The 72,089-nt window shown below is 32.0% G+C and overlaps 2 protein-coding genes across 3 annotated transcripts; both read left to right on the plus strand.

Moving 5' to 3' along the window:
- Positions 1 to 10,178: 10,178 nt before the first annotated feature.
- On the plus strand, positions 10,179 to 19,979 carry LOC143073576 (uncharacterized). The gene is made up of 6 exons (XM_076249214.1): positions 10,179 to 10,305; positions 13,094 to 13,203; positions 13,877 to 14,165; positions 14,523 to 14,708; positions 16,205 to 16,650; positions 19,420 to 19,979. The coding sequence occupies exons 2-6, from the start codon at positions 13,115 to 13,117 to the stop codon at positions 19,739 to 19,741; spliced, it is 1,332 nt and encodes a 443-aa protein (XP_076105329.1). The 5' UTR covers positions 10,179 to 10,305; positions 13,094 to 13,114; the 3' UTR covers positions 19,742 to 19,979.
- Positions 19,980 to 27,350: 7,371 nt separating this feature from the next.
- Positions 27,351 to 58,378, plus strand: LOC143073577 (disintegrin and metalloproteinase domain-containing protein 12-like). Of its 2 annotated transcripts, XM_076249215.1 has the most exons (21): positions 27,351 to 27,616; positions 27,755 to 27,813; positions 28,200 to 28,276; positions 35,799 to 35,862; positions 37,239 to 37,318; positions 37,772 to 37,838; positions 38,244 to 38,345; positions 38,681 to 38,758; positions 41,466 to 41,543; positions 43,669 to 43,844; positions 46,486 to 46,710; positions 46,992 to 47,160; positions 48,727 to 48,816; positions 49,126 to 49,206; positions 49,991 to 50,111; positions 52,338 to 52,443; positions 53,246 to 53,371; positions 55,273 to 55,462; positions 56,261 to 56,357; positions 56,749 to 56,856; positions 57,824 to 58,377. In XM_076249215.1, exons 1-21 carry the CDS (start codon positions 27,562 to 27,564, stop codon positions 57,991 to 57,993), a joined length of 2,319 nt encoding a protein of 772 aa, XP_076105330.1. In that variant the 5' UTR covers positions 27,351 to 27,561; the 3' UTR covers positions 57,994 to 58,377. The 2 variants fall into 2 exon arrangements, with proteins under 2 accessions (XP_076105330.1, XP_076105331.1); XM_076249216.1 differs by lacking the exon at positions 38,244 to 38,345 and having other exon boundaries at positions 57,824 to 58,378.
- Positions 58,379 to 72,089: the final 13,711 nt, after the last annotated feature.

The following is a 72,089-nucleotide window of genomic DNA, read 5'->3' on the forward strand; positions in this document are numbered from 1 at the left end:
ATGTTTGGTGAAATAAAATCATTCAAAGGGAAATCGATCCCAAAGAAATGCCTGTTGTTGATACTCAATATATTCTTTCTAATGGCATTATGTAATACTGTTCTACTTTTACTTATGTTTATCATAAATTATACATACGAAATTCATAGAGGTATGTGCTTTATATTAAGAAGATAAATATGCTGAATAACAAAATTGCAATGTATCTTGTCCATAACAAATTAGAGTGTTGATGTCAGGTTTATAGTGGCCATGATCTGTTTTCTGCTCTTTGGTCGGGTTGTTGTCAATTTGATACATTCACAAGTTTTCAAGCTTGCCAAGACTGACGCCAATTTTGGGCTTGACATTTATGACGTAGACATTTGTTTATTGTTGAAACCGTATCTTAACCTTTAGATATTTTTATTTATTCGGTTATAATAATGTATCATTACGTACATACCCACATCTCTTTTTATTACGTATATACCCACATCTCTTTTTATGATGTTTATAAATGAAATTCCACAATTATTGATTTTGAAAAGCAATTTGATAGATATAAGAATAAGAGGTATGAGTACCAATGAGACAATATTCTCCATCCAAGTCACAATTTAGAAAAGTTAATCATTATAGGTCAAAGCATGGTGTTCAACGCGTAGCCTTGGCTCGCACCGAACAGCAAGCTATACAGAACCCCCCAAAAATACTAGTGTAAAACCATTCAAACAGAAAAACCAACGAATTTATTGTTAAGTTAGTAATTTTTCTTGTATGTAATATGTATGGAATATTTGCCACTGTACGTTACAGAAACAGCTAACAATTAATCACCCTGTGTATGCATACATTCCAGAAAGGCCAACACTTAAAATAATAAACTGAGAATAAATAATATTTTAGTTTATTTGTTCCTCGTGATTAAAAGATTTAAAAAAAAAAAGAGGAAGATAAAAGATTGATTTGGTCCCAGTTGTCCGAGGACTGCAATTATCATAAGGCGGTTTTTTTTTTTTCTAAATTAATTTAAAACGATATGATTTAGTTATTATGTGTATAAAAGAAATATGAAGTTTCCCAGAAGGATTCGGTCACTCAAGGATGCAATCTGTAAAACTAACTATAATAACAGTTTATCTATGGCTATAAAAATAGAGGTTTAACCATTTTTATTTGCATAATAAAAAACGCTAACAGTGCTAGGCGTGGTAAAAAGACTTGCATTTGTATTTTTTACCTAAATTTTAATTATAATCTTAAGTACAATTGTTGTACTTATAAAATACACAAGTCCTACCGTCCTATCATAAAGTTCGGTAATCAAAGTGTAAATATTCAAGTCACCGAAGCATATTTAAAGGGGTGCTTAGAATCTACAAAGCAGTTACGTCTAGAGGTTTTTCGTTAATTGGAGAAGTGCGCGTGTGTCTGTGTAAAAACTTGTTTCTTGTTTCTGGCAAACTTTTCGTAATTTTGTAGACTGGACAATTAAGAGTCTAAAATATCGTATTATTTCAACCTCAATACTGACTTCATATAAAAGGAGGCTTATTTATCAATTAAAGATTTTAATGTAAGAAGAGCTATATGCGAAATGAGAATAAGTGCTCATGATCTTCGAATTGAGAGAACTCAGCGTCAATGTCATCACTGCTTATCACATGGATCAAATTCTATTGAAGATGAGACTGATTTTTCAGTAAATTGTCCTTTATATAATGAACAGAGGAAATTGTTATTTGATAAAGTAAACACTTTTTATTCTAATTTTAAAGAACTACGTAATGATAAGAAATATTTCTTGCTGTTCATAAATGAGCATTTACCAACTTTCATGTGCCTAGGAAATTACATTATTAAAGGTTTAGAAATAAGATCCAGATGTAAACAAAATATATGAGATAATAATTGATTATTTATGAGATTTGATGTAAAGGTTATGTAAGACACATGTTGTGTTAGGCTTTGATTCTGTTCATAACATTATAGTATGGTGTTAAATTTCTGTTTTGCTTTTTTCCAATCATACTGTGCATGATATTGTTGTAAAATGATGCCCTTTATGGGTTCTTGATTAAATTTGATTATAGACACTTCTAGGTCAGGGTAAGACGAACACTGCCAGACAGAAATGTATGCCTTACAATCTTTTCTAAAACCAATTATAGTTGACCTGTTCTGTTGCTAAAAGTATCTGAGAAACAAAACAAAACGCTGCTTATTTCTTAATCGATTGTTGGTTCATTTACGTCCAGTGGCAAATATTTCAGCATGTTCAGGACCAGAACAAATCAACAATGAATACAATAGATAAGTCTAGTATTAAATGTCGTTCAGAATATGAATTTGAAGCATTATACAAATGTATTATGATTTACGATCCCGGATTTATGATGCTGTGATCAGCTACTCACATATTGTGACTGTAGTTACAGGCGTAACAAAAATCACTGACACAATACTTTGGGAGGGATAGCATATCATCCCCAAAAGTTTTAAGGCAATATTCATGGATTTATGTTAAACTGTTTATGAACATCATGAACCTAATTATAACTGCAATGGAACAGTGCAATTCCTATCATTGTCATGTAAAACAGACTTTGTTCCTTGTCAATGCAATCATTTTGGAAGGAGTATACAGAGGTATAATTAGCTGTTTATTTTGGAAGGAGTATACAGATTGTATCTTGGTATAATTAGCTGTTTATTTCATATCATAGCCATCTAACTTTCCATTCTTTCCAACCATTTAGTGTTGCACTTAGAAAGTCAAGCACAATAAATCAGGAACCTCTATCCTTTGTTCGTCTAGTAGATTTTTAAAATTTTGGTTACTTTGTATGTTTCGAAGTTTAGTGTGGGGTACATTTTGCTGAACAAGTATAAAATTGAGAATTGAAATGGGGAATGTGTCAAAGAGACAACAACCCAACCATAGAGCAGACAACAGCCGAGGCCACCAATAGGTTTTCAATGCAGCGAGAAACTCCCGCACCCGAAGGCGTCCTTCAGCTAGCCCTGGTTGATTATGGGTTCTTCTCCCTGCATTAAAGACCTATTGGTGGCCTTAGACTGTTTTTTTTTTGGTTGGAGGGTTGTTAATTTGACACTTTCCATGTTTCATTCTCTATTCTATGTATATCTAAACATACCGTACATTGACCTATAAAGTCTACTTTTATAAATTGTAACTTGGATAAAGAGTTGTCTCATTGGCACTCATACCACATCTTCTTATATCTAAATACTTGTACATCATGTTACTTTTTTTTGTACATGTAGTATTTTCAAGATACATGTATTTTACATTGAAAACTGTTCTTTTTTCTGTTGTCTGAAATTTCAAAAACTGACCCAATTTAACAGAGACTATTAACAGATAAGTTTCCGTACACAGAAGGATGAATAAAGCACAGGTAAATGCTTGTTGGAAGTTTTTAAAGTAGTAAATTACAAGCATTACAAGATAAAACCAAATAAACAAGATACAAGGCTTGTACGCTCAACTAGTAAAATAATATTAAAGTCTGAAATACAAATAATTGTACCTATTTCTACAACTGCTTGAAAAATGTTGTAAATGTTGAAATAAACCATAAAATCTTTTTAAAATGTTAACATCAAAATTTTGTTATTAAGCTGTGATAATTTAAACATGGAGTTTTTCAATTTGCAAGTTTTTTGTTAAAAAAAAATGGAAAGATTTTAACGCCAAATATTCCTGGAACCAACTAAATGTGAAGAAATTATTGTGACGTTTTTGAGCTGGCTAAGCGAGCAAACTTCAAAAGACTGAATTCCAAGTTTGTGGAAAGTTAAAGTTTATACCAAGGGAAATAACTTTTGTATGCATGGGGAAATAATTTAAAACAGAAAAAAGGTCATCTGAAAACTGTTATCTTTTCTTACTACTTTTTAAAAGTTATCTGGTCTAAATCAATGCATAATTTGTTTACTGGCCAGTATATGTGCAAATTAAAGTTTGAACAATTAATCATTTCTGATACTTAAGGAATATATACATTTGTGAAGGATTTAGGGCAATTTAAGGCAAGTCTATATCTTTCTAATTTGCTGGAACATATACACATAAAACTACCAGTACTATTTCAGCTTGTTTTTTAAAATTAGTGGGACTATATTTTCTCTAGTATTAACCTTGAAATTATACATGGTAACAATATATTTACATGTTTCACCTTGTCTTAGCTGCTAATTACATCCTTTCTTTTGTTGCAAGAATTTCTTATAAACTACTGATGGAAATGTTTAACGACCTTGGCTGTCTTTACAGCCCTCAAATGGTCAGTTGTAAAATATCAGATCATTTTTATATTTATGCACATTTCTTCTGTTGAAAGATTCGAGGACTATGAATCAATGCAATGATAAACACTTTTAAAAAGGTAAAATTTTATTAACAAACAATAAACTCTTAAAAGCCCCTATAAAATGTAAATGTTGATTTCTGTTTAACAGTCAATCCCATTTTGAAGTCCGTACACGACTTTCTAAAGTACCATCAGGGTTTACAGCCACGTAACTTTTCTTCCTATTACTGTCCGTCACATTCATGTAAACAATATATGATATACATCCAATCAACATCACTGATCCCATAGACATGGTAAATTTATTCTGAAAAAGAATAAAAAAAGTTGTTAGTTTTTGTTGAGCCGGCCTGCAACTTTTGTTGCAGAAAGCTCGACATATGGATAGTGATCCGGCGGCTTTATATTAAAGCTTTATATTTTAGAAGGTGGAAGACCTGGATGCTTCGTACTTTGTATATAGATGCCTCATGTTACGAAGTTTCCGTCAGTCACATGTCCAATATCCTTGACCTCATTTTCATGGTTCATTGACCACTTGAAAAAAAAGTTCAGATTTTTTGTAATTTTGAATTCTCTCTTATTATAAGTAATAGGATAACTATATTTGATATGTGCGTACCTTGCAAGGTCCTCATGTTTGTCAGACAGTTTTCATTTGACCTCGACCTCATTTCATGGATCAGTGAACAAGGTTAAGTTTTGGTGGTCAAGTCCATATCTCAGATACTATAAGCAATAGGGCTAGTACATTCGGTGTATGGAAGGACTGTAAGGTGTACATGTCCAACTGGCAGGTGTCATCTGACCTTGACCTCATTTTCATGGTTCAGTGGTTATAGTTAATTTTTTTTGTTTTGGTCTGTTTTTCTCATACTATATGCAATAGGTCTATATATATAGCTACTATATTTGTTGTATGGAATGATTGTAAGGTGTACATGTCTAGCGGGAAGATGTCATGTGACCTTGACCTCATTTTCATGGTTCAGTGGTCAAAGTTAAGTTTTTGAGTTTTGGTCTTTTTATCTAATACTATATGCTATAGGTCAACTATATTTGGTGTATGGAAATATTTTATGATCTTTATGTCAGTTGCACAGGTTTTATTTGACCGTGACCTCATTTTCACGGTTCATTGCACAGTGTAAAGTTTTTGTGTTTTGGTCTATTTTTCTTAAATTATAAGTAATAGGTCAACTATATATATGGTGTATAGAAGCATTGTTAGCTGTACATGTCTGCCTTGACCTCATTTTCAAGGTTCATTGGTCTTTGTTTAGTTATCTTGGTTAATGTTAAGTTTATGTGACAGTTGTAATAAAGCTTAGCTTTATACTTAGGACTATCAACATAATATCAATGATTAGTATAGAAGGCGAGACATTTCAGCGTGTGCACTCTTGTTCACTTAATATTTAAAATTAACAAATATTTTTTCCCTAAAAATTTCTGTTGAAAAGAATACCATGCTTTATCATGCAAATTTTGCTTCCATATTATTATTTCTTTCAATATATATATGTCAAATGTTTATTTCTTTCACTCACATGCACATTAATAGCAATCATGCTGCATAGAGGTGAAAATCTGCAAGGTATTTACATTTGTAAAGGTGAACCTATATCTGAATAATTGCATTTGAATAATTCAGATTTTCCTTAAGCCTTTTATTGTACATAACTAGAGCCAGTCAATAGATATAAAAAGACTACATGTATTATAGATTCAACAGGTAGACATTTTATATTAGTAATTAAATCCAATATTTGAAAGTAAAATGCTGTGGCGAACTAAAATTAAAAATCATACAAAGACTAACAACATTGAAAAGTTGGTAGTTCAAATTTTTGCCATGGTTTAGTGAATTATTGTTAGTTTACCAACTGAAGAGGAACACTGTGGGGGATATACAATATGTTAAGTGTTAAAGGAAAATATTCAATCTGAGACTACTGTGTTATAGTAGTCTCAGATTCAATGAATCAATTCATAAATGATACAAGGTTTTGATACTGTTATTTAATATCAATGTGTTTGTTGTTTAAAATTTTAATTATGTTTTGGCTCTGATTTTGACTGAGGCTTATTTTGATATGATATATTTTTTACATGTATTGTAAAGTCTTATTGTTGACTTAATAACTGCAGTCATTGTGCTTGATTTATATATATAAGAGGGTTGTCCATAAAGTTCGTGGACAAGCTGAAGTCTGCCCAAAAATAGCTTTTCAGGTAAATTCTTTTTGTTGATTTGTAATCCTGAACTATATCATAGTTAGGTTATGTCAATATTTGTTCAATTTTAAATGCAAAATAATAACACTTTCTTCATATAAATATAAGCAATAGGAAATCAGAGCATGGAGAAAATATCACATGACATGCAGGCCGCCGTTTGCATATTTTTGATATTTTAAATATCAAAATCAGCCATAAAAAACATGAAACTTACATTGTAACGTCGACCAACAACAGTCACATGTTGTTAAACCTGCTAAATTTGAACGGTCAAAATTTGGAAATGGAGGAGAAATCTTGATTTGAAGCATTGAATCCAGAATCAGCATCACTGAAAAAAAGGGAAATTTGCGGAAAAGGTGGAGCAGTGGGCGGTTATAAAGTTTTGTGTAGACATTGGAAAAACGCCATCAGAAACACACAAATTCTCAAAACAGTCTGAGAAACATGGCAAAGTAAGTCGTTTATTGGTATTCAAGTGGCACAAAAGGTATGGGTACGGAAGAGACAATTTGAAAGCAATGAGCGGAAAGGTAGGCCATCTTTCATGGAATCAGATGCGATAAAAGATGAAGTGTTCTGAACGTTATCAACAGTGAATGGTGACTAACAGTTCTCAAAGTTGCAGACAAATGTGACATTTCTAAGACTTCAGCACACCACATTAAAGCAAATGATTTAAAAATATGAATCATGTAATAATGTTTAAATTGCTAGATGGGTATAGCGACTTTTTACAGCAGAACATTTAACAAAAAGAATGGAATTGTCAAATCAATTTATTAAAAAAGTTTCTCGTGGTGGCATATGATTTCTAGACAGAATAATTACAACCGACAAAAGCTCGTTTCATTACTACGATCCAGAAACTAAACAACAGTTGCCAAGACAAATCCGGCCCACACTTCTTTAAAAACTCATCTAGAAATTGATTTACGTGGATTCGAATGTCTGAAATATTTGTATGACTTAAAAGCAGCAATGGATTTTGCGATATTCCCACATATCAAATCTTTTCTCCGTGGATAAAGGTTCAGTTATTTACCTGAACTTGTACAGGAAGTAATGAAAATAATTTTTAAAATTAAAGCAGAACAGTTTGAAAATTATTTGATGACTGGTAAAAAATGTGTTGCTTTGAAAGGAGACTACGTTGAGAAAAGTTAAGATGTTGACGTCGTCGAACGTCAGAGCGTTGGAAATATTTGTTTGGGTGTTCCGGGTGAGAGTTTCTTATGATTTTTAATTGATGAAAATACGATTATTTAAGCAGGTACTGAAATAAATTTTGTACACTTAATTATAAGTAAATTATGAAATTAGTTATGTACTTGATTTATTTATTTCGGACCGGTTAGTAATATTTTATTGAGATTGTCCTCAAACTTTACAGACAACCCTTGTAGGCCCTGTAATTGGTTTTATTCTTATATAGATTTTTTTGGCATTTACTTAAAGGGTACAAAAAGCTCTGAAGCTGAGATGGTTGTGACCTAAAAATCTTATCAGGTAGGGATTTTTTGCTTTAACTTTAAGGATACAAAAAGCGTCCAAAGCGGAGATGGTCGTGACCTAAAAAACGTCAAATTGGTTAAAATTTCACTGTGTTTTGTCAAACTCTCCTTATCTTGATTCGTCATAGATTTTAAAAAATTATTGTTACCGTTTTGGAAAAAAATTAACGGTATTCGTCAAAATCAGTCGATGATTTTATCCTCTTAAAGAAAGTGAACATTTTATCGTCATACACCAAAAATTATTGTTAACGTCATTTGGCAAGAATTTTTACCATTATTCGTCATGAAGTGTAGGATTTAATAATGTCCCCAATGAAAAAATGTCCACTGGACACATTTTCATAATACTGTCCATGGACAATTTTTACTTATTTAAATATGTCCTGGACATAATTTCCTATAAAAATATGTCCTCATGTATGAAAAAGTGTCCATGAACATGGACATTATTCACTACCATAATATCATGAATATTGTTCAGGGACATTTTTTCACAGGACATTGTGTCCGCCAAGTGATTTCAGTGGCGGATCCAGAAATTTTCATAAGTGGGGGCCCACTGACTGACCTAAGAGGGGGCCCGCTCCAGTCACGCTTCAGTGATTTCCTATATAAGCAACCAAATTTTTTCCCAAAAAGGGGGGGCCCGGGCCCCCTGGGCCCCCCCCCCTAAATCCGCCTCTGGATTTTTTGATATAATTAAAGTATTAAATGATATCCATTGCCCTTATTATTACTGGACGCATTTTAACTTTAATTGCGGACTTTAATTAATTATTACTTTGACATAGAGATTTCTCATTGTCACTCATACCATCCTTATCTTCATATTTATATCTTTTGATATAATTATATACATGTATAATTCAAACTCAAAAAAGTAACAGATGCTGTTCAGTATTATTTTCCTTAGAGGAAACAATTTAATAACATTTACAGTACTACGAAAATGTCTTCTCACTGTTCTGTAGATGGACCATATTTAACAGTTGCTGTAAAATTCTGTCCACTGAGGAGACAATATTTCATGACGATGGACATAATTTATTTTCTTTTGTCTTCTTTCCTGCCAAATAAATATAGTAAAGTTCTTCAGATTTGATTGTACACTTTCTTCTTATTGTTATTCTTTCATTGTCATTGCCATTTGTTGGGAATTTCTCTATATTCACTTCCATTCATTATTTGTTTGTTTACATTTGTATTTTGATAAATTTCTCATCAATCCTTCATAATTTAATTAAAATCCAAGTATAATAAAACTTTTTGATGACATTTGTATTACTTCCCTTGGAGGACACAATTTAATAGCAACTACTATGAAAATTTGTCCTGTGGGTGGACACTATCTCATGAGAATGGACATTATTAAATACCTAAATTCTATGAAAAACTGTCCACATGGACACTTTTTCATAGGACACTATTATGTCTTACAGAACTCAGAAGCAGGGACTTTCTATAACATATTAGTAAAGAAAGTCCCTGCATGAAGTACCCCATTATAACCCTCAGTTAGTGTCGCATGCGCCAGTTGTATTATTATATATGGTAAAACTCTAGTGTTTGTCCCTTCCTATCTTATTGAGACACATATAAAGTGACAAACATGATAAATTATATCAATCACCTGCTTGGCAAACAGTTCAAAATTAACCACTCTGAAGAAAGAGGTTGTTCGAAGAGATCCTAGGCCTTGTGGCTCTTTGGAATTTTTGGCATCTTTGCTTACTTCAGTCCCCATTTTCTTACTTAAATATGCATATATTTAAAGTGTAAGCTTTGACTTTGAGATAATGTTTACTCTCATGGGCGCAGCCATTTTTAAATTACCCGTATGTCCATCAAAATATTTTTTACGTTTACATTACAATAGTTTCATGAAATTTTTATTCACTTTCAAAATAGAAAATCTTGCATCATAATTTTCTAAAAAAATACATATATTCATATATGAAATGTCTATGTTAAAATAGAAAATAAAAACAAAGTATATTACAACTAACCATTTCATAAAAGATAAATGGTATTGTGCACGAATCTGATTTATTTGCTATCTCATAAAATGTCAATTTTTTTTCTGATGTTGTCCTAAACTGTCTGTGGGAGTGTTTGGAGGTTTGGAGAACTAGATATGTTCAAAATATATATATAATTATATAGAAAGCAAACTGCTCAAATAGATAACAAAGTTGTCAAAACAATACACTTATATACTGTCTTTGAAGGTAATGACAAATTATATAGGATACTATACCCTAGTTAATGTTTTATCATTCATGACCAGTAAACAATAGGAAAAACAAAATATAATAAATACGTACTGTTTTTTACATCATATAAAAAAGAAGATGTGGTATAATTGCCAATGAGACAACTCTCCACAAGAGACCAAATGACACAGAAATTTACAACTATAGGTCACCTCCCGGCCTTCAAAAATGAACAAAGCCCATACTGCATCTCTGGGGGGTAGCTGCGGAACCGTAGCTCTTAGGTCCTTATGTTATTCAAATGGTCTAAAAATAACATAATTAAGGAACTAAGAGCTACGGTTCCACAGCTACTCTGGGGAGGGGGGGGGCTTCTTCAATACGTTAAAGTAGAAATCGAACATCTTGAGACTGTTAAATCTTATTGTTACCTTGGAATAACTATTAATTGTTCAGGAAGTTTAAGTCATTCAAAAAAAAGTATTACAGTCTCTTTAGATAATTCCTGTGGTATGCTTGCAAAATTATTTGATACTTTAGTTGTTCCAATAACTCTTTATGGAAGTGAAGTTTGGGGTGTAAGCCAAGTGTTCAAAGATTCAGATCCATTTGAACATTTACATATTAAATTTATTAAAGAAATTTTAGGAGTACAGTGCAAAACAACAAATGTAGCCTGTTTAGCTTAGACAAACAGAACACCTTTGTACTTTAAAATTCAGCTTTCAGCTATAAAATGTCTAAACCACATTGTGAACTCGCCTAACACTTTAATCCATACCAAAATTGAAAGAAACGCATTTGCTTATCCTGTAACAGACAAGAAATTGAGGATGAATACCATTTCTTGGCAATCTGTCCATGCTATAAATCATTGAGGGATACCTATATAATATATACAAAATATTAATAAAAATCTTAATTTCAATTTTATTAAATTGCAGTCCGCTATAACACTGAAGCATTTGACCGCACTTTTAAATAGCAGTCTACCAGTCATAAAAATCACCATAAAGTATATTAATGATTGTTTTTTATTGAGAACATCTGTATAACTTGTATTTCTTTTAATATGCAACCTAATTTTTGTTTGTGTTCTTTTTTTAATTGTTCATGAACATTAATAATGTGTTAACTGTTGATATTTAGTCTTTTTCTTCTTCGCTGTGAATACCACTTTCACTCTTAATATAATTATAATCAATTTAACTATTGTCAATTTATTGTCTTAATTTTGTATGCCATAACCATTTAATGTAAATGTGTTTGTGCTAATAAATATTGTCTATTGTCTATTGTCTTAATTTATAGGATGTGTCTCTGTTACCCCACCCTTTTCATATAATTAAGATTTTTTAAATGTATACCTTTTTATGTATTGCGTAGGTAAAAATGTAACCTTTTCCCATATTGTTTGGGTTTTATGTGGTGTAATGGTCTGTAATGTAAGAGTGGAATACCGAAGTGCCAAAAGAGAAAAAATTGTTGATACAAAACTGCCAGGAACACCACGAAAGATGATTTTGTTGACCTTATCATATATTTCTGATAGTTTTCCCGACCTATTCACATATTTTCAAGCTTGTGAAGTCCACCCCCCCAAAAAAAACCAACAAAAACAAAATACAAACAGGTGGCATTGTGAAAGACAGTCCTTTATTTGGAACAACTTTTCTAAAAGAGGGCTCCAATTATATATCCAAAAGATATAAGTTCAGGAATATTACAAAAATTCATGGACATGTTTTGACACTTTAAAATTTAAAACCAGATAGATATATAATATAGTAAAGTTCTTTGGCAAAAGTTTCTTCAAATAATATACATATTTGCTCATTTGTACTAAAAAGTGGATTTTACAAAAAAAAGTGTTTAACACTTGAAATGTATACATGTAAGTACCCCTCATAAAGGAATAGTCATTATATTGAGGGGTTGTTCCCAACCTGATAATGTTTTCTGTATACATTTGTACATGATGGTAGCATGTCCATTTGCCCAAATTCTTAATCACTATTATGTTGTGTTTTATTATTGTGGTGATCATGTCACAATATTATAACATATAATATATAAGGTTAAATTTCATAAGAACCATGAGAACATTTAAAGAATTTATATATATATTGTATTTATTTGGAAAGGAAAAAAAATATTCACATATGTTACAAAGTTTTTACTTTGATGATTTAAACCACCAAAGCTACAGCAGGTGTTTTATATAAAGTTACAAATTATGTACTACTTGGTCAGATAAATAGCCAATTGTCATGCCCCTTCTTTCCAACATGCACGTAGACGACTAAGGGGCTATATATCTAACCTGTAGTCACATGAATCTAACCAGCAATAGACAAACGACCAATAGATTTTAAAAATATATAAATGTATGTTATTTTTATGCCCCACCTACGATAGTAGAGGGATATTATGTTTTCTGGTCTTTGCGTCTGTTCGTCCGTCCGTTCGTTTGTCAGTCGTTCGTTTGTCAGTCGTTCGTTTGTCTGTCTGACTTTTGACCCCAATTTCACAGTCCACTGAACATAGAAAATGGATGTGCCAGTTTCAGGTTAAAGTTTTTGGTCAAGGTAGTTTTTGATGAAGTTGAAGTCCAATCAACTTGAAACTTAGTACACATGTTCCCTATGGTATGGTCTTTCTAATTTTAATGCTAAATTATATGCTTTACCCAATTTCACGGTCCATTGAACATGGAAAATGATAGTGCAAGTGGGGCATATGTGTACTTTCTTGTTTGTCCATAATTTTTTTTTTTATTTCTATAGAACTTTTCTCTTTGCAGATTTAAGAAGTATGACCTAAAATGGCACTCACACAACATTTAACAGTAAAAACTTCCTGGACTTCACAAGGGGATATTGATAGTTTGTTGGGGCATTATGAAAATGAGGAGTAAGTATTTTTTTTTTTGCATTTGCCATTATCAAACTTTTTGAATTGGAAGCTCTGAAGTCAAATGAGGCAAGCCTTATACATTTTGTAGTTCAAATTTTCTCAGTTCTCAGTGTACCTGATTATAAGTCTGTGAATTGTTCCATTTCTATAGTCCACTTTAGAGCTACATTTTGTACATGTATGCCTTTAACTGAAAAAAATGACATTTAATAAAATTGGGAATGGAAATGGGGAATGTGTCAAAGCGACAACAACCCGACCATAGAGAAGACAATGCATGCCTTTATGACGTCATTTACCAGAGAGAAGGGATCACCTGAATCCCTGCAATATTAATGTTCATCAAGCGTCTTAGCGATCATCATTGTGCAGAATAAACTAGAAATAATTTTGTTCTGTAGGTACTTACATGTAATCACAATTCCCTAATGACAGCAGTGCTGAAAGACAATTATAAAAATAGAATTTTATGAATAATTTGTGCAATATAGCATCATATTTTCCCAACCACTTGCTTAACATGGGAAAGGAGGTGATGATGCATGTATACATGTACATGTATTAAAGTATAGATATGGTAAAAAAACAATAAAAAACAGGGACAAATGCGTCTTGAATAATTTATCAAAACAAAAATGAAAAATTTCTCAAGAATTTTGATATATTTCAGAAATGAAGAAAGTACATCAATGAGTGAAGATGAATTATCTCCCATTGTTTTCTCCAGACCAGAGAAGGACAGTGATAGTTGTGTTCTGTATCTGAAAAGTTGTCCAGGAAAAACAGTGTCAGTTAAATACGTAGAAATACTAAGTGATAGGAAAACAGTAGAGATTTACCATAGAAGTGAGGGTTATATGTTTTGTATGAGAGGACAATCTGTAGCTAGTGATGAAGGGGAGATAATCTATAGCTGTTCATCAAAACTGGATTTTACCTGTGATAATATCTCTTTAAAGGTTTGTATCAGGAATAGTCTAATTCTTGAACAGTCATTTTGTGTTTTTTGTCAATTTTAATTTGTTTTTGGCACTGCAATGCCTGTAATATGCTACTTTACATGCTGAACTTGACTCTTAATAGCCTTTCAACACAAGGGTAATGGACTTTATTGTCATGCTCACTAAAATGAATAAAAAAAATCAATTCATAAGAGAAAAAAAAAACAATCACTCTGTTACCTGTTTAAATTGTTACAATTTTTGAATCCAAGGTGTACAAAGTCACCTATCTATAATTAAGATTTTCAATTTTCATTTTCTCTTAATAGACAAAGTTAAATACATGTACATATATGTGTTACTTTTTTTCTTCAGTTTCCAGCAAAGATTGATGTTGATGCTATCAAATTATACAAGATAAAACTAAACATAAGCATTGTTGATAAGGAAGACAGCCCTAGCTTTGGGAGAACCATTGATTTGGAGAAAGTAAAGGATTACTTAGGTGATATTCCTGAAAGTGCCAAAGGTCTTTATAATAGTATGGAGGCATATCAAAAGGTTTGATATTTAAAGTATTACTTTTTGTATATGGCATATGTCATAAGTGTCATCCGATCTTGATTGTTTTGGTGAAGGAAAGGAATAAAAGTATTTTGCTTTCCCATTTTATCCACCATAGGTCAAATGGTGTGATATATAACCATTACTGGTGGTCACAGTCAAACAAGAGAAAAACACATACAGTGTGGCCTGCTATTAAAGGCCCAGAGATGAAAAATGTGAATTGATTTAATCGGGGAATATTAACAGCTTAATATATAACAATACAGTTTCAAAAAAACAGAGCCCTCTTTGTGTTATTAGCTTTTTCTCAAGAATTAATAAAGGTTGGACTATATAATTCATCATTGAATGACTTTAGAAATCATTCTTTGGGACAATGCACATGATGCATGAATAATGAAACTGAACGTAATCAAAACATGGAAACATAAACAAACAATGATAAAATCTCACTAGTGGTTTAACTGCTTGGCATAAATGGCCAACCCTTGGTAAAATCAGTATAAATTCAAGCCCCCCCATGAATCATTCATTATTAGGTCTTTCCACTTTTCTGTGGAAAGACCTATTGTTTTTCTTCTGATTATTTTTTTTTTCTTCCGCCAAATTTTGTTCTTGCGATAAACATTTGTTTCTCAATATGTCGCTTAGATATTTGGTATATGATATCGAACAGTTTATGCGCTTTTGAAATTTACCCTGCGTAACCAAATACTTTTCTTTGTAGGAGTTATCTCCCCAAACACTGTTTTCCTTGTGTCCACGACTCCTTCGCAACTGTAAAAGATTACGACAAATTTATTTTACAAAATTGATTGTTATATCCTTCTCATGATTTGTCCTATTTTGACCGAAGCAATATGAACGCTCCATATGAGAGTTATTTCCCCTTATGCATTTGATATAAGTGATATGCATTTCTATCTTGTAAACCATAAGTGATAGAGGCCTAGGATCTTTTGATTTGAGGTCCTTGGTCCAAAAAAATTAAAATTAGGTCAAGGTCAAAGGTCAAGGTCATATTCTAATTTTTGAATTTGGCTAATTTTCACTCATTTTTATTAACCTTATAAGATATCGACAAATTATTTTGACTAAATTGTAAATTGCGACATGTCGTAATTTAATAATTTTAGTTGAAAGGGTGCGTAGACAATGAATTTGAGTTTTCGCCCCTATCATATCTAAAATCATGTGTAAAGTGATATAACTTACTAACCATACATATTAGAGACCTAGGGTCTTTAGACTTGAGATCCTCAGTTTGTGACCTTAAAATTGAGGTCAAGGTCATAGGTTAATTTGACGTTCTAGATTTTAACCTTTGCTTTAGATTCATATCTATATATCATAAAGCCATATGAACTGACATTTTAGACTGATTTTTAATATTTTAATATCAAAATAGATATTAACTGGTGGAAAGACCTTCAATTGTTCTCTGAACAATTGGTTTTTAATTAAATTAATTTTGTTTTAATATTTTACAGAACCAACAATCCATGACAGCAGCTATGTCAGCAGGAAGTGGTATGAATATGGGAGGTTTAGGAATGATGGGATTGATGTCTGCATTGATGGGAAATTTGAATATGTCTCCATCAGTTAGACTGTCAAATTCTCCCAAACTTGAACATACAAACATTCAAGAAAAAGTTATAAATGATTCTGATGGTCAAAGTTCAACAGAAATAGAATCAGTGACTGCAGATAATATATCAGATGATGTTGGAACTCCATGCAGGAAAGAGGAAAATGGGGAAAAGACAAAATGTGACCCTCCTCAAACATTACCTCAGAAAAGCAGGTTGAGTAATTTATTGAATGGTGTTGAGAGTGGACAAAGTGATTCTGGAATGTTCAGTATGTTAAAGGAAATCTGTAGTACTGTGTCAAAGCAGAGAGATACTCCACAGGAGGATACAGTATTAATTAGGTTTGTAATAAACAAGTTTGTCTGTCAGAACTCAACAAATTAAATAAATGCAACAGTAGTACTGCTGTTCAAAAATCATAAATCTATTGAGAGAAAACAAATCTGGGTTACAAACTTAAACCAAGGGAAACACATCACCAATTTGTGGATGGACCGTTTCTCACATATTTGAAAAAAATTACATCATATGAAAGCATACTCACCAATGCACTGGAGATATTGATTTCTTATGGTGAATTACAATGTAAATGTTTTTAAAATATAATTAACATTGATCTCTGTGGAACCATATTCAGCCAGTCATTTAGGAATCATTTTATATCTTTACAAACAGATTTAAACCTGACATCAAGAAACACTTCTTATCCCTGTCATCATAAGCAATTTAGTCAAGGAACAAATATTGTATTCTAACATTGACACATAATTTGAAGCTTGAAATGAATAATGGTTCATTGAAGGTAAACACCTGTGAAACCTAATTCCCAAACGAAACAAATAATCAAAATATATCTAAAGTAGCAACATACAGTCAACAAAAGACAGGTGCTTGTACAATATGTCAAGCTCTTGTTTATTTAATTGTTCTGTAATTAATTTGACTATTTAGACATGTGGTTTTTTTTTTTTTTTTTGGCCCGATTTATACATTTCTCTTAATTAGGGTCCCGCCATAGGCGGTCCCCTATAGTGATCAGTCTGTCCGTCCATCCGTCCGTCCGTCCATCTGTCCGTCCGTCCATCCGTCCGTCCGTCCGTCCGTAACACTTTGTGTCCGCTCCATATCTAGAGAACCATTATGATTTCATATTTTTTACTTTACATGTTTATTAACCACCACCAGAGGGCGTGTCATGATGTATGTACAACTTCCTAGGTCAAAGGTCAAGGTCAAAAAACTTTGGTTTCAGTTGACAACCCTGTGTCCTGTGGTGAAGATCGTGTCCGCTCTATATCTTGAGAACCGTTATGATTTCAAAGTTTATACTTGACATGTATATGAACCAACACCAGAGGGTGTGTCATAATTTATGAACGACTGCCTTGGGCAAAGTTCAAGGTCAAAAACTTTGGTTTCAGTTGACAACCCCATGTCCTATGGTAAAGATTGTGTCCGCTCTATATCTTGAGAACCGTTATCATTTCAAAGTTTATACTTGACATGTATATAAACCAACACCAAAGGGTGTGTCATAATTTATGTGCAACTTCCTAGGTCAAAGGTCAAGGTCAAAAACTTTGGTTTCAGTTGACAACCCCATGTCCTATGGTAAAGATCGTGTCCGCTCTATATCTTGAGAACCTTTATCATTTCAAAGTTTATACTTGACATGTTTATAAACCAACACCAAAGGGTGTGTCATAATTTATTTACAACTTCATAGGTCAAAGGTCAAGGTCAAAAACTTTGATTTCAGTTGACAAACCCATGTCCTATGGTAAAGATACAATTTTTTAATGCACATTATTCACAGCGGGGCCCACAGAGATGGCTCCCATCCAGGGTTGGCAAAGTATTACCCACCCGGGAAAACCCAGGCGGGAATTCCCGGGTTTTCCCGGGCTGGGCAATACTCCCAGAAATGGGTAATACTGGGTAATACTGGGCAATAAGACTTTTTAAGATTATTTTAACACAAAATAGTAAAGTCTTGTTGTAGTTTCATAGTATTATGGCTAAATATATACATTTTATACAGATAACCATTGAGAGTCATGATCATGTTTCTAGAAGATTGAAAATTCAATTTCATTCTTTTCTCCACTACTTCTATGTAGGCAGAATACAAAATTTGAATATTTTATGATTGTTAATACCTTGTTAATTTCCATGTATTGTTTCAACTATCCAAACTTTAAAAAAAATACATTTTATAGCAGTGTTTATGTGAATTATAAATTTAAATGTCTGCAATCATATTGCTAAATAAACACCCTACAGGGTCAAGTCATTAACCCTTATAGAAATGAAAAGGCTGAATAATGTTATATAAACATATCAATGTCCTAATCTGAATAATTACTTACTAATTAGTGATGTACATATAAATTATACAAAAGTAATTTTTTTCACATTTTCTTGTTAATTCTTAATGCAAGATATATACATTTGAAAAACAAATTCTTTGAATTTATGTTAACAGTTTGACCAATCTAGACGAGAGGGTGATTTAATAGACTTTCAGAAGAGAATTATTGATAAAGGCCTTTTCCATTAATATTTGTGTAATGTGTGCCTACATGTTTACTTGTCTCATAGTTGCAAGAATAGTACTTTTTCAAATGTATATACACTTGTATTATCACTCTCAAACAAGTAAACTAATTTATAAATCAAAATGTGTTTATAAATATCTTAAATGTATTGCAATTGAGTTTGATCACTGAATCCTCTTTAAAATTAAGGCCAGTATTTTATATTACCCAGTATTGCCCAGTATTACCCATTAAAACCCATTAAAACCCGGGTTTTCCCAGTATTTCCCACTGGGCTGGGCAATACTCATAAAACCCGGGTTTTTGCCAACCCTGCTCCCATCTCAATGATATCTAGTTACAACAGGTGTACATGGGACTTATGTTTAATGACAACTGTGAACAAGAGATTTTTAAGGTGGTTTTACAAATTTTTTTTATTTTATTTTTTATTTAAACATTATATATATCACCAATGATAAGTTTAAGTTTTGGTAAAGACAATGGATGGTTTGGGAAAAAAGGAATATAAGATTTTAATCCTTTATCTTAATTGCATGTTTTATCTTATAGTGAAAAGAAAAAAGAAAAAGAAGAAAAAACAACTCTAGAAGATGAATCTGTTGGGTCAGTTATAGAAGAACAGTTACAGAAAACAGAAGAAAGACTTAAACTTTATGTTGATAAACAGTTAACAGAATTAGAAGAGAGATTGAATGAAAGATTAGACAAAATTTTAACTTGTACATGTAAAAAGGATGATGTACAGAAAATTGAAGAAACACTCAAATCAGATTTAACTAAACAATTATCTGAATTAGAATATAGAATGAATGAAAAGTTTGATAAGATATTAAATTTTGTTAGTAAAACTGAGGATATAAAACCTCCCTGAAAACTAATTTGTTGAAAGCATCTGGATTAAGATGACCTGTATTATAATGGATGTGCAAGGAAGGATAAAACTGTAAAATCAACAGTTGGTTCAGTGCAGACTCAAGAATCTGGACAAGGTCAGGCAAATATAAACAAACAAAAAGTAACAGGAATTCAGTAAATATACAAGGAGTTCAATTTGTAACCATATATTTTACCAAAATCAATGCAAATAAAGTGATATGAACATTTTAAAAGGTGTTTAACTTTCAGACACTCTATATGGGATCTTTAATTAGTTTTCGAAAATTGTAATTGAAATTAAAAAGAGAAGCACACTTCAAAACCTTTATAAAAACACAACATGCACCTGAAATTTAAGTCGTGTTTAGAAATCAAAATATTTTGTGAATAAAATGGATTATCATTATATAATTAACACAAATTAAATCTTCAAGGGTAAAATTTTTTTATGGTGTTGCTGTATAATATATTTTCCTGCCAAAGAAAAGCTCTTCAATGTGCCAGGTACAAAGTGGACTTTGAGCAATTATAGATAAAAGAAACAGTATATTTAGTTTATACATCATGTTTCTGTTGATTTTATAGAAACTTCCTTCTTGTGACATTTTGTTAATTAGTGTTACTTATTCATAGGACTTTGGTTAATTTTCATGATTAAACTGCCTTCACATAAAGGTGGTAGGTATATTGATGGTCAAGGTGGTAGGTATATTGATGGTCAGAATAGTCATGATAGTGGAGAATTATGGAAATAAAGAGCAAAAAAATATAGTAGAGAATGATAAACAAAATCCATGAAGAATTAAGAAAAATGGCATAAAACAATAAGGAAAAAAGAAATGAATGACACACCACCAAACCATCTATACTAAGGTCAGATTGACATGAAGATGTGCGATCTGTGACAGAAACAAAATTTCATGAGAGTTGAGAAACTGAGATTTGTAATCAACATAATAATGATGGCCACCAAAGAACTTGAGAAGTGAAAGTTTCAGTTGTTCTTCCTCATAAATTCAGTCAAGTAAATTTTTTTTTTTCACTAAGAGAGCCTCCTGTAAGAGCGATTACCAATGTAATAACAAGTACCTGAGATCACTTATACTGATGTCTGAAAGACTTGTGTCTAAAGAATATCTGAATAATTTAATTTATAGAATAATTCACTAATTACTCTTATCCACCATGATTCACAAACATCTTATGCAGATGGTCAAATGGTAAGTTATTTGGTTTAAGTTGACAAAAAGAAGGTTTCAATAGTCAATTGTATTTAGTTTAAACATATTTATTTATAGTGGATTGGGAAACAAGTTACTCATATTAATCCCTTTCCACTTTGCGGGTGCGAGTGCTGCTTTGTAGCGGCATTACATGTAGCCTGCAATTGTATTTGGTAGGAAGCTAAGCTTTAAATTGTACATCTTGCTTGGATTTCTGAGAGAAGGTTGACTATGCATGTTCTTTGTGGTCGCTGGTAATTTTCTGTTGGTAGTTTGGCTAGATTATGTATGTTTCGTGTTCGACTATCTTTCAATGGTACAAGCCTGATTTGATTTAGGATTGAAGTCGTGCTACCTTGTTTGTTACTGTAGTTGGATGTTATGAATCTCTCTGCTTTTTCTGGACGTTTTTGTGTTTGTCTTGTAAGTATATTTGATTTGGGTTCCATACTGTGCTCGCATTTCCATTGACGGGACTGATTAGTCACTTGCATGCCTTACCTCAGCATGATGATACTAGTTCTATAAGATTTGTTGCATACATCCTCGATGCGTTTTCCCTAATGTAATTTGGTCGCTTCTGGGTATTTTATTCATTTCGAAAATACCAGTTCTATACCTTTCAATGTGTTTTTGAATTATAAGTTCTTTTTTTGTCACTTAGCGTACCGGTAATCATATTTTATTTTTTGTTGGAAATATTTATCAAAGATATCAGGATTATAATTTAATACACCAGACACGCGTTTCGTCTACACAAGACCTATTAGTGACACTGAAATCAAAATAGTTATTTAGCCAAACATGTACAAAGTTGAAGAGCATTGAGGACCAAAAATTCTAAAAGTTGTGCCAATTACGGCCTATGTAATCTATGCCTGGGATAAGAAAATTCTTAGTATTTTGAAAAATTCATACTTTTGTAAAATGACCACATTCTTGATATTTATGTCATCACCGAAGTGCTGACTACGGGGCTGGTGATACAACCACCATAAAAGGATTGGCATCAAAAAAAGAAGTGATAAAAAAGTATTCCCCAAATTTCAGCCCATCTACCTTATAATGTCTGTGTCTTTCTGAAACTTCAAGTATTCTTGACTCTTGTTTAATTCTCTATAGTACACACAGTCGTCTGCCAATTGTCTGCTCTCCAATGTCACATATTCCGCTATGGCCACTAAATTGAACAGAGTTGCAATAAGAACTGTCCCTAGGAACGCCATATTTGTGAATTATGATTTTAAGAGTTTAAAGAGTTAATGCGATACTGTGTCGAATGCCTTTTAAAATCTAAAATAAAAATATCTACATGATGCCGGTTGCCGATGGCACTTGCCAAATCGTGATTGACCTTTACTAGTTGCTATTGTAACGTGTGCACAGGTGTCTATTTCTATTTCAGAATGAGTGGGTTGCCAGTTTGATACTGGATCCAAAATGTTCTTTTTACAAAATATATAACAAATAATCTTTATTCATTTATTAACGTCAATGAACCAAAATATATACACTTGCTATTTGCGTTATCTAATAAACTATTCTACTTACAAATATATACAACTGGTACAAACTTTTCCTCCTGGTACAATAATGTACCGTACAAGTTTACGCACTTGTCCTTGTTCTTTTGGACCTATTTTGCAACTTACAAGTTGGTCACACAGACTCACACTTGTCCAATACGGTACAATACTGTTCAGCTTGTAAATGTATAAGTCCATATTCTAACAGGCACCAACCTGTTCTTTATTACACTAAAGTAATTATATCTAATATATAAGAGAATATAAATGTACCGTGGTCTTGTCTCTCCGTAGACTTATGACAAACGACCCGAGTATATGTGGTGGTGTTTAACGACCTTGACTGGCCTTTCAGCCCTCGCACGGTCGGCTCGGTGCCCGAAGGCGTTTGGTGAGCTTTAAATATTCTGGAGCCATGGGTCAGGAACAAGTAGTGGAGGTCGCAATATGGAGGCCGCCATCTTGGTTTTGGTGAGTAGATTTTGGTTTTTTACTATTTTGTTGTTTTTTTCTTCACTAACGGCTGCTTTCAGGGCCAGTTTGGTCAGCTTGGCAGCCCGCTAGCCTCGATGATGGAGTACTGGTAGATGATCTCGGACGTAGTTCGAAAGATGACAGGAAGCATTATCAGGACCAAAGCCGTGAGGCAGTGAAATGAAGGTCGTATCACCCAACAGCCTAGGATACAGCCCTCGGACGTTAATCGGCATAACACTCCCCATAATACAATGGTTTTGGAGTGCATGTTAACGCGGGTACGCCAACCGCTACGTCTATCTGTACGGCATGGATCGGTTTCTGTCATCTTAAGTAGTAAGTCGTTGATATCTAACTGTAAACCCTCATCGAAGATAGCGGGTAAAGGAGAGCTGGCCCAGCACGTCCGTTCAGCTGTAATGACTGAGACGTGGTTGAATCTAAAACCCGAGTTAGGAATCTCTCCTACTTATAAACACCGATGGAAGCTGTACCATTCTTGAAAGAGGGGTGTTCTGCCGAAGTGCATTGCTACCAGTATCAGAGTTCCCTTTGGGACACCCCTTCACATTGACCTGACCCAAGATTTTCCCGCGAAACATCTTAATCTTTTCTTTGTTTGTTAAAGTATTATACAAATGTATAAAATGAGGCTTCTACCGAACTGTAACTAATGTAAACAATCTAACCTTAGATACGAAATCATCACACTATAATGTGCTGCTTCCTGAAAGCATGTTGCCTGTTGATGAGAATGTTGTTCTTTTCGAAATGCTGCATCAAATTTGAGCAAATAATACTCTTCATAAGTTTGCATAAAATGAATGTGAGAGAGACCAGTCTGTAATTTCTTTGAATTAATCTATCGATTTTTTTCTTATTTTTCTTTCTTAAATAGTTGGTAGATGTTGGCGCTCAGTTTTCGCTCAACGGTTGATGTTATTTTGTCTTTTCATTATGATTTCGACTTCCTACTGGACGGGGGTGATTTTTCTCATTTTGTCTACACCGCTTAGTAAGTCTGGTATTATATAGATTTGTACTCCGATCTTGCGATTTTGTTAAAAAAATTTCTAAATCTAGACTGCAGAAAATTATTCAATAATGGTTATATCTTGCGATTGACATGGTGCTTGGGTCAATTTTGGTTTTTGTTGAGCGACTTTATTATTCGATACATAAGCCTGCAGCTCGAATCTTTTCCATCTTATACCATTGATTTTTATAGAACCCATGTTTATGTTATTGAAGTTTCTATACTTAAACTATTTTCTACTTGTGTAGGTTGTTTTGTCTTCATCACGAATTTGGTAAGGGTTGCCGTTTTCAATTCTAGATAAGGTGTTTGAAAATAATGTCGATAGGTTGGCTTAAACAATTGTGTCACAGGTATGACAAATCTAAGTACAGTTGGGTGCTAGTATAACTTTATATTCCTCGTTTGCTACTGTTGCACATAAAGTATATGTATCCAAATACTTCATTTGTCGCATTCGATGAAAAGATAAAATATAAAAAAGAAGATGTGGTATGATTGCCAATGAGACAACTATCCACAAAAGACCAAAATGACACAGACATTAACAACTATAGGTCACCGTACGGCCTTCAACAATGAGCAAAGCCCATACCGCATAGTCAGCTATCAAAGGCCCCGATAAGACAATGTAAAACAATTTAAACGAGAAAACTAACGGCCTTATTTATGTAAAAAAGTGAACGAAAAACAAATATGTAACACATAAACAAACGACAACCACTGAATTACAGGCTCCTGACTTGGGACATGCACATACATAAATGATGTGGCGGGGTTAAACATGTAAGCGGGATCCCAACCCTCCCCTTGCCTGGGACAGTGGTATAACAGTACAACATAAGAACGAGTTGGTTGACCGTTATGGATTATCCGTTTCACAGATGATAGCGGATTAGTTCCTTATGTCATAACTACAATTCTGTTCCCTTTCACGAATGTGATCTACCGAATTAGACTCATTACTGAGTTTTTACTTACATGAGTAACACGACTGGTGCCACACATGGAGCAGTATCTGCTGCTGATTTTGAGTTGCAGGAGTTGAAAAGCAATCGACCATTTTAGAAAACGTTTTTTTTTTTTACTTTCTACAGGTGGGTCGGAATCAAACAAGGGCTTACATCTGCAAGGGGTCATAGTCATAGTCACCGGAACTTCACCACAACAAGACAGGAAATCATCTATAGAATTCAAAGGAACTGTGATATGCTTAGAAAAGTTATAAAAAAATATATAGCATAAATCTATTTGTTAATCTGCTTAAAAAAGAATCTTCTCAAATTATCAATTATCGAGCATGTTGAGTGTTTGCCGAAGACCAGCAATTTAAATTTTAGGGATATTTTACTGTTTTCTTTAAAAAGGGGGGGGGGGTATGGGATCCTGAGGTAAATAAATTTAAATCCCGACATCCCGAATTTCGAAAAAAATAATTCCCGGATCCCGAAAGGGTCCAACCCGAAATCCCGATCTTAAAAACACCCGATCTCGGAGTCCCGATAAAAGTCATATCCCCTTCTCTAGGGTTTACACTAACGGATGAAATATTCTGTTAGTCGTATCATAAAAAGTCAAAACAGTCGTTTCACAAAAAAATCTTACGAGTAAAATTTTACTGAATTATGTAACACTTATTTAAAACTTTAGTAGAAAGATTGTTTTTGTGCAGCACTCGCACCCGAAAAGTGGAAAGGGCCATATAAGTTGCTAAACTTGTTTCCCAATCAACTATAAACAAATATGTTTAAACTAACTAAAAACGGACATGGACGGACGTCTAACGGACATGAACGGAATGATAAATGTAAAACAAACGGCAAAAATAATGATGAAAAACAAATACGATATGTACAGCAACAAACGATAACCACTGCCCTGAATTAGGAACACTTAAAAAAAAAAACATTTGTTAAATCTTTCATTGATTTTTCTATAATTCACCAAGTGACCAAATGTCATTTCATATCTAAGAAGAATATTTTTTTAATTTCTATTTCAGAAAAAAATGAAGTCTATTTTTCCCATTTCAAAAGGTTACACATTTAAGGTTGATACGAAAACAAACTATAACTATTTGACAAGTTAACATTATATTATGAGTGCAACGGTATATATATATCAATGTTACCAAGTGCTCCAAGTCCAAACTTTACTTTGAAGTACAGATTTCTTCATGACAAGTAGAAATATTATTTACATTAAATGGTTAAGAGGCATATTAACATTATATACAACAAAAGACAAAATACATGGAAAAGATTATGTGTTTAAAAGCGAAACTTTTATTCACAAATATATAAACATAGACTACAGTAGCACCGTCAGTCATGAGTACAAATTATTAAACCAAGCGCGAGGCAGGTCAGTTCGAATCCCGCGCGAGGCAAATGCGTTCGACTTCATTCTAAAATTGAATAGGATAACCCGTTTTCCTCCACCAATTGAAACTTATCTTCACGATATCGCAAATAGTGCTGAAAGTGGCGATTAAAACCAACAATCGATCAATCAATCAACACAGATACTCAATACAAACACTATCTATCTGAAAGTGGCGATTAAAACCAACAATCGATCAATCAATCAACACAGATACTCAATACAAACACTGTCTATCTGTTGAAATACACGAGTGAGAAGAGAAGAACAAAATAAAACAACAAACAACAACAAAAAATACAACAAAACTGCGAAAATATCGTATACAAATATTCTGCAAACAATAACATTTCACAACAAATCTAGATCTAAGAAAATGTGAAGTGACTATATTTTTTTTACTGGTCTCTTTATTAGAAAAAAAATCAAATCTATTTTCCCTGATTCCAAACTTTGTACATGTAATGCTGATACATAAGAAAACAAACTATATCTATAGGACAAGTTAACATTATGACTGCAACGGTATAGATCAATAATGTGTAGTGTTCCAAGTACAAACTATCTTTGAAGTACAGATTTCTTCATGACAAGTAAAACTATTATTTACTTCAAATGTTTAAGAGGCAGATAGACATTATATACATCAAAAGACAAAACACACAGAAAGGATTATTGTTTCAAAGAGAATCTATTATTCAAATAATAGCATAAACTATATCGACATTGTCCGTCATAATCTCTGACATTTTGAAAAAGCCGAACGTTTAGATTTTAAATATTTAATAGAACATAGATAATTACTACTTTACATATAAACAAGAAATGTATTAGTGGATGGGATTTACGTACGACATCCATAAACCAAAAAAATCAATAGATTTTATTGGTTCTATGTATATCGAAGTACCAAAAACATTTCTTATGGTATCAGAAAATTAAAATCTTCAAGCATGTTTTGTTTGATATCTGACAAGATTTCTGATGAACGTGATATTTAGATTAGATATTGAAGCATAAATTTTAATTTTGTTTACAAAAGGAGACAGTGAACTAACGTACTGGAGCCTCATAATTTTGTGACGTTGGAGTGCATTTTTCTCTCTCGAACAAGTCATCGGGATATAAATAAAAAATGCTTCACTTTACTTGACAATGTTAAAACATAACAATGTGGAATCTATCTTGGAGGATTGGAATTATATTTATTTTACAAAAATTATGTGGTATGAATCTGTTATGTCGTATAAAATATGTCTGTATTTGCGCACAAATTATCTTAATTAAAAGAAAGCGTTTATTTCGGTTTGAATTCTTTTTTTTTCTTTCTCAGTTATGATTTTTAATATTATTTTTTTTAACAGAAAACAGTTTGTCTTGCAGTCCACTTATGCTACAGAATAACAATTTAAACGACGAAAAGGTAAAAACTATGAAAGTTTAAAATTTTTCTTTTTTTTTAAATTCCAGTTAAGTCATTTCATTGAAGATGTGTTAAACTAATTCTAAAGAACAATATTTTTTTTATGATATTCCGTATTAAAATAATATTAAGATGTGCTATCATGTATTTGAAACACCATTTACGAAGAAAACAGATAAAAAAACCCGGAAAATTGCATATGTGTCTGTAGTTTTTCTGAACAATAAACTAATAGTAACACATAATATGTAAATACGAAATTACTTTATGATCAATTATAAGTAGTATTTCAAATAATTTCTCTATATAAATAGTTTCTATTTAGCCAAATTTAGCATATTCATTTAAAAACATTTCTGTCATTTATATCTTTTTTGTATCCAAAGTCTAAAACACAAGAACACAATGTTGAAATTGTCGACGAAGAAGGCCATGTATTACACCTGCGTGTTACACATAAGAAGTAAGTGTCAAGCTAGTAAATAGTTATATAAGTTATTTAGATCTTTGAAAAGTACAATAAGAGACATATATATATATATATATATATATATATATATATATATATATATATACATTGTACATGACTTGTGTCTCTGATAAAAAAAAATCAAATTAATGCTGATTTAGAAAAAAGACAAAGTCATATGACACTTCAAATTAAAATAAAACTCATTTGCATTGAATAGGTTTTATATACTTGATTGGCTAAGTTTTAATATATGAAAAGGTGCTTGAATTTTCTGTTGAAAGAAAATCTTTTATCTTATCATAATTTCAAAAATGAGCTGCTATTGCATCATTGTCTTCCGATACTCGTATTCATCAATAGTTTTTCCATATGGAGTGACCTTAACCGCGAGTCCTCTTTAGAGTTACGGCAACCGAACTGCACAAGTGCGAGGAAAAAATCATGTTTAAATCAGGATCGATAAACTGTAAACAGCAAAAATGTTCAGTAAAGTAAGATCTACAAAAACGTTTTATATGACAAAACAATTGTCAATTGACCCCTTAAAGAGTTATTGCCCTTTTAGGACAATTTTACACAAGTTGTTTATGTTTTTCAACTTTAAAAATCTTCTCAAATGAATCTAGTGTATTTTTTTTTATTTCCTTGTACGTCAAGAAACATAGACACTAGGGCTAAAATGAAAATATTTATTTGCTTTTGAAGAACATATGACAGATATAATGAACATTTAAATGGCATTTTTAAGCCACTCATTAATATAAATTGAAAAGCAAAAATAATCACTGATGAAAGATTTAAGCAAACAAATAACAGGTGAGCGTGTTCTTGAGAGCCTCTAGTTTGGTGTTGTCAGTCTATTTTTAACTAAAGAGTTTGAATGTCCTTTTGGTATCTTACACCTCTCTTTTGTTCACAAACTTGCACTGGGAGGTATTAGTCCTGTAACATATGACTTAGCATTCTTATTCAATTTTTAACGTTTTTATACTGATATTTTCATTTTTTATTTTTTTTTTTTGAATGCACATTGATAGTAAAAAAAATTATCAGAACAGTAAATAGAAATAGTAAATAATGCCAACGAGGTCATATGTTATAGGACTATGGGAGGTATATAGTCTATATAAAGTGTTTTTTTTTCTTTGGATGTTTTAGATAGATTACGTGCTTATGGTGGTCCTTTTGATTCTGTTAATAGTTTTGATTTTTCTACTTTACACTACACTTCCACACTATCTTATTAAACAAAAGTTTTCCGATTTAATTAAATGGTCGTTTGGTAAATCTGAATGTAGATATATTTGCTGCAACTCATTTAAAGCCTTCTTCTCTAATGAGAAAGGTGAATATGCTAGATATACTTACGGGAGGTGTGATGAGATGATTGAAGCTATTAATTTTCTCCTTGATAACATTTATGTACGTTTCGGCAACAAAGTTTATCGACAGGTTGTAGGTATCCCCATGGGCACTAATTGTGCCCCTTTAATAGCAGACTTGTTTTTGTACTGTTACGATTCACAGTTCATGACTAAACTCAGTGAAGACCCGTCGAAATTGCATTTAATTGATAAATTCAACAACACTTACCGTTATCTTGATGATATATTTTCGTTAAATAATCAAGAATTTTCTCAATATACTGCGGAAATTTACCCTAAGGAACTTCCTTTAAATAAATCAAATTTATTCGGTACTAACTGTCCTTTCCTGGATTTAGATATTTCGGTTTTAAATGGGAGACTCCACACTAAAATTTACGACAAAAGAGACGATTTTTCGTTCCCTACTGTTAATTTTCCATTTTTAGATGGTGATGTTCCTTTGGCACCATCTTACGGTGTTTATATTTCACAACTTGTTCGCTATGCCCGTGTCTGTTGTGACGTTTTTGATTTTAACGAACGCAACCTATGTATTACTGGTAAATTATTAAACGAGGGATATCGTTACCATAAATTACTTAAAACCTTTACTAAATTTTTCCATAGATATGAAGATTTGGTTTTGAAGTTTGATTGTACCTGTAGAAAACTTATTTCAAACGGGATAGGATATCCTCATTTTTACGGAAATGTTGTTAACAGTGCCCGGAAATTTAGAAATGATCCATGTAAACTTGTCGCTCCTTTTAATAAACTTATTCTAAAGGGTTACCTATTCAACATTGTAATAAGATCATTGAATATTGTTTTTATTGGTATACATATTGATTTTGTTATCAGTAAATTAAAAGCTAACTAAATATTCCTAGTATGTTATATGTATATACATATTCATGGATCTACAATCTGTCGATACCTGTAACTTGGCATTGCATAAGGTCATGTTTTTCTCTGGCTGTTTATGACTTCTTTACACTAAATCCATTGGATGTTGGATGTGTACAGATTGATAGTTTAGTCTTAGTTGCATGATTTTTTTTATTAGTTGTTAGTGGCTTTGAACTAACTGTCAGATAACTGCGAGTACTCCCGGATCTGTTCATTGTGTCTTTTTGTGTCGGGATGTATAAGTACCGGGCCACGTCCACCTGTATTTTTGTCCATCTGATGAGTTAAGCCTTTTTCAACTGGTTTTTATAGTTCGTTCTTATGTTGTACTGTTATACCACTGTCCCAGGTTAGGGGGAGGGTTGGGATCCCGCTAACATGTTTAACCCCGCCACATTATTTATGTATGTGCCTGTCCCAAGTCAGGAGCCTGTAATTCAGTGGTTGTCGTTTGTTTATGTGTTACATATTTGTTTTTCGTTATTTTTTTTACATTTTACATAAATAAGGCCGTTAGTTTTCCCTTTTGAATTGTTTTACATTGTCTTATCGGGGCCTTTTATAGCTCACTATGCGGTATGGGCTTTGCTCATTGTTGAAGGTCGTACGGTGACCTATAGTTGTTAATGTCTGTGTCATTTTGGTCTTTTGTGGATAGTTGTCTCATTGGCAATCATACCACATCTTCTTTTTTATATAGACCAAAAACAAGTGATTTTAAAACTTCATGTCTAAATATTTATTGTTTTAATCTGACCCATTTTTACACAAACAAATTGAGTATGATATAACCTTTGTTTTTTTCATAGGTTAATAATCAAAATCACAGACATGATTTTACCCGTTATCTCTTTATAAAATTTTGATCGGATTGAGTAGTTGTAAAATCTATTTCAATGTTTAAATCTAAAACATATGTCACGGCTTATATTAAACAAAAATAATTAAATGACTAGTATCTCAATTGTTTGTAAAACAATTGAAAGGTCTTTCCTGTAAAAGTGATGTTTTCGTAATGTTCTTTGTACGACCTTTCGTTTGGTATACGACAAGCATACCTTCTGAAACTTTTCGCTTTTTGCACTTAATGACCTCATCCGCCCACATTTTTGAGATCGGAAATATGATATATGTAACACAGAATAGATGAGCTTTCATTTGATATGCGACAACGCCATGTTTTAAAAAGTTTGAGTTTTGCACTTAATAACCCCATCCAACCAATTTTTGGAGGTTGGGAATTTGATATTTCAAATGTATACATCATGACCTTTCATTTGATATACAACAACCCTATCGTAAAAGAAATTTTATTTTTTGCACTCAATGACCCCATCCAACAAATTTTTGGGGGACGTCAATTTGAAATTTGAAATGTACGCTTTATGTTCTTTCATTTGATATGCGACAACCTTACCATCTTAGGAATTTGAATTTTTGCACTAAATGACCCCACCCTTCCCCCTGGGATGAAAAGGGGGTTTAAAATTTTCATTTTTAAGTAGAGTTTATTAAGACCTTCAATTTGATATATCAGATGACCCCATTTGACAAAGTGCAAATAATGATGCAATATCAACTATATAAATAGAAGTTATGAAACTTACAAAGTCAATGCAAAACATGAAAATTTCAAATTGATTTTTTGGTGTTTTTTTCCATGGAATGTTTTTGGTATTTGGTCAAACATATAACTATGTCAACTTCTTCAATTTCTAAAACATTTTAAGTGGTAAGCTCTTGATGATTCAGAAATACATGCCTCCGCTCGCAAAACTTGAAACTGCATTTTCTCTAAAACGACAATAGATATCTCAAATCTGTTAAATGATAAATGATCTACAGTTAAAGGACAACATTATAGAAAAAGAATTGGGACAATTTCAAAGTTCACCAAGGTCACAATTAATCATCAAATATATGATGCAATACAAAACTTGAAAACCGGAAGTCGTAGAGACATGGGACTATCATCATTCAACTCAGGACCACTTGACCTTTCAAATGTCACAAGGTCAAGGTATAATGTGAAGGTCAAGGTGAAATTTCATCATGATCTGACATTGACCTCAAATTGAAGGTCTTGAACTACTGATCATCTTTGCAGTTTATAGTAGGTTGATATCTGTTACCTTTAAAAAGATATACACACAATACTATACTTTTAAGAATCATCCCGTCGTAACGTTTGTACAGACAGTCGGAATCTTTTGAGCTCAGTGTATAAAATGTAGAGCTCGTCGAGAGGAACATTTTATACGCTGTAAGTATGCAGCAAACTCTTATCGTTTTCTTAATATGCAAGCTTGAAATTGCAGCGTAATTTTTTTTTGCACTCGGTGACCTTTGACCTTGGGTGCAAATTAAAGGTCACATGAACTTAAGATTATTGGTGTAGGTCCCAAGTCTTTACGACTTCCGGTTCTCGAGATACAATTTTTCAAAAATTGTGTATATTTTTTCAAGGGAAATAACTCCTTATACGGGTTAACAACAAAATGATTGTATATATTTATTATCATTGCCATCTGGTCTTGTACATGTTGCCGTTTTCAAATCGATTCTATCTTGAATACTTTTTGAGAAAAATGTAAAAAAAAGAAATTGCTTCAAGGTGACGTAACTCTCATAGGGAATGATGAAATCCTTAGCAGCCTGATATGGTAACACATCATGATGAGATCTAACTTTTGTCCAAATAAGGTCATGATATCTTTAAAAACAACGAGGGGGGGCCATATCGAAAAAAAAACAATAAAAGGGAGATAACTTCTATAGGGGATGATGAAATCCTACACAGCCTCATCTGGTAATACTTCATGATGAGGTCTACCGATGGTCCATATTTGGTCTTGATAACTCGAATAGAAACGAGGGGAGGTCATGTCAAACAAATGCTGGATGAAAAAAAAAAAAAAAAAAAAAAAAACAGGAGAAAAACTAGTATCTCAATTGTTTGTAAAACAATTGAAAGGTCTTTCCTGTAAAAGGGATGTTTTCGTATTGTACTTTGTACGACCTTTCGTTTGATATACGACAAGCACACCTTCTGAAACTTTTCGCTTTTTACACTTAATGACCTCATCCGTCTACATTTTTGAGATCGGAATTATGATATATGGAACAGAGTAGATGAGCTTTCGTTTGATATGCGACAACACCATGTTCTTGAAAGTTTGATTTTTGCACTTAATAACCCTATCCAACAAATTTTTGGAGGTCGGGAATTTGATATTTCAAATGTACACATCATGACCTTTCATTTGATATACAACAACCCTACCTTAAAAGAACATTTATTTTTTGCACTCAATGACCCCATCCAACCCATTTTTGGGAGACGTCAATTTGAAATTTGAAATGTACGCTTTATGTTCTTTCATTTAATATGCGACAACCTTACCATCTGAGAAATTTGAATGTTTGCACTAAATGACCCCACCCGTCCCCCTGGGATGAAAAGGGGGTTTAAAATTTTCATTTTTAAGTAGAGTTTATTAAGACCTTCAATTTGATATATCAGATGACCCCATTTGACAAAGTGCAAATAATGATGCAATATCAATTATATAAATAGAAGTTATGAAACTTACAAAGTCAATGCAAAACTTGAAAATTTCAAATTGATTTTTTGGTGTTTTTTTCCATGGAATGTTTTTGGTATTTGGTCAAACATATAACTATGTCAACCTCTTCAATTTCTAAAACATTTTAAGTGGTAAGCTCTTGATGATTCAGAAATACATGCCTCCGCTCGAAAAATTTTAAACTGCATTATCTCTAAAACGACAATAGATATCTCAAATCTGTTAAATGATGAATGATCTAGAGTTGAAGGACAACATTATAGAAAAAGAATTGGGACAATTTCAAAGTTCACCAAGGTCACAATTAATCATCAAATATATGATGCAATACAAAACTTGAGAACCGGAAGTCGTAGAGACATGGGACTATCACCATTCAACTCAGGACCACTTGACCTTTCAAATATTACAAGGTCAAGGTCATAGTAAAATATGAAGGTCAAGGTGAAATTTCATCATGACCTGACATTGACCTCAAATTGAAGGTCTTGAACTACTGATCATCTTTGCAGTTTATAGTAGGTTGATATCTGTTACCTTTAAAAAGATATACACACAATACTATACTTTTGAGAATCATCCCGTCGTAACTTTTGAACAGACAGTCGGACTCTTTTGAGGTCGAGTATAAAATGTAGAGCTCGTCGAGAGGAACATTTTATACGCTGTAAGTATGCAGCAAACTCTTATCGTTTTCTTAATATGAAAGCTTGAAATTGCAGCGTAATTTTTTTTTGCACTCAGTGACCTTTGACCTTGGGTGCAAATTAAAGGTCACATGAACTTAAGATTATTGGTGTAGGTCCCAAGTCTTTACGACTTCCGGTTCTCGAGATACAACTTTTCAAAAATTGTTTATATTTTTTCAAGGGAAATAACTCCTTATAAGGGTTAACATCAAAATGATTGTATATGTTAATTAACATTGCCATCTGGTCCTGTACATGTTGCCGTTTTCAAATGGATTCTATCTTGAATACTTTTTGAGAAAAATGTAAAAGAAAGAAATTGCTTCAAGGGGACATAACTCTCATAGGGAATGATGAAATCCTTAGCAGCCTCATATGGTAACACATCATAATGAGATCTAACTTTTGTCCAAATAAGGTCATGATATCTTCAAAAACAACGAGGGGGGGGCCATGTCGAAAAAAACCAATAAAAGGGAGATAACTTCTAAAGGGGATGATGAAATCCTACACAGCCTCATCTGGTAATACTTCATGATCAGGTCTACCGATGGTCCATATTTGGTCTTGATAACTCCAATAGAAACAAGGGAGGCCATGTTTAACAAATGCTGGATGAAAAAAAAAAAAAAAAAAAAAAAAAAAAAAAAAAAAAAAAAAAAAAAAACAGGAGAAAAACAATAAGGTCTTTCCTCGCGGAGAGGAAAGACCTTAAATAGAAACAATCTAGAGTGACCGGAATGTAAAGGGGGAAAAGTGAAATAAAATGTCAACCAGATTAACCACAAAGACCTCACGTAGAAACAAAACAGAAACAAAACAGAAAACGTCTCTTAGCATAAACAACGATACAAAAATGCTGGCACAAAGTTCAAACCACAATCAAATGACACATCATATAGTATATTAATACATAACAAAGACAAACGATTTTCAATTATGATTTTTTTTCTTTTTGAAGACTTCCCACTCCAACGTTAAGTCTAAGAATATATGATGGTCAGTACCAGCAAATGTATTTAAAGGTTAGTATATAGCTAAACCACAGGAATGAATGTGTAGTGCATAAAACCTATATTGCTTGTTCATTCTTGATATAGACACCAATTGATTGAATAGGATTTTCTGTTACCCTTTGTTACTCAGTTAGTTTATAGGCTAATAATGATAATTGTTATGTTTATTTTCATGGACCCTTTAGATAAAAAAAAACCCCACTAATTCATTTCCCTATTGCTTTCTATGTTAAATTATGTAACTTTAAGCATTAATACTGTGTCTTAAGTTCCAACAAAGTGGCAGTTATTTCATGTCAAAACTATACCTTATCCTGACTTGTGCTGAAAAATTTAACACACAAATTAGAGCGTACTGGTTCCTGGGAGTATGATAGTGCAAACACAGGTACTTCTGATTTAAACAACAGGGCAACTGTGCCCTCCAATTAAATTTTATATATTTCTTTACTGTTCAAAAAGAAATTTTCAACAAGGGTTCTACAATGATCCCAGGTCTCTAAGTCTTCATTCTATACCATATATATACAAATATTTCACTTATTGACAAAGATACAGCTATGCGTAAGAACTATTTTGTTATAAATATGTGCTACTTTCTTGTATGTTCTTTCCGACCGGGCCTGAATTAGTGGTTCTATACCTTTAGCAATAAACATATTATCTTGGAGTTTATTAAGTTCACCTTTGTTTTTTTATTACCTTGATGTGTATTATTTGAATGGATTTGAACATCTGTTCATTATATTTGGAGCAGGATCTGCTTACCATTCCGGATCACCTGAGATCACCACCAGTTTTCGGTTGCATTTTGTTTACTATTGTTTGTCTGTTTGTCCTTTTCTTTTTTTAGCCATGACGTTGTCAATTTATTTTCGACTAAGAGTTTGAATGTCCCTCGGGTATTTTTAGCCTCTCTTAATTACTGTATCTTCTACTTTATAACTATGAGCTCAGCTATATAATCTATAAGTAATATGCAAACGGAAATCGACTACATAACAAATACTTCTATATCATTTGATTTTACTGAATCTTATATATCATCAATAAAAACGCACTTCAAATAAATTTTCCAGCTTTAATTCTATTAACTCAAACTAAAATCTTAACAAATAAAATATAATGTTCAGACATTAAAACATTCAAAGTTCTTCGATCTATGGTGTATTCAGAATCACGGCACGGTAAAAAGAACGGCCATTGATGTAAGTAGACAAAAATAGATCCATTAATGATTTTACATTTGCAAGCATGCATTTAACTACTTCAAGAATGACCTATTTTAGAAATGTCTGTGATGGACCATCATACACTATACTATTCCTAACAACTATTGTTTTAATCTAAATCCAACTATGGAATCTGAAAACTATTTTTTCCAGAGATCCCAGTGTTATATGACAGGATATATCGGGAATATTACAGATTCTTTCGTTTCTTTGGACATATGTGGAAATCTAAGGTAAATAGAACAGTACTGAATTGATATTTGTGTACAATGTATTGCTTTTAAAAAGAGACCATGCAGACACAACACTGCCAATTATAAGTTATTTTTTCTTCATATGAGGTTTGTACTCCCCCCTGTAGCTTCATCATTAAATTTAAAGAACTGTGAACTCACTTAAAGGAAGCCCCCGATACCGATAGAGTAACAGATGCTCATATATGCATATTAAAGAGGAGTTGATGGGTGTTCATCAGTGAGATGAAAACCATACGACACAAAAACTAAAAGATATCAAGTGTGAAAAATATGGACTTCAATGATCAATAAGGAATATAACAAGCTCTTAACCCCCAATCCCCATCCCCACTCACACGCACAAATCTAGAAAAAAAATATAAAAATGAATTAACAGATAATTGCACAAGAATTTGTTGTTCGATTGCCTGTATATTTTTATAATTTTAGTGGAGTGATACGTCATGGAGATAAACGATATGTTATAAAGGACCATACAGCTTTTAGTGAAGAATATGTAAGATATGAACTTATATGCAACTTACTGATGTTTGCAGTCGATAAAACAAAATAAAATAAAAAAAGAAATAAATCGAGAGAGAAAAGATACACCAATAACCAAAGTTTCTTTGTAAAAGATAATTTATAAAATTGTCAAAATACTACAATGTGTTCTCCTATTGAAGACAATGTCTTTTCCTGGATAATTGACGAAATGTCTTCTATGGTGTGAAAACCATTAGTGGAATGAACGTTTTCTTTATAACAGTTTCAACATATTGACATATGCTCGTACTAGTTATAATTGTTTTTCCATCATTCTACCCAATAAAGGGATCTGATTGTAAGTACAACATTCAACCAGAACAGAGTTAAAAATTCATTTCTGATTTCTGTGACAGACTTTTATTTAATTTTATAGGTACAAACTTCACATCGATCACAATCGCACGGTACAACGGAAAACAAAACTGTATGCAACAGAGAGTTTCCAATATACGGATCCATGCAGAGCTCTATAATGGTATTTATGAATAAATAAAGTTACAATTTATGGAGCTTGCATTATCCTTTAACTTCACGTTCCTCTGACAATTAAGCCGCACTGTAGAATTGATGTACTTGTTTAAAGACTGTAGAAAGTTTCCTCGTGCTTGATATAAACGTTCTTCTTGAAAGTGATGGTGCACTTTCTATTGTAAAACACTGTAGTTTTCCCTGTGGATTGTTTACTGACCAAGAAGACACACAATTGTGTATTATATCTTATTAACTATGTCCATGTGTTTGTTGGTACAAACATTGAGATCTGATTTATTATACTTATGTATAAAACATGTTTTTACTATACCCCTTCAGATGAACTATAAAAGACAAAGAAGATCAACAACGGAAACCTTAATGATAGAACTATATGTTGTAATGGATTATGCACTGGTATGTCTTTTAATGATAATGGTGCAAACTTATTTGAAATTATTTAAAATTAAGGAATGTATCTCCCTCATGCAGAGTTCTGATTCATTGCTCTGCTTTGAATATACCTTTATGTCTTTTTTGATTTATAGCTCTTCGTCTTTTAAGTAAGCTTTGGATTTTCAAATATTTTTGACTCAAGCATCACTTAAGAGACATTGATTGTCGAAAAAATAAAAAGTAAAATCACAAAAATACTCAACTCCGACGAAAATTAAAAACGGACAGTTCCTAATCAAATGACAAAATCAAATGATAAGACAAATCTAACGAATGGACAACAACTGTCATATTCCTGACTTGGTACAGACATTTTCAGATGTAGAAAATGGTGGATTGAACCTGGTTTTATAGCGTTAAGCCTCTCACTTGTATTACAGTCACATCAATTCCATTATATTTACAACGATATGTGAACAAAACAGACATAATAGGTAAAATTGTCAAAATAGGGCCATAGCAGTCATCACCGTGTCACAATCTCAAACAGAACAAAAAGCAAACAAATATTTAACAAAGAAGCACTAAAAATCATATCTCAAATTTAACAACCACGTTTATTACTTAATTAGTTTTGTATTTTAAATCAACTCATAAAGGATTGAAATATTTGAAGTCCTGTGACGGAATGGCTAGGTTCACATCAACTCTGTGTTTGACGTCAGAATCTAAACGTCACACAGTTAGAGATATAAAATAATTTTGTCGTTCAAAGTATTTTCAAAATTATAATTGAATAATAAAATAATGGCGGGATGTTTAAAAATACAGAGCCACGTCATATGTACCACAGAAACACAAAAAACCGCACATACAAAGCACACCAGCAAAAGTGAAAGATAATACAAACAACAAATGAACGGGATGCATAAATACCGAGCCACGTCAAATAGATATCACCAACACAGACCAAGCAGTAAAAGTGAGATTAATAGAATGAAATTCAAAACAGTGTAGCTGTGGCCATTGATTGACACATTAAAATCATCCATTGACTGGGACAATTTACGTGAACGTTTGTCTGTAACGACCACTGTTCACGACGTACCTACGATAGACATTTAAACTGTGGGGTCACCAAAGGTTTCTTAACGCCTTCAATTATAAAATAATTCGAAAAATTAATCAGGAATAACCTTTGTGTTTTGATTTATATAATTGATATAAATCAAAATATCGTGTTATTTCTGATTAATTTTTCAAATTACTTTATTTAGGTGTTGAGAACCTTTGGTGACCCCATAGTTTAAGTGTCTTTAAAAAGTACATAGTGAGCATTGGTCGTTACATACAAACGTTCACCTAAATTGTCCCAGTCAATGGATGATTTTAATGTGTCAATCAATGGCCACAGCTACACTGTTTTGAATTTCATTCTAATAGAAAAAGACAAATAAATAACAATATAACACGTTATAAAGATGATAAACAACGTCAGAACGAAGAATCTATACTGAAATCCGCACCTGGTACAGAAAAATTGATACCGTTTATGTTATTAATGACCATGTATCGTAAGTCAAATTTGAAACTGACTACATGACTCTCAGCTCGGAAAGTATTTATCTCACAAACTTATTTTAAACTACTTTAGCTTTGATTTATATCTGACTATAAGAAAATATAACTACTTAGTTACAATTATATTCATTGAATTGAGAACTGTACCGATATTTTACTCTTTTTGTGGAAGATGCGACGATGGCAGATCTAACATTAAATAAGCATATGCAATAATAAAATCACATAATAATATATTCATTCACACCAGTTTGTCCGATCAGAAAATTTATCATACTGCCCTTAAAACACATTTGGAATGAAAGATAAGGAGTGTCAATCTGGTCTTAATCAGGTTAATTTTGTCGAGTTCAGTGTTTCTGTTGTCTATTGTTTTCTTCTTATAGTTGTTTCCCTCGGTTTTAGTTTGGAACCCGGATTTGTTTTCGTTAAATCGATTTATGACTTTTGAACAGCGGTATACTACTGTTTTTTTAGCTGTTGTGCTTGACTGTTACTGCCATGTTTATGGTAGGCGAGAGGTTTGGTTAGCAATAAGACCAGGCTCGGGCCACATTTCCCCCTTAAAAATGTCTTATACCAAGACAGGAATATGGCAGTTATAATGAAATAATGTATTTTTATGTATGTTGGCGCTTGTTTTTGTTGCAGTTCAGTATTTCTGTTATTTCGTTGTTTTCCTTTTATAGATTGTGTGTTTTCCTCAGTTTTAGTTTATAACCCGGATTTGCTTTCGCTTTATCGATTTATGACTAACAAAGAGCGGTATAATACTATGGACTTATTCATTTAGAATAATTATATTCGTCATATTCACTTATCACTAATAACTATTTACAATTTATTTGCACACAAAAAAACCCAAACATGTAGGGGACAGCTGAAGGACGCCTCCGGAAGCAGGAGTTTCTCGCAACTTCTTATTGAAGACCTATTGGTGACCTTCTGCTGTTGTCTGTTCTTCTATGATCGGGTTGTTTTCTCTTTGACACATTCCCCATTTCCATTCTCAATTTTAGCCTTGAAGTACATGTAGTAGGGTACTGATACCATATACACATCTGAGAACAATGTTCTTCTTTAAACCATACTATGTACTAACATTGAATTGTTAATACTTCTTTTTTTTTCAATCTATATTTTTTAGTTTTCAGAGGCTGCCATTGGCAAGAATAACGCTAAAGCTATCCAATACATCGAAAGAATGGTGAATCACATTGATCAGGTAAACAAATTCTCTGAAGTTTACAAGGACCATCCGTTTTAATCAGATATTTCTCTTAGTCATTCAAGTCTCTTTATCAACAGTTCAAGAAATTAACAAAATCAAAATGACATGAATTTAATTTGATGAAAATAAGCTGCACACCGTAAAAACGATTAGAATTGTATATGAAAAAAATGATATATGAAATTATTATGTCGGTAGTCCTTTCCCATTGAAAAAAAAAAAGAACACATGACAGCTAGTGTTCCTTAATTAAACATCTCCAAACATGAACGCTCTTTATCCTAACGTAAAACAGGTAGGTAGGTTGTATAAATAAAGGCAACAGTAGTATACCGCTTTTCAAAGGTAATAAATCGATTGAGAGAAAACAAATCAGGGTTTCAAACTAAAATCGAGAAAAAACACATCAAATATAATAGGAAAACAACAAAACAACAGAAACACTGAAGTGAAACAAAACAAAAACAACAATGCAACATAGAAACCAACTATTAGATAACAACTGCCATATTCCTGACTTGGTACAGGACATTTTGAAAACAAATGGCGGATTGAACCTTGTTTTGTGGACCTTAGCCAAACCTCACGCTTTATGACAATGTTAAATATACAACTAAAACGACAACGTTATATATAAGAAATACAGTATAAATAAATACAAGAACACTCATGACAGAGAAATACATGAATAAAATACAAAACGAGTGCAAGTATGATAAATAAATGTGAAAACAGAACAGATATATCATCTCAAAAATATTATTAAGTGAAAACAAGAACTTTCTCGTACATTCGGTATCTGTCTAAATATAAAGTAAACAATAAACAATTAAACAGTCCATCTGTGATGTTAAGTTATAATCTTAACACATAGATATTGCTACTTTGCTTCTCCTGTTGTGCTATGACATATCAGGTACTGACAGATTGATGTGCACGTTGACACTTTTGATTAATAAATGCAAGTGCCAACACTTAAAGCTGTTGATTAAAACGTTAACGTTTCGATACAGTTAATGTGCTTTTATACTCAAAACTTTCTGTGTTATGTCATCAGTTTTTATGCACGAAATTAAATTTTACTGAATAATGCGAAAGTTGATGAGTAACAAGTTAATTACAACAGCATTTTTCGATTGATTGCATAGACAAATTTATAATAACAAGGATTGAAATTTCACATACGGCATAGTAAAATGTCATCTTTCCTGTTTGGTAAAGGAATTCACGTTAACGTGTGTTGCTATAATTACCGTAAAGATAGACCATTTATAATACAGTTTGCCATATCATATTGGTTCGTATTTCAGTGCTTGCTGTTGGCATATATATACTAAAAGTGATACCAGTAAAATTAAATACATGTATATTTCATTTCTAAGAAAAACAAATGAATTTTTCGTTTGGTAATGATAAAGTTTGAAATATTTTCAATAAACGATAATTAGATAAAGGAAAAGTACAATTATTCGGACGCACGAAATTTCTAAAACGCTATTTTTATTTATTAGCAGTAGTTCGAGTCTCCTGCTAGTGAACTGTTTGTACCCTAGAATATCATTAGCTCAATAATCAGTGATTCGACACCTGTAGAATTAATGACATTAATAACATAATTTTCTAAAATTCTCCGTTGATGAATAATAAATTCTTTACAAACTAAGGTTCCAACTCCCTAAGACAAAGTGACCTAAGATAAACTTTCTATTCTTATATTTCTCTCGTGATCATAATGCTCATACGTTCTGCACAAAAAAGTATAACAGAAATACCGAACTCCAATGCAAACTCAAAACTGGGAGGTCCATAAAAACTGACAAACACTATCAATCACCCTTAGAGGTGAAGTTTCCAGGAATTTTATCTTTTACAAAAAAGTTTTTTTCGTTGGTAATACACACCACATGTTGTATACACACTTTTTAATGAAGTAAAAATCCAGTAAATATAATTACAATGGTACGCAAAATAGAAACAACACTGTAACGTTTAAAAATCCCATGTTGTACGTCAAACGCACGTTTAGTAAACAAAAGAATCATCTGTGACGTTAGAATTAAAAAAGAGCCAAAATAAAGTACGAAGTTGCCGATGTTTTCTTTAATATTTTTTCTTATAGATATATTCACCTATGGGTATCCGAGTTTTACTTGTTGGTGTCGAAATATGGACCGCAAAACAAGCAGACACGCCATCTACCGATGCTACAGAGTTATTAGACCAGTTCCTTAGTCATGCTAAAAAATCAATAAGACAAACGGTTTCTGTCGATTATGACTTGATTGCACTGATAACGTAAGTACAGGTTTAAGTTGACACTTCTCTTTGGGAAGCACTAGAAAAAAGAACATTTTGAACACGTCATTTTCTGTTCTGTTAAGATTCTCATTGTTTTACTTAAGGTAGCACAATACAAAGATTTTTCATCCCCAATCAGACAACTTTAAACTGATGTAATTCATTTAATCCTTCTTTATATTTTATAAATGATGTACCAAAAGAAAGAAGAATTTGTCACAAAGATTAATCTTTGAAATTGTGATAATTTCATTATGACATAATTTTTACATAATTAATTGTTATGTAATTAGTTGCCATATTGTGATGTCCATACTTGAATGAATTTAGCTTCTTTGTTATTCATAGCATCCCAATTTTTTTCATAGATTCTTGCTCAACACAGTTTGACCTCCAAAACTGTGTCTCAGATTTTTCCTATTGTATTTCATTCTCTCATAAATCTTCAATGAAGTTTGCAACATCAGTTCATAAGAGACCACTAAATTCAATTGGGTATAAAATTTATTCTATTGATGTTTTTGGAAATCTGAGACACAGTTTTGGAGGTCAACCTGTGTGGTACAAGAATCTATAAAATATTTTGGGATGCTGTGAAGAACAAAGACGCTAAATTCATTCAAGTGTGGACATCACAATATAGCAACTAATTACATAATAATTAATTATGTAATAATTATGTCATAATGAAATTATCACAATTTCAAAGATTAATCTTTCTTTTTTCTTTTGGTACACCATTTATAAAATATAAAGAAGGATTAAATGAATTGCATCAGTTTAAAGTTGTCTGATTGGGAGTTAAAAAATCTTTGTATTGTGCTACCTTAATTCATTGCACAGACAAGATGAAAAAAATAGTTGTACATATTAACAAGATCTAGGTGTTCACATATTGTTGATATGAAAACGATTCTAAGACACTTATACTAAGTTCGTGTGTATGACAGCCACATACTCCGTCTAAATAAAGGCAACAGTAGTATACCGCTGTTCAAAACTCATAAATCCATGGACAAAAAACAAAATCGGGGTAACAAACTAAAACCGAGGGAAACGCATTAAATATAAGAGGAGAACAACGACACAACACCGAAACGCAACACACACAGAAACGGACCAAGCAATAGACAAAACACCACGAGAATAACAAATATAACATCAAAACCAAATACATGAATTTGGGATAGACAAGTACCGTGCCACGTCTTATCTAAAAAATAAGAGAAAACACAAACGACTCAACGTTAAAATGCAACACACACACACAGAAACGAACAATATTATAACAATGGCCATCTTCCTGACTTGGTACAGGACACTTTTAAAGGGGAATAAAAGTGGTGGGTTGAACCTGGTTTTATGGCATGCCAAACCTCGCACTTTAATGGCAAAGTTAAATATAACATTGAAATGACAACATAATATTACAGGACTACAATACAAATAAAAAGGAGACCATATTAGACAAAGAAAAGCATGATTAATAGATAACAAAAAGCATCAGGTTTAAAATTCAATACGCCAAAAACGCGTCTAGTCCACACAAGACTCAATAGTGACGCCCAGATATAAAAGATCGAAAGTGAAAAAAGTACAAAGTTGTACAGCACTGAAGATCAAAAGTTGAAAAGGTTTTGCCAAATACGGCATTGTTTGTATGCCCGGGATAAGAACATTCTTATTATATAGAACAATTCATGCTATTGCAAACAGTAAATTTTATCAAATGAATATGAAAGAGATATACATAATGAAACTAAAGTATTAACTAATTACAGAAAACTAAACCCGAATACATAACGCCCAGATATAAAAGATCGAAATTGAAAAAAGTACAAAGTTGTACAGCATTGAAGATCAAAAGTTGAAAAGGTTTTGCCAAATACGGCATTGTTTTTATGCCCGGGATAAGAACACTTTTATATAGAACGATTCATGCTACTAGTATTGCAAACAGTAAATTTGAACAAATGAATGTGAAAGATATATTCATAATGAAACTGAAGTATTAACTTATTACAGAAAACTAAACCCGAATACATGATGCCAAGTTCAATACAGCATAGACACACCCGAATCAGTCCAGGCGTCAACGCAATTAAAAAAAATGACGTCACATACGAAGGCGAAAAGGCAAACGTTATGCCACATTTGAATTTATGAAATTTAGAAACAGCATGACGTCACACATGAAAAACTATAATTCAAAAGTGAGATAGAATTAGGATTGCTTAAAGATTATATTAGAACTAAATACTGATAATTTATTAAAACAAAATGCATATTGCAATACTTATTAATAGCAATTAACTGTAATATATATATGTCCAGTTTGTTATGAATCCAACTTCAAACGTAATTAATCGTACGAAATTAAATATAATAAATAAAGGCGGTGATTAATTTTTCCATCCGTAACACCTAAATATAATAAAAAGACGTCAACACATTTGACAAAATGAGAATTACAAATATAACATTAAACATGTAAACTAAATACATGAATTTGGGATAAACAAGTACAGAAACACGTCTTATAGTAATACGAATAATAATAATAAATCATGCGTTTCCAGTATACAAGTTCTTACAGGAGAAACTGTATATACATGTGGATTTTTATAATGAATTTCAGTGGCAAATCATTCGGAGGTCAGCATGTCGGTATTGCACATGTCAATGCGATGTGTGGTGACCAATCAGGTGCAGTGATACAGGACGATAGGACCAGTTCTACACGTGAGCTGAAATCAGCTGTTGTATTAGCGCACGAGATAGGTCATGTACTGGGAATGTTGCACGACGATGCTGCTTGTACATGCCTGGATCCAAAGGACTGTGTAATGAATTCAGACATCACGTAAGTTACAGACTCACTAATCTTTTATGCGGCAAAAATGGAAAATTAGAAATGTTGTAAAAAGTGAAATAACAAAAACCGAACTCAAAGGAAAATTCAAAACACGAGGTCAGTTAACAAATGGCAAAATCAAACGTGGTACGTTCAAACACATCCAACGAGTGAAAAAAAAAACTGTCATATTCTTTTTATAAGCTTTTTAGTGTAAGTTGTTATTTTATTTTCATTACCTCTCGGCTGCAACATTGTTCACCGTATCTTTATATCTTTTTATCATGTAGGCAGCTTCCAACATCCTTTTCATCATGCAGCGCTAAAATTATCAAGAAAGTCAAAGAAACAGGTGTTGCTCCTTGTCTTTATAATGTACCTGACGTTATATACAATGGACCAATATGTGGGAATGGAATAAAGGAAAAGGGAGAAGTTTGTGATTGTGGAGGAAAACAGGTAACGAAAACTTTCATTTTCCTCTCGTATCCTTTTTTGTAATTGCACATACTAGTATATTCAGCTTAATATAGTAGTAATCAGTAGTAGTGATTTGCTAAGATGAAATATGTATAGACAACGCTAACGTGCTGAAAAAATAGGGTAGGTAATATCATTTTAATTTACAAACATTTTTAGCTGGTAACTACTAGGGAATCAGTCTTTTTTTAACAGTGCTTGCTCCAAAATGGCATAACAGTTTTAGGATGGACACTAAAATTCGGGTAGGTGGTTAGCAGAAACAGATGTATTATTTGTTTTTGACTTGCAGCATATTGGTATTCATGCACTCTGATAGAGTGCCTGAATCACATAATGCAACTTTTCATGACGTTTGTTTGGATAATTTGTTTGATCAACAACGTAAAAATGTCAGGCAATCAAAAACTATATACAAAACTCGATAGATGATTGGTTGATATGTTTTTAACGTAAAATTCAGCACTGTCAGAATGTCCATCGAGAACCATCGACCTTTGGCAAAAATACTACGATTGAAGTCGAATACATATGTCCAATGCGGAGGTCTAAATCATAAATGCAGTGTTTACAGGATATTGATATAGAAGCTGAACTACTTATATTACACGGCCACTAATGTCTGTCGTACTCAATGAACACCACAAAAACCGTAGGATGAACTAAATTAGTTCGGACGATTGGAAGTTCCTGCTTGAGTAGTATAAATGTTGTATTACCCCAGCCCAGTATTGTAGTCAGCACTTCTGTGTTGCATGTCTTATAATTGATATTTTTTTTGTAATGTGTTTATTGGCAAAGAACTACATGTATATAACAATAGTAAATAAGTTCATAGTACATCAGCAAAATCGAGATAAGTACATAAAGTTGATATTTTGAATCCTTCTATAAACATATAATATTATTAATAATAATTTGAAAAAAAAATGAAAATCTTAATCTGAGGTAGCATGGATTGGGTAGATATTTTTATTACGTGAAAGTTAACTTATAAAATCATTCTATTAGTTGGAGCCAGGGGTTCCAGCAGGTGTACGCTCTTTGCAGTGGTTTATTTTTATAGAATATTATTTTTTTTATATTTATTCTTATAATTGATATGGTCACAATTCGAAATTAACTGCTTATAAAAGTTTGATTTTTATTAAATACTACGAAATATCATACACCTTGAACGGATTGATTGCTTATCTGTATTTCCAAAACTTTCAGAAATTTGGGTATTTTTAATGCTCTGCAACTCTCTGTACATTATTGGCTTTTTAACTTTATTTGAGCGTCACCAATACGTCTCTTGTAGAAAATATGCCGTTTTGGCGTATAAAATATTTTGAATTTATGTACCCATGAAATGCAAAAAGTTATGTATGAAAAAAATATTACATGGGGTTGAAGCAACGACAAAAGAAACAAAGAATCTGACCTAAATCAACCTTTAGCATCTTAAAATCGTCTTTCTGATTCAAAGGGTAAGGGGTATTTATACCTTTTAACTACAACAACAAATAAAAAGTAAAGATAAACAAGGAACCACATTTTCAGGAATGTAAGAAAAGTCAATGCTGTACAGACACCTGTCAACTTAAACACGGAGCGAAATGTGATTCTGGTGGGTGCTGCCACCACTGTCAGGTAAATATAATTATTCCAGTTTAGATGAACAAAAAAAAACAACAAAAAAATCCAGAAAATTATATTTTTATGAGTAGAAATTATAAATTATAATTTAACTTGGTGTATTGAAAGAATACACATTTTAGTAAACATTCACAATGCTTTTTATACCTATCCTATAATATTTCCCCCCGATGACAATTGATCGGTCGAAACAGACATTTTAAAAATGGAAAATATATAATTTTGAACATTCACAAATTTGTTTTTTTTACTATATTTATGATATCAATGTTTTGGCTTATAAGACATTGATTTGTGTTTCAGGTTGTTAAGGCGAACAAGTTATGTAGACCAGCACAGAATGAATGCGACCTGGACGAGGTCTGTGATGGAAAAAGTGAACAGGTACGTGTACTTTATTGATTACAACTACTGGCAGAAGCATTGTTCTATAAGAATGCAAACAATGGTAATTAGAAGCAATTTTCCAACTTATTGTTTTACAAAAAGGAAACATAATTATTCATTCGACTAAACGCATTACCAAAAAAGCGCGAGGTTTGGCTAGCGACAAAACCATATTCAACCCATCATTTTTCTTGTTTGTGTTGCATTGTCGTTTGTTTTTTGTTCACTTCAGTGTTTCTGTTGTTGCGTTGTTTTCCTCTCATACTAGTAGTTGATGTGTTTCCCTCGATTTTAGTTTGTAACTAGGATTTGTTTTTTTTAATCGATTTATGACTTTCGAACATCGGTATACTGTTGTTTTTTTTCTTGGATTATCTATTGTCAAGAAAAAAGAACGGCAATTAAAGCGTCGTTCAATGATTCTTTAGTCTTGTACTCCCAGTACAATATTTTTTCTTTTTTTCTTATTGAAAAGTATTTAAGCTATGTACGAATACATGTTTGCAATTGTTTTGAAATGTTTTAAATTCTTTTTATTTCTTTTAAATCTACAATCTTACAAAATTAATAAGAGAAGATTAAGAAAAGAATAGAACGATGTTTTGAGGCAAACAAGGCAGCAATTATAGTATAGCTACTAGCTATTATAGACACTGATGTTCTTTGTTTAGCGTCACTGCTGCATCTATTCTAGACGAAACGCGCATCCGACGTACACAATTTCAATTCTGTCTGGTATCTTTGATGAGTTTATTCATACAATTTGAACGTATATTCGCAGTGTCCAGCTAGTTTGTACAAGCAAGATTTATATCAGTGTGGACAGGGGTTGGACGTTGGATATTGTTATAGAGGCCAATGCCGTAGTAATTTGATACAATGTCAAAATATTTGGGGCAGCAGTGAGTATTTGTTCATAAAAAGCATTGTTCGAAATTTACAATTGTTTGTGCTGCTGTTCACCAATCATAATGTAGTTTCATATTACAACAGGAAAAAAAGAGAGTCGAGGAATTACTATTTCAAGGTAGCTATCGCAGGTTGATTATTATCAAAAAACTAAATAACCAATCAAATGTTGTAGACTAGATAAAAAAATACCTTACAAGAAAATACTCAACAAACATGCATATTTTTTCTTTGTGCGATCCTTGCGGGAACAGTTACAGCTCATAGTTTCCTGTCCGATATGTGTTTTAGTTGATCAAATTTTCCGGTGCTTTATTTCAAGACCCCACATTCTTTGTTAAGGTTTATGACCCCTTCTGTGAAATACGAAATTTTCAAACTGCAATAGAAGAAAAACAGCAAAGATCATGATTAATAGAGATTGGTCATTTTGTAGAAAATCCACAGACTTTCATACAGATTTTTTGTTATAAAATTTTAAACATAGATTACTCACTTGTTTTTCTACGATGTGCTAGCGTTTATTGTTTACAAAAAGTCCTAAACAACCTTTAAACTCCAAAACACCTTGTGGTTAGTCACTTAAGTCGAGCGCATTGGTCCACATTTATATTTGTTTTAACCAATATCTAAATTTATAAACTTGTTTTAAGGAAATCATTGCTAGCTCTGCATTCAATAATCCTCTATCTATTAAGCATCGAATTGCGAAATATGAGAGTACAAGAGGAAAGGCTGTGGATTTCTATAAAATTTCCATAAGTTTAGCATTGAATCAACACAAGGGTACAAAATCCTTAACTTTGTCTTTGTCTAGCATTCAGTAAGTAAGTAAGTAAGTAAGTAATGACTTTATTTAAAGAGGTGTCTTAATTAGCTTTCGCTAATCTACCTTGAGGCCCTCGAGAAAGTTGTGATGTTGAAATAAGTGATAAACAGTTGATTAATTGTATATACTAGTATTTTTTTCTTATTTCTTGCAGAAATATGCACGAACCTTTTTTCGCACTAACGTAAAAGATTAAAATACCAATTACTGCTCTCCTAGGCAAAGCTTTAAAATCTAGTCCTTATCTTGACATATAGACTAGTGTAACGGCAATGGAAATCCAACGATATAAAACATTTGAGTGCACCAAAATCAAAAAGGGATAAAAAGAACAGCAGAGAACACGTAAAAGTTCATTAAGACTATATTATATACATAAAATCTATAATAACAATCGGCATAAAAGTCTGATTTTGAGTCTGTATTTGGCACAACATTTTTGGATTTTGGGTCCTCAATGCACTTCAACTTTATACTTGTTTGGCTTTATAACTATTTTGATCTGTGCGTCACTGATGAGTCTTATGTAGACGAGACGCGCGTCTGGCATATTAAATCATAATCCTGGTACCTTTGATAACTATTTAAACCACTGGGTCGGTGCCACTGCTAGTGGGCGTTTCGTTCTCGAGGGTATCACAGTCCAGTAGTCAGCATTTCGGTGTTGACATGAATATCAATTATATGGTCATTTTCATAAATTTCCTGTTTCAAAACTTTGAATTTTTCGAGAAAAAAAACTAAGGATTTTCTTATCCATGGAATAAATTACTTTAACCGTATTTGGCACCATTTTTTTAGAATTTTGGGTCTTCAATGCTTTTCAACTTTGTACTTGTTTGACTTCATGATTATTTTCATCTGTGCGTCACTGATGAGTCTTATGTAGACGAAACGCGCGTCTTGCGTATTTAATCATAATCCTGGTACCTTTGATAACTATTTAAACCACTGGGTCGGTGCCACTGCTAGTGGGCGTTTCGTTCTCGAGGGTATCACAGTCGAGTAGTCAGCATTTCGGTGTTGACATGAATATCAATTATATGGTCATTTTCATAAATTTCCTGTTTCAAAACTTTGAATTTTTCGAGAAAAAAAACTAAGGATTTTCTTATCCATGGAATAAATTACTTTAACCGTATTTGGCACCATTTTTTGGAATTTTGGGTCTTCAATGCTTTTCAACTTTGTACTTGTTTGGCTTCATGATTATTTTCATTTGTGCGTCACTGATGAGTCTTATGTAGACGAAACGCGCGTCTTGCGTATTTAATCATAATCCTGGTACCTTTGATAACTATTTGGTTTCGATTTTTTTTTTATATCAACGTAACTTTTTAATGTTATTTCAAAGTATTTTATTTGTTTCCATTTATTTGTATTTTCATAGCTGGTAAATCAGCTCATGTGTTTTGTTTCACGGAAAACAAAAAAGGTATAGCTAGTGGAAACTGCGGAACTATTGGAAATTCTATCCATAGAAAGTGTAATGATAGGTAATTATCATGATTATAAAGGCTTATAACTGCAAGGGGTATATATATATTTTTCATTAACAAAATATAGCTACATTTTCGTACGCTTTCAAAGTGTAGCCAACACGGGTCACACGTTATGCTTCCTACGGTGACGACGGAGGCATACACACAACAATAGACTAGTGATTAAAATAAGGAGAGTAGCATGAGAAATCATTAGAAATCATGATTCAGTTGAGTAATTAACCCAATGCTACTTTGATAGGCATAGAGAAATAAAAAGGCAGTGCGTGACGCTAAATCTTTTCAAAATATAGTTGTAGAAATATTTATATACTGCTGGGCAAATATATCCTCTCAAGTAAAATAACAACCACAAAAAAAAAACAATCTACAAAAATCCAAATAGGTAAGTCCCTGATCATATTTCAAAATCAAAAGCACAAATACATCAAACAAACGGAAACAAAAGCGATCTTTCATATTCCTTACTTGGTACAGGTATTTTCTTATGTAGAAATGGTGGATAACACCTAGATTTATAGCTAGCTAAATCTCTCACTTGTGTGACAGCTGTATGCAATTCCATTATATTGACAAAACAAACAGACATGATAACTTAAAAAAAGCAAAATAAATAGGGACACAGCAGTCTGTAATAATTTGAGTCACTATGAAAACGAACAAATATTTCAACAATTTAAAATTTAAAAAAAACCGCTAAAACTAAAAGAAAGTATACTTCAGTTAATTAAGTTTTGAATACTTCCACAAAATATATGTTTTTTTAATAAATAACGTTATTTTTTCCCCCTTAAAGTGATAAGATGTGTGGTGTACTAATGTGTAACTCGAATGTATCAGACCCTGTATTTGGAGGAGGTTCGCAGATTGTGAGTGAAAGATCAATGACATTCCCTCAACCATTAGGCACAATCACATGTAAGTAAGTATCAGTTATTATGATTAAAGACTTAGCAAATTTTTATTTGTATTTCAAACAATTGTACCGACTGGAATAGATTCAAAATTAAAAATTGAATCATTTGAATTATTAGAAATGAATCTATGGCTTCAAATGCATCACATAATCTCAGCCAATAAATATAAATCATCATTTAGCACACAACGACGAGGGGAGGGGGCTTGGGGTGTGTGGTGGGGAGGGTAAGTCCCTGACTACTCATGAGTGTCTTGCATGGTCGGTACCTATGATTTAACAAATTTGTTTTGTGAGCTAAATATATAACAAACCAGGGATTTCTATCTTCTTCTTGAGGTCTTTCCATATCTTTGTATCAGCTTTCAAGTAAGAACTGTATATGGCGTATATAATCTTCAAATCCATACACTATTCAATTCAATGAATTGATTGATTGAGAGTTGGTTGGTATTTTTTCATTTATATTTAGGACAAGACAAAATTAACACTTTAAAATAAAGGTAGGATCTGCATCATAATTAGACCGGGATGAAGGTCGGACAAAGTTGACTGCCAATTTAAAATTAGGGTATGCTCTATAAGTATTCAAGTATTTATACATCATGGACTTTAATGATATTTTTGGAATTGCGCGTTTCTGTTGCAGGTATTTCAGAAAAAAGAATATTAAACGCACTAATTGTAGAAAATATTATTTTCATTTTCGGGCACTGGTTCGCTATCCCAACTATCAAAATACTAGTCCTATATGAAAGCTCAGTAGTCAGTAGTCAGAACCCTGGTCTGACATGTATCATAAAAGTTTACAGATATCTACTGATGTTCAATAAAATTAACGGTACCAATTTTCTTGCACCAGATGCGCATTTCGACAATACATGTCTCTTCAGTGATGCTCGTAGCCAAAATATTTGAAATCCAAAGCTTATATAAAAGATGAAGAGCTATAATCCAAAAGGTCCAAAAAGTATAGCCAAATCCGTGAAAGGAATCAGAGCTTTGCATGAGGGAGATACATTCCTTAATTTATAATAATTTCTATCATTTTGTAATCTCACAAATAAATTAAGAAGACAAATTTAAGGCAACAAACCAATAACTGAATGGGCGAGACCGTTATTGTGTCGACAGGACAAGTATTTTCTTCTATGCATTCGCCATGCTATCCACTGGAATGATTTATTTTAAACGCAGAGGTTTGGCTAGCCATAAACAAGGTTCAACCGACCATTTTTTAAATGTCTTGTTCCAAGTCAGAAACATTGCAGTTGTTATATTATAGTTCGTTTCTATGTATGTTGCATTGTCGTTTGTTTTTGCTACTCTTCTATATTCTGTTGTTTTGTTGTTTTCCTCTTTTAACGATTGCGTTTTCCTCTGTTTTAGTTTGTAACTCGGACTTGTGTTCTCTCAATAGATTCATGACTTTTGAACAGCTGTATACTACTGTTGCCTTTCTTTTTTTTTTTAATTTAAACAGCCTATCCTGTAATGTGATATGAAGAATACTTATATTGGCTATAATCAAGTTTTTTTTAATCAGTGATGACTAGCAAATTTCCCAACGGGTTTCTTCGCCTCCATTGGAACAATTTGTTTGTTCAATTTATTTTTAGTAATGCAATGTGTATTACCATAAAACAATTGATTAAGACTAGAAAGGAAGGATAACAACATCATCGTGCTGAAAAAAGGAGGCACATGAATTTAGTTAAAATCAACCTTTAATTTTTTTTAAAGTATTTCCTTCATTTACTTGAAAGATTGCATACACCTACTAGTATATGATTTTAAATGTGTGTATGAGTTCAAAGGGACATTTTTTTTGTAACTTAAAGCGGCTAAATCACTGTATATATTTTATTAAGTCTAAGGGTAACTACATTAATCTACTTACTTTTTAGGGGAGCCACAATAAACCTTGGTCCCGATGTTCCTGATCCAGGACTGGTAGACGATGGTTCCCCGTGCTATACAAATACGAAAACAAAGTCACAAGGCATCTGTATCAATAAGAAATGTGTAGACATTAATACTATAACGATTCCAAGCTGTCCAGTAGATGTAAATGGAACTATATGTTTTGGAAATGGGGTATATTTTTTTCAGTTTTAATAACTGGCTGACAATGCCAGAAAAACGTCATCATTTTGGAAGTACAATTCTTTTTTAAATACTTTTGTGTTAAAATAAAAATCAGCATTTGTAGTAAAAAAACGTGTTATAAAGATGTTAACATGCAAATATTTGTTTTTCTTCATATCACTTTGAAATTCCAGAACAGTATATAATACTGGTAAAATGTGAACTAAGCAGACCGGAGAAAAACAAAGTTACCTGTGTAACGCCTCAGATGTAACTAATATTTTGGAAAAGCCTTCATTAAATACGATTGAAACCAAAAAGAATAATGAGCATTCAGAAAATCGTCTGAGCATAATATATCGAGCTATATTAACTTATTTTAAGTCATCTCAGTGTTAAAGATGTTTACCCTATTCGTTTGTTGTTTTATTGAAATTCCATAATGCTTGAAACGAAAATCAAAATTAACATATTTCACAAAATTACATTTGGAGAACAGAAAAATGTAAAGCAATTAAGAAATGCAGAAAGTAATACATGATTTAAAAAAAAGGAGGCGGTAGTTGGCAAAAAGGAAAAAGCATTCTTTATTTGTAGAGCAATCCATAAAACCATGCCAAAATTAAAACAAAACAAGTATAACCAGCAGTCTGCAAAACACTAAAAACACCAGAAGTCTTAAAGCTGACGAGATAGCGTGTGCAGGTCCTAATCAGTATGTATATTGGGCAAATTGTTATTCTTAATTACATATTAGTCCTCTGTGCAAATAAGTCTGAAATGAATGAATTTTTGTTTCGTTTCAAGATATGCAACAATCTAGATAAATGTTGGTGTAAGCATGGATATACCAGTAGTGATTGTTCTGTAAAGATTGTAATTCCAGGAAGAGTTCCGGAAAAAAGTAAGTATTAATTCATTTAAGGATGTTTTCTCCCGGTTTTTTTTGCCAGATTTTCGGAATCACTGGTTTTATCCATGTAGTGCCATTTAAAATGTTGCTTGATTAACCCTACTTTTCTTCCATTATATTGTAACTTAAAAAGCTATATTTCAAAATCTTATACAATCCTTGTTATTTTTTCATAGCTTTTGAAAGAAAAAAAGGTGCTAAAGTTAATGTATGAAAAATCTAGAAAGAATCCTTTCCCGCCAAATTTTGAATGGCTTAAATCTCGAAAATAAGCACACGCACCCTTGTTTTTTTTTAATCAAATTTACCTGATTAGAATGTTAGCACTATTTGTCTTTCAAATTGAGTGTAATGCCATTGTCTGTGCTATGTTTTGTTTTAGATCTCACTGTAATCCATATAGTACTAATATCAGCTGGGAGCGGGATTTTCATACTTGGACTGACGGCTGGCATTATCGTTGTTATCTGCCACAAGAAAAAAACAAAAGGTAAGTAAAATCAGTCAGCGGTATTTCCTTTTTTTAATATTTTTTCAGTGCAATTTAAAAGTATTTAGATTAGTATATATTTTATCAAAATTAATCCCTATGTAGTAATAAGTCGAGAGGAAACAAACTGAAAAATAAATAAAAAAAAACCAAAGGAGGAGGTATGATAAATGCCATTATTTAGCCCAACAAATTTCAAAAATTTAAAATTTATTGAAAAAGCTGATCCTCATATATCTGAAATAAAATAGCAAGATATCAAAATGATATAATTTTGGTGTTTTAGCTGTTCTATACTTACTGTAAAATGTGTGCAGCCCTTTGTGATTAATTGGAAGACAAAACGAAAAAAATATTTTATGTTGATGCCAGACTACATAATGTCAAATGATCGGTTGCAAAAATTTTATTTGGTAGATTTATAATATTTTTTTAATTTTCGAACTCAAGGGATAAAAATAGTTGCATTACATGTATCGTATCTTATTCTATTAAAAGTGTAAAACTTAAGAATATAAATGAAAAAGAGATGTAAACCCTCAATCGTCCAGAAATGCTAAATTATAATCACACAAAAGCATAATGCCCCTTACTATATTTCTTGTACAAATGTTGCTGGTTAATTAGTTTTGTGAATACCAGACTTATGTGAAATAGCAAAGTTACAGAAAAAACGAACAAAAAAGAAAGCCCTGATAAAACATTCGCCATCCAAAATCAATTCATGTCTGACGAAAACAAAGAAAAATAAAATAAAAGGGATGCTTAAAGATGCTATTATTATACTAAATAAGTAGTTAAGGTATCTGACTTCATATTGGGCATCTATAAAAGGAATTCTTTTGCATATATTTTTTTTTTAAATATGTGTATATCCTTTTCAAGATGTGAAACTAACTAACCTGGGATGACATTTATCAACAATTCTTACAAGGCATAATACTTAAGTACTGTATGTATGTTTCAGAAGAAAAGACAAAGTATAAAGATAAAGATAAAAAGAAGAAGCATAAAGATAAAGAAGAAAACTCAAAAACGGCATGGGGGGAACAAAATGGTGACACTACAAAAAAGAAATCTGTTGCTTTTCGACAGACTAAAATAAGGCCCATGCCTCCTTCTTCTCATCGTCTGTAAAAACATATTACTCAGCCTTTAAGTCAAACAAAAATTATTGATAAATCAAAAGATTTACCATTCAATCTAATTGAACTCCATAAAATATTTTATCGTTGATGGCTACCATTGCTGTCCCTTTTCATGTGACGATGACTTACCAATAGATACATCTTACTTCTTCGTCGTATATTTTCTTGATTTTGTATAGATTTCGTTTCATGGCACATCTTTTGACGTGTATTTAAACCTGAAAATGCATCTTCTTATGACAATTTTCAGATACTCTAAAATTACATAATTAAAATAAGACCCAGTTTGTTTCTTGTCGAATGCTTTAATTTTCAAGTCAAGACAATTAAAGTATCAACTAAAAGCAACAAAATACAACAAAATAGCCCTTTCCAAAAAGTATCTTGGTGAACTGGATAGATTTAATTTGATTGGATTGCAGGTTTTGTTAATGCATTTTTAGATTATAATAAATAGGAATGACGATGTTAAATATTCCCCATGAACTATGTAAAATTATGTTTAGGTAAAGTTTTTATTATTCAAAATGTTGTTTGTGTGTTTCTTAACATTGCATATTTTTTCTGTGATTTGTCTAGGCTGTGCATAAAATGAAAAAAAAAGCTCTGTAAAACAAAGTTGATTTTTGATTATTTTAATCTGTTTTTAAAATGTTTTTAATATCCATTTCCCTAAGTTTGATATAAAATATTAAACTCGTCATAGATACGACGACTAAAATTGTGTACGCCAGACGCGCAATTTGTCTACAAAAGATTCATTAGTGACGCTCGATTTAAATGAGTTAAAATTCCTAATTTAAAAATAAAAAAGAAGTGACTGAAATTTGCACACAGGTTCAGCTTTATTATCAATTCACTTTGATGCGTTATCAATTACAATATACTCTACTCGAAATTTTCAGTGCAACTCTTTTATAGATCTAACTGTTTTGTTTAAATTGAATGCTCAAACTGTTATTGGTATGTATAAAGATGTGCACAAACAATGGCTATTTTCCATTTGTATACAAACACGATCAAATGATTATCAACATACATTTCAAACTAATATACTTTTTAAAAATTAACACCGTATCAACGCTTTTTGTAATGAAAAACTTGAAACAAAGCATGAAAAAAAAAAGATTACAGTTATGGTTTTATGAGTCATAATTAATCATATTTCTTTTTAAATACAAAATTCATGGAAAAACACATTTTCACTGACTCATGCAGTTATCTTTCTTTGTATGTTTATCTGAGTTTGCAAAATAAAAGTTGGAATCTCTATGGAGTATAATTGATGCGGCGTGTTTCTGTTAATTTAACGTTCATTGAACAGCGGTATACTACTATTGTCTTTATTCATAAAATATTGTCCTACATATGGTGTTATTAGTGAGTAACATTATTTGTATGTGTATTTGTATGCAGGTATCGATAGCTTGCACAATTACTCGAAATTCGACATTGGTAGTGTCTTTATTTGGACTTTGTTTTTACTTTTCTCACTCAAGTGTCACTGATAATTCTTTTGTAGGCTCATCTGTTCAAATACAAATTTAACTCCTGGTATCTATGATGATTTCCAACTAGTTTGATTCGAACGTCTGGTTAATGATACACATCCACGTCTTCCATAGCAAATTATATTTTGGTGTCCTTGGTTTTTTTTTGATAGCCCACCTTATTAGCAATATACCGATTTCTTCTGCAAATGGGTTATAAATATCACAACTCATTTGGTATTTAAGAGTTGGCAGCTGCTACTTAGACTTAATAAAACGTCACCAGTGGTTCATCAGAAAGTTGACGAACCAATGTTATGTCAAAGAACGTGTCGTCCTTTTCCTGAGTTCATCGGTAGATAACAAAACATTGCTTATAATAATCTGTATCAACTTCACAAATAATACATGGTGGTCTTGAAGTATAGATGCTAGGTACTGACGTTGTTAATCATTTTAAATACCTATTGCAGTGTATTTTTTTTGTCTTAAATTAATAACTTTTACTGTTTAGTCCTTTTTGTAATATCCTTTTGGCTCTCGCCACTGTGTTATTGTGCTATGCTCGTTTTGTATTCTTGTCATTCGTTTGGCTTTTGTGCTTTGTCTACATACATATTCCATTTTGCTTTTCGTTGTTGACATATTTTTTTGTTTTATGTTGATTAGAATTATAACATAATTCTGACAACTGTGTCCCTGTTTTGAAATTTTATGTCTGTTTGTTTTGCTCCCACATTGTTGTAAATATAATGGAATTATATGCGACTGTCATACAAGTGAGAAGTTTAGCTAGCTATAAAACCAAGTTTAATCCAGCATTGCCTACATAAGGAAATATATGTACCAAGCCAATGAAATGACAGTTGTTTTCCATTCGTTTGATAAGTTTGAACATTTGTATTTGCCATTTGATAACTTTCCGTTTTGAATTTTCCTTGGGGTTCAAAATTGGTTAATTTTATTTTTGCCTCAATGCCAATATTGATAGCGTTTTTTTCACTGAGGGTATTATCAGTCAGTTTATTTGTCAGCCATCTTCTGTTAAATATCATTGATGTGGTAATTTTATAATATTATTTTCATATTATGATGGTGATTGTTTACCAAGGTATTACCCAGGTATAATAGATAACCCCAGGACATATTTGACACAACATATTTTGATATATTGTTGGGTTCAGTGATCTGCAACTTCGTAATTGATTCCGTTTTCAAACTTCCTTGTTGTGAGAACCAGTGATGATTCTAAAGCATGCTAAATTATAAGCTTTGATATTTTTACAACCACTGTTTGGATGTAATTGCTGATGGCCTTTTCGTCTCCGAGGGTATAACAATCCTAGTCTATCTGGGCTGACATGAAATATAGCTCATTCTGTCATATCTTTTTATAAATTTGGTGTTTGTTAAATCATTGGATACACTTGTGTTCTTTAAATACTTACATATTGATAGTATAATCAAGTGATGGCTTTATATCTTTTGGTATTTTAGTTTTCAATGCTCTTCACATTCAACCCAATGTTTTCTCCGGAAAATGTCTGTACATAGTCAGGAAGATGACAGTCGTTTTCCAGTCATTTCGTTGATTGATATAAGTATAAACCTGATTTTGTCAGGTTTTTTGGACTTCTCCTTTTTTGAACAACGAATTAGTTTTGAATATTTTAAAGCGTATCTGGTTTTCTGAATTCTTAAGCATGGTGCCTTTGACGAATAAGTACTAACCATACAATGAAATATATAATAATATAATAAATGTCTTTAGCATCTGATAGAAGAAATGAAAACAGGTGAAAAAAATCAACGTATTTTGATCATTCCTATTGTAATATTGTTATTTGGAATTGGATTGAAAATTTGTTGCACGGTCGTCAAAAATGTGAATCTCCTTGTTCTTCATTTGAATTGGTTCGAATTGGTATTATTACGCTTCAAACAACATTGACAACGTGCGTGGTTTATTTTGCGTAGATCGTATTTCACTTATATGTTTATGTATAAAATCATTTGAAGGGTTAAGGGTTTATATTCTTCACTTCAATCCAGCAGACAGATTCCTTGCGAGTTACCTGAGATCACCTCCAGTTTTTGAACGAATTCGTGTTGCTCGGTTGATATTTTTTATGTTGATTTTTAGATACTTATGTTTGTCTTTATATCGTTTTCCGTATTTTGCCATTGCATTCTAAGATTTTTGCCTTATGATCATGAGTTTGAATATTCCTTTCGATTTCTTTATTAACAACATAGTTGTGACGTTTGGATGACATGGTTTTCACCAATATCTATTCCCTTGTAACATGTAAGTATAACTTAATACAGGAGAGTCTCATAAATAATGAAAAGAAGGTAGCAATATTTATTTATTTCACGGTCATATTATATAGATGATGCCCTCTCGCTAAATAGTTTAACGTTTGGTGGTAACGTTGAAAAAATCTTTCCAATCGAACTAAAATTAAAGGATACATACAGAATCGCCTGCCTCATATCCTGGCTAATATCTAAAAATGACAATGAGGGTTGAGATCAAATCTTTTCAACTACAAACATCTGAGTTTACCAAATTCCATCAGCGCGTACATGTGGATTATATATCTCAGAGTTGATACGCTCTTTCTAAGCTTGCATTTCCCATCATGATTTCCTTGAAAGAGAGTTGCTGCTTACATGGAAGTTATAAAGTAAAATCACCAAAATTTTGAATCAAGTGGTGAAGTTGAAAAAAGTAAAATCACAAAAATACTTAACTCAAAAATTCAAAAAGGAAAGTTCATAATCAAATGGCAAAATTAATAACTCAAACACACCAAACGAATAAACAACAACTGTCATATTCCTGACTTGGTACAGTCATTTTCTTATGTAGAAAGTGGTGGATTGAAACTTGTGTTATAGCTAGCTAAACCTCTCACATGACGGTCGTATCAAATTCCACAGACACAGTAGGTACAAATATAGGGGAACAGCAGTCAACATTGTGTTATTATCTTAATCACTTTAAAACAAACAAATGTATCTAAGAAACACAAAAAGGCAAACATCAAATTTAACAACATCATTTTTCTTCTTTATTATACGATCATTCCTTTGAAAATTTTACGGTAAACGTTACGAGCTGATTGACCGTTATGGATTATCTGTTTCGAGGAATACAACGACAATTAGTTTCCAATTGTCGTATCCACTTAATTAATCATCCTCTTTTCCTCTCATGTGACCTACTGAGTTAGGCTAATCATCGGATTTGTACTTACATAGACATCATGTAAAGCAGGATCTGCTTTACCGGAGCACCTAAAATCACTAATGTTTTTTGTTGGTTTCGTTTAGTTCAGTCTTAAATTTTCAATGTTCTTTTTTCTATACTGTTTCTCTTTTGGTTCTTGTGGGTTTTTTTTCCATGACAGTGTCTTTATAATTAATGAAAAATCGTGTATCTCAGATTAAAATATCGATCAGTTCACATTCAATATGACGTCAAAACAGTCAGAGCACAAACTGAGCTTATGAAATGTCAAAATATATGTATTTACTGAATTCAAGAACCGTTATGATAGCTAACAAAACCAAGGTTTGTACCGATAAACAGTTTTCGAAGGTCCTATTACAGTTTTTTGAAATATGTTCATATCAATGATCGATATTAAAGTTTCTAAATTTAAGGGCTATATACGCACCATTACTGTACACAGTTGAAAAAACTTTTCTACAGTTACAGCAAAACTTCTTAACCAATGATTTACCTTTGACGGAGTCTAGTAAAGGTAATTTGTCTCTGATCTACTTACTGTAAGTACAATTTTGGCGCTATAAGTTTTTCATTCGGAAAAAATCATTTTAGTTCAATAAAAATGGACATTTGCACGCTTTATAATTAGAATTGATGTATATTTATATTATCTTTTGATTCATTGTGGATCGTGATAGTGGTCCATATAAACTGACTGTATGGAACGACATTTCGTTTTATATTAGTTAATTATTTAGTTAATTATTGTCGGAGTTTAACTTGTAATTTCATGCAATTCTCTGCATCCTCTGCACTATACTTTACATCTAGTGATTCATTTTCTGTTCAATGTTGCGATGTTTATTTCCTCATAAATTGGGAAAAGATTGAAATTAACATCAATGTCTAGAAGCGCAATAACCTTTTTGTTTTATATATTTCAGTTAAATACCAGTTTGATAAAAACAAACGACGGACATTAACTTCGCAACAACCGCCAAATCATTGATTAAAAGGCAGTCGACTATTGGATAATTATCGGCACGAGATTCAATTTATTTCAATAATAACGCAAAGATAATTGAACAATTACCTCTATTTCTTTTAGTCTTTTAATGACAAAATTACAGATTAAATTGTAGGGAGTATTTCCGTGGCAATATTTGATCGGAAATTAACTGTTTTATAGCAATTCATACGGCGAACTATTGGTTATTTTGCTATTGCTGATCCGGAATTGATAGCTTTCAATCACACGATGGCTGCTGTGATTTCTTTAGATATTGCAAGCACGAAACTGTTCTTTGTTGTATTAGAGATGATTTCAAATACTTTTATTGGGACAATATTATATACCTTTTTTTACAGGTACTAAATTAATAGTCAATATTTTTTATTTGCATTAACAGTTTGGATTCCTATGAGTAAAGCTATGCTTTCTAGCTCTCAGAATTGTTCATATATTGGTGCAGTAAGCTATGTTTAATGTTTTTGTTTTACTCATGAAAAATGTTCGTAGCAAATTTAATTTTGATTTTGTTTTATTGTTTTGTTGATTTGATGTTTCATTATAACGTTAATTAATTAATTAACTCAATTCTTTTCGTATTCACACCTACCGTTTACAAATAGAAATGAATAAAATTGAGAATGAATATGGGGAGTATGTAATAGAGACAACCCGAATAAAAAGCAGATAACAGCGGAAAGCCACCAATGGGTCTTCAATGCAGCGAGAAAATCCCACACACGGGGGTGGGCCTCAACTGGCTCCTATATAAAAATGTTTACTAGTTCCGTGAAAATGAACGTCATATTATAATCCAAAACATATCTCACTCTCGGACAAATACTCCATTATCTAGTACTAGTATATTATAAGAGCATATAGCAGGAAATACGTCTGAATAAAGTATGTTGTAGGTGGAAAATATGTTGCAAATATAAGCTGATAAACCTCTGATGTTCAATAAAGAATGAATTCGTTCTATAAGTTCATGTACTCTGTATAGTTTGCATTTCCACTGCCAAATGAAAATGAGGAACTAAACTAAATAAAGCAGACGAGAAATGACATTACTCGACTAACGAAAGCTATATATGAGTGGCTCTGGTTACAGTGTCGGCGATTTTCACACGATACCACAGAAGCAGGGATCTCTCTAAATAAAGACCAAAGATTTTTCAATTGCAGATTTACAGATCGAACATTATGAAGCTTAGTTTCAGAAGAAGTATATATAGATTTTGGTGTTATAAAAATTAAAAGATGTATTATGATTGCAAAATGAGACAATTCTCCATTAATAACGAAATGTCGCAGAAATTGGCAACTTTAGGTCACCGTACGATCTTCAACGATGCACAACACCCATACGGTTTAGCAAACTATAAAAAGCCCCAAATGGCAAATGTAAAACAATTCAAACGAGAGTACTAACGGCCAATGTAATTCGTGTAAAGACTCCATTAACAGTCAGAGAAAAAACATGAATAAGATTATTTAAAGGATCGAAAAGTTAAGCATGTTTGTATCTAAATTCATGGGCTCGGTAAACAACTCCGTAAAAATTTGGATGTGCTATCCCATTTCTAATAAGTTTTCTAAAGGTACACCCAAATTTCAAAGCTAAGTCTTTGTTTCTTTGTGAAAGAATTCAGTCAAGGTTTTATGTATTTTGAAGTAAAAAAAGTTTTCTAAAGGTACAGCAGAAGTTCTATCGTTTTATTGTTTTTTGGGATGTATCATCAATAAAATATCCAGCATTACTTAAATTTGTTTGTGATATTCTATAGACTTGTATTCAGTTTTGAAGAAGTTGGGTTGTTAAAAGTGCTAGATGTTGACTGATCGTATAGAATGAAATTCAAAACAGTGTGGCTGTGGCCATTGATTGACACATTAAATCCATCCATTGACTGGGACAATTTAGGTGAACGTTTGTATGTAACGACCACTGCTCACTATGTACTTTTTAAAGAAACTTAAACTATGGGGTCACTAAAGGTTCTCAACACCTTAATAAAGTAATTCGAAAAATTAATCAGAAATAACACGATGTTTTGATTGATATCAATTATATAAATCAAAACATAAAGGTTATTCCTGATTACTTTTTCAAATTATTTTATAATTAAAGGCGTTAAGAAACCTTTGGTGACCCCACAGTTTAAATGTCTATAGTTGGTACCTCGTGAACAGTGGTCGTTACAGACAAACGTTCACGTAAATTGTCCCAGTCAATGGATGAATTTAATGTGTCAATCAATGGCCACAGCCACACTGTTTTGAATTTCATTCTATATATTTATTTTGTCCCTTTATATAGGGCTCGTAGGTTGTGTTTGATATTTTTCGTTCGTGTTTTTTATGTATTGTTATTTTTGATTTTCATTTGAGCAAATGTTGGACGTTCTACCTTGTCTGTTATATATTATATGTCTTAAAACTTTTCATTCAAGCGGAATAATAAATTTCTTAATTTGCGTCTCGTTCATTGATAAGAAAGAACGTTGTACCGCCATTTTTAAGCGTAGTCATCAAGGTCCGTGACTTCAATGTTTAAGTGGAATCTTGTTTTCAGCCATCTTCAAGAAAAACAAAATTACGCAGCACTAACAAAAAGTTTGCAACTTTTTTATAAGGACATAGTGCCCTTTAATTATTATTAAAACCGACGTTTTCTTTCATGTTTTGAAAATACACAAGAGTACCGGTAAGAGTACCTCTTGTATGAAGGATAAAAAAATTATTCTTTAAAATGACTAAAAGTACATCTAAACTTAAAAAAAAAAGATTATGTAAGACACATCAACCTGAAAGATGTTATGAATTTTGACAGAAAGTTGGGTTTATGGATCATTATGTCATATGCCAACATGAAATAGTAACAGTTTTATAATAAAAGTATTTAATACGCTTATCTCATCACAATACAAAATACGACGTTTTATTGTAACAGACTCGTAATAATTATTTAGCTTTTTACATTAAATAACAGACATGAGTAATAAATCATAGAAGAACACACACTTAAAAAATCACACCGATTCTTTGAGTATCCAAAAAATTCAAATGTGAAGGTCAACGTATACATTTTTATACGATTTTATAATAATATGACAGTTTTTTTTACCAAATCTTTCATTGGTTGAAACAGCCGAGTGTTTGGTTTTGTCAGAATTTATCATTTATTGATTTATGGAACACTTCTTCTTGAATTCACATTGAAGTTCGCAATTTTTGTTCATTATGTACATTTCATACTTGCGCAATGGTCATTTTTTTTTAAAGTAATGGGCACCAAAGAACCCATGACAAATTGTTTGATCAAGAGTAGAAACTTGTATTTGCATTTTGAAAATCTTAAAGCCTTCAAGCTTACTTGAAAGGATCTTATTCTTTTATTTTCAAGAAAAGTGTAATCTGAGTATAATGTCGTCAAAATCAACTGGAAATGAATGTAAAGAAGTAAATCCTCACAATCCTCCACAATGGAAAAATAATAAGTTAACAATTTTCTACCATTTATGGGATAACAAAAGCTAATCGCGTTTCCTTATTTGACCTCATAAATCTTACGGTTCTCTAATTTCTCCAAATCCTGATATTGATTGGTCAAAAAGTGGTAAACAGTCACGTGTAAACAGTCCAGGGACAATTTCCGCTTCTTTATCGTCTGCCATCTCCTGAATGAATAATTTCTGTAATTGATCAACTTAAAGATAAGTAAATATATTTCAACGAAGTAATAGAGAGATTTGTATCTCTTAAGATAGCAAGCTCCACATTTCACACAATGACGCGTGCTTTATAAACCAGCAACTCATTCAAAGCAATATGTCCAATAAAACTATTCTATTCTGTTTTTTAATTTCCTGATAATACCACGTGTTCGCGTCAATTTAGGATTTATCTACACCATTAGACAACAAATTCAGGAAATGGTTTGAATGAAGTGTTAAAGAGTCGTTCTTATCTTTTCTGCATTCTATGATAAATTTATGAGTTTGAAATGGCGACTTGATTGTTGGTGTCCAACAGGCTAAAACTGTTGGAACATTCATATAATGACCAAAAACTTGTTATTAAGTCAAATCAAAAGTAATGAAAAACGAATTATGGCTTTTATTATGATGAATAATGTCTGTGTAGGATAAGCAATTATAAATGTGAAATTAAATTCCAGATTAATACCTGTCTTTGAACGGTAACATATTTAAGTTTTATGCACATTCAATCAATTGCTCCTTAGCATATGACGGTAATAATAATAAATAATAATTCTATTGATAAGGATAATTATAAGCTATCCTTGAAAATAAGCATTAGTATTAAATTGTAAATTATTATCGTTATATGATAATTATTCATAGCATGTACGTGATACGTATAAAAAAGATGTGATATGATTGCCAATGAGACAACTCTCCACGATAGAACAAAACGACACAGAAATTAACAACTATAGGTCATCGTACGGCCTTCAAAAATGAACAAAGCCCATACCACATACTCAGCTATAAAAGGTCCCAAAATGACAATGTAAAACAATTTAAACGAGAAAACTAACGTGTCTGTCTCATTATTACTACTAGTATATTTGTTGCAGTAGTTACAGTAACTTTTTCAAAACACTAAACAGCTATCAGTACCTTTGTAAGTCAAGTGTTTACCGTTAAGATGAGATAAAATTTTCACTCCATTAACGAAAAATAAAAATGTGTGATTTGTAGTAAATTTTGTAATGCGATATGACTAATGAGGAATCCATATGGCTCCAGAACGTTACAAATTCATTTTTGTTTTTCTCATAAATTGCAACATTTATGAGCTACGATCTCATATCTCAAAAGCAATAATTTCTTTACTTTGACATTTTAAGTTAAGAAGTTGCGAAACATGTACTGCAGAAACACCCAAAAATCAACAACAATATATTTACGTCTGCCATCTGCATTTTGTAATCTAAACGTTACTGGAAGTTAATTTCATACAAGGGTTTGATTGGTTGAAATAATTGGTGTTAATTGATATATTGAAGATAAAAATCATAAACTAAAACTATTTATTTGATCATTGCCATTGATCTCCTGATTAAACAGTAAATATACGAGATTATAATCACAAACAAACTTTAAAGATGCTTTTAATTTCTTCACTTGCAGATGACCAGTATCTCAGAGTATGATGATGCATCAATTCTATAATTTTGGCGCATTTTCTCAGCAAACTAAATGCATCTCCTAAAGGTTCAAAGGTGAAACAAGCAAGAAGACCATATGTGAAAACCAATGAACATTAAAATATCAGGTGTTCGGCTACTTTCGTCGACTAATTCAAAATTTCTTATGTTTTCAACTTTTAAATAAAATATACTTTGCCATTGGATCCATTCTTAATTTTATTTTGGGCCTAATTTTTTGCAACTGAATGTCCATTTGAAACTCTGGTTAAACGTTCCATACATTTTTCGATAAGATGATGTTTAGTTTAATAGTTAATAAAATTTGTTGTCACTAGAAAATAGACTGTATATCAAAATAAAAATTAAATATTGGTTAGGGAACTTTTTTTTTTTTATATAGCAAAGTGCTTTAAAAAGGAAAGGGGAAAAAAACAAACCCAAAACACAAAGACCCCCAAAAATAATAAATTAGTAAATAATTATAATAATGATTTTTTTCTTTTTAACAGAAATCCTGGTATCATTTGTTCACACATACAAATTTACTTCATTGGTTATTATCATTATTTTATTTATGTGAACAAAGCGCAGTTCATACAGTTTATGAATATGAAAAATACTAAAAATATGTATGGTTTATGTAATTTTACACAAATCATATTTTTCGTTTGTAAGGTTGACATGATATTTTATGAGATAATTGAGCTTGATTTTGTACAGAAGCTATTATTTATATGCTAAATGTGTAATTTCTTATTGCCAAACCTTTCGATTTGACAATTTGACGATTGAATATATTACACAAGAGTGTGTTCATAGGGCATCTTTCTCAACTCGCATTTTTCATTTCCATATTCAGAAAACCGTATAATCTTGGTGAATAATCTAAAACAACAGTTATAACCAAGTACATTAAACAAAACTTTAGCCTTCCTTCAAACATATTGCATGTCTATGTTCAGTAAATCATGAAATCATGATTGGTCGAAAGCTTAAATTGGTTAATATATCGAATAGTTCACTTCCAAACGAACACATCTGCTATATGTTTCAAGTTAATATACAACAAATTACTCCTATCCAACATTTTCACCAATCGCAATCCAAAACCTTAAGCCGATACGGGATGGATTAACGGGCGAACAAACAGACAGACAGACGAACGCATAAACCAGAAAATATTACAACCCTCGGCTATATGTAGGTATGGTATAAGATGAACCTCGCCACAGGTAGAGGTAGCTGTCGCAAGTCAAGAATGCCACTGTTTTCCTACGTGATATATATTTTAAGGGCATACGATACAGTTTTGATCCCGTATTTACAAGTTGATGAAAATTTGCATATAGGCTATTTTTTACCTGATTAAATCAAATATGTAATAAAAAGTATACCTTCATGTGCTACTTTTTGAGTTAAATGAGGTCGAAATTTTGAATATTTGCTCAAAATTTGGATTCATGGCCTTATTTTCCCTTTCGAAAGAAAGACATAACTTTTTTGTTTTAAGAGATAAACACAAATTGTTTTTTGTTAAATAATTTGTAATTTCTGTATTATATAAGTATTCTAAAAAGTTATGCATTTTTTATTCAGAAATGACTCATCAAATGGTCATGAGAAAAAAAACGTAATTTTTTGCTGTATATTTATCCAAATTAAAAAAATTGCACTATTTACAGTTTTATAAAATTTGGTCCACATAATCTCCGGGCAAAATGAAACAAAATGTCGTTTTAAAAAATAGGGGTCCATGCACTCGTTTTCAAATTAAATCAGTTTGAATAATAAAAATCAGTCGAAAAATGCATCTTTTCCCGATAAGTCACAGTTTGACGTCGCGAAAATAACATTTTACGTTAGCAACGTCATTACCTCCCCTGTAACTGTATCGTATGCCCTTAATTAAAAACTTTTTCTATGATTTAATAATAAAGTCTTCATGACAGATCGTTTGCACATAGTTTATCAAATTTTATAGCAACTTGTCTATATAGTTGAATCTCTAGCTGTCTTCTCATTTTGGTTCATTTTTACCGTATATACACTTTAAATTCTCCCTCATAAATTCGTCCGAATTTAAAACATTTCTAATCTATCTACATGGCGAAATAAGAGGTAAGTCAAAATGTAGGTTTGGTTTGCTCGCAGTAACTTTCTTATTTTCTGTGCGATACAACATTTAATTATGATAATAAGACATTACAAATATATCCCAGCAAATACACATCTAGCTATTCTAAACTAAATCATTATAAATAAATAAAAATAATATACTATGCAGAACGTGTTGTTACTTTGAAGTTACTGTGAGAACCTCGATACAAATTATCCAAGTATCGGACTTATATACCCCACCCGTATTCCCGCCTATGAAATGCTCGTGCAGTACTCACTAAAGACTTATATATAGATACTATCCAACCAGTTCTTCAAACTTGTTTTACAAACTTGTTCTACAAACCACAGTTACTAAAGATAGAAATAGATAAGGGAAAAACCCCAAATATAACAGAATAGAAATAAATATAGTCACATTACATCCAGTGGTCTTTTTGAAATCGTTGCATCCTTGCATTCTCCCTATACATCCTTTTTTTTTTTATATCAAACGCCAAAACTTTATACAAAATGAAAAGATTACTGTTACAGTTGTCACTCTAAAACATCTATATTTTAATCTAGTCTTTTTAGATTTAAGATAATAAAAAGTGTTTAAAATGTTATTATAAATAATATATATAATGTAACAAAACGAAAGAGTGTGGCGTCTATAAAAATAAAATTGATTGTACTTCGAATCAGAGGAAATTTCAGCTAATGTGATAGGAAAACACATAACATAGTGCAAGATAGGGTTTGGATAATTTTGTTATATTTGGGGATGTACACCAAGGGATTTTTTTTATAAGAGATACTAATTTTGTATGATTTTTAATTTAAGTTTCTTGTGTATAATTCGGAGTTTAGTATGAAGTCCATTATCACTGAACTAGTAATATTTGTTTAGGGGCCAGCTGAAGGTCGGCTCTTGGTGCGGGAGTTTCTCGCTGCATTGAAGACCCATTGGCGACCTTCGGCTTTTGTCTGTTCTATGGTCGGGTTATTGTCTTTTTGACACATTCCACATTTCCATTCTCGATTTTAATACAAATTCATTTTTTTTGCT

Source organism: Mytilus galloprovincialis, chromosome 4, assembly GCF_965363235.1.
Source record: "Mytilus galloprovincialis chromosome 4, xbMytGall1.hap1.1, whole genome shotgun sequence".
NCBI lineage: Eukaryota > Metazoa > Mollusca > Bivalvia > Mytilida > Mytilidae > Mytilus > Mytilus galloprovincialis.

Excerpts from the sequence above, each read along its gene's own strand:
- LOC143073576 (XM_076249214.1), top strand. The coding sequence starts at position 13,115 with ATGGCACTCACACAACATTTAACAGTAAAAACTTCCTGGACTTCACAA. Across the intron at positions 13,204-13,876 it reads GGGCATTATGAAAATGAGGA|AAATGAAGAAAGTACATCAA; the intron begins GTAAGTATTTTT and ends GATATATTTCAG. Across the intron at positions 16,651-19,419 it reads GAGGATACAGTATTAATTAG|TGAAAAGAAAAAAGAAAAAG; the intron begins GTTTGTAATAAA and ends TTTATCTTATAG.
- LOC143073577 (XM_076249215.1), top strand. The coding sequence starts at position 27,562 with ATGTGGAATCTATCTTGGAGGATTGGAATTATATTTATTTTACAAAAA. Across the intron at positions 47,161-48,726 it reads GTGATTGTGGAGGAAAACAG|GAATGTAAGAAAAGTCAATG; the intron begins GTAACGAAAACT and ends CCACATTTTCAG. Across the intron at positions 55,463-56,260 it reads CTATATGTTTTGGAAATGGG|ATATGCAACAATCTAGATAA; the intron begins GTATATTTTTTT and ends TTTCGTTTCAAG.